Below are 71,184 nucleotides of genomic sequence, written 5' to 3' on the forward strand. Positions count from 1 at the left end.
ATGGGTTGTCCTTAAACCCTTTAAAAACAATGCATTGTGAGCCCGTACATGTGTTGTCATGAAGGGGTTAAAGAAGAGTACAGAAATATCAGAACTACTAGACAGAGGCATCTTAACAAAAATAGATTTTTTTTTCATTAAATCAGGGTGGATCTGAACATCAGGCACATACATGTTCAACGAGGGCAACATGTTGAGGGCCATCAAAGTATTAAAGGGGTTTGTCTTTAAAAGTGCTGGCTAATATTTTAAAATTCTTCTTTTTAAAAAGCTTCTGGATGGTTTTTACTGTGCAAGATAATTTAACCCTTCCATACAGTACATAAAAAGCCCCACAAGGTGGCTAATCTGTTCATTCTTCATGGGGGAGAACCGTGATAAAGGGTCTGGCTGAAAAGCAGACAAGAGGATAATGGAGAAATGGCTTTTTAGATATATCGGAGTTCAAAAAGAACACATTTCATTATTTGGTACCAGGCTTGAAGTGCATTAGAAAGCGTTAAGAGTCTATTGATGAATCTTACAGAATGCCTGAGTCTGTTGACGGAATTTTGCAGTAATTAGTTGAAGGATTCTATTTCATTGCTAAGAGCTTTCATTTCAGAACATCATTTGTACAAAACGATGAGGCTGGTTTAGTTCAGTGGCTTGCTGGAATCGATCACAGCTTCGACTGGAGAGGTTTCAGATACTTGTGGAATGATTCATGCACCTTTTGAATAAGAGAGACAAACAATGGGGTTATTGTGGAATATAGTGCCAAAATAGCAAAAAATTTGTCATTTAAGGCTATAATAACTGGGATGTCAGGCATAGCAAGCCACAGGCATAGCAAGCCACAGGCTAAGATGTAATGTAAGAAAGTATTACTCCGTTGAGAGGATGGTAGACTAGGTAGAAAACTCAGAAACCTAATAATCTTGAAAGTTTCATCGTATGGTAGAAGTTCTATCGACTCACCTGGGTCTTGTTGAGGGGGGACTTCTTGGCCCACTCAAACATGTTGTCGTAGACATTCCCATCGTATCTCCCTAAGACAGAGCCCAACTGAGTGTCTGTGTAATCAAAAGCATCCACCAGAGCCACTGCGTTCGGACGGATCACGGCCAGCAGGTCTTTAATCCTCTGTTGGACTTGCTCGATCTGCGAGGCACTCAGAAGGCCAACCTGACAGGGAAGACAGGAGACATCAGACCCAAAAATAAAACCAACACAAACTACAAAGCTTTTAACATTGCAAGTGAGCAGTGCCCTCCTCACCGGTTTCTGTAAGTCAAATTGTTAATTTATATACTACTTGTTATGTCCTGTCTAGCTATTGTACAGCGCTATGGAATATGATGGCACTATATAAAACAATAAAAATAATAAATATCGAGCCACCTTCATTTTCTTCATGAAAGGTACACTTGCCAGATGGCTTCCCCTTACGGTTTTAGTCATATATTACCCCTACACCAAGGTCCAATCAGGGATTGAATGTTGCAGTATTTTCCATATTTAATAATATAAAGTAGGATTAAAGGCTACTTTAGATCTGCTCCATATGGAATTATAGCGGTATATGATCTACGTGAAATTTCCCAGCAAACAGACCTGAAGGAAGTCTCCTGCGTTCCTACTGATTCCATGCAGAGCGTAGAGGAGGCAGAGAGAGCTCAGGATTCGATGGGCGGCCACATCCAGGATCTCAGAAAGCTTGGACGTAAAGAGTCTCACCACCACGTAATGACAGTGGGCCTGGGCAAGAATGTGAGAGAGAACAACGATTTAATAAATACTACTTATGTGTTCGTGGAACGTTTGGCACATTCCATAATGTTAGCTGTGTATACAAAGGCTAAGAATAAAAAGTGCACTATGAGAATAAGTCCATAATGTTTTTTATCTTTGTGGCAGGAGCTCCCGTGCACAGCCTAGAACTACCCGTTAACGCTGATCTTACCTCTGATGCCCGCACCAAATCCACAGAGTTCTTGTTCCAGGCATCTTCTTTGCGCTTTCCACGCTTCATGTCAGCAGCGAAATTCCTGGATGCCGATGCCACTGACCTGGAGCATGGAGACACAAAGAAGCTGGGTATCAAGTTGTGAAAATCATTGGGAACAAAATAAAGCCATAAAACCCCCCCAAAATATACAATGAGCGTCGTAGAGAATTCATTAGAAAATAAAGAATATACTTTGAAAGAAAATAACAAACGCAGATAATCCAAGCAGACTGCTCACCATGCTGCCCGCTGCTTGTAAGCCTCCACCAGACTGTCCAGGTCGTTGATATCCGTTACTACAGATCGGCCAGCAAGGGGCTGAGGCTGCAGGCGCTGCGAAGACACGTTGTTCAGGTAGGAGACCATTCCACTGAGCCTTTCCCCAGAAACAGCAGCTGTGTAGCTCTTCACTAGAAACCTGCGCGACAGAGAAGTCTCAATACATGCAGCAGATTGGAGCAGTAGATTCGAAGAGTACGGTGCCAGCGCACGCACAGTCTGGGCTCTATCGTTACTTTTGGGTTCATAAATGTTGGACAGATGAACTCCTGTATCCAGGGCCAAGTAGCACTAGAACCGATCTATATATCTGCTATGCCAGCGTGACTGGACCACCTCATCAAAACTGACCATTTATGTTCAGTAGAACTTATACCCCAACTTGGTTTTGCTTGAAGTAGGACCAGCCATCACTTTTTAACCCTATATTGAAACTTCCTGCAATAAACTATATTTAATTTTGGATGCTGATATTTTTATGACATAATATTACTTGTACAGTGATGTACGAACATGGAAAGTATTAAATAATAATCCTACGTGGCGTCTTTCCCCACCAAACTCACCTGGCTGTCTGAAGCATCATTACGGTGTTCTCCCCTTCGTAGGTACAGGCTGGGGTGAACGTCACGTAGATATCTGGTATACCACTGCAGCGCGAGTATCCGTGGCCCCCGCATGCCATCCGGCACTCCTCGATGCCGGTATTGGCCGCCCATGTTGTAAAGGCTTTCAGGCCAGCAGACAGCGCGTGGAGCTGAGATGGAATAAAAGTTAGTGATAGAAGGAAGGTAGGGAGCAGAGAGTCACAAAACCTGAAGACAGCAGGCGAGTTGGATTTCTTGTACTAAAACACCTATAAATTACACAGTAATCGTTTTATCGCCAAAGCTAACAAAATGAATACTTCTAATCAGAAATATCCAACAGCTATGCTGACCAACTGGAGAAGTGGCGTAACAATATGGGGTCTCAGGCTGAACCCCTGCACCAAGCATCAATCCAAGCCCTGCACAAAGCTCACAGGAAACAGAAAAGGGCCACGAGGGACTGACTGCTCCTAAGGGACACAAACGGCCTGCCGTTCCATTGAATGCCTCTGGACGAAGGGTTATCTATCGATGAATTATTCTGCAGAACAGTTTCTAAGGGATTTTTACCAATATTGCCCTCTATATGTAAAACACGCAACCCAGCGGTACTTTAACCCAAAGAACATCCAGTTCTGATATAACTCGGCCCCCTGCACCCCAGAACAAAGCGGCGTCCTCACCTCAGGCAGTTCGTTGAGGTTGCCCTGCTGGATGTCGCCGGTGATCCTGTGGTAAGTCTGGCTCATGTACGACCCCACAAATTGGAACGCGTATGCAGTTGCTAGTAGAGGGAATAGTTTGTACTGTTGGGTCTGGAAGTCCAGAATTTGGGGCTCCGGTTCTCTAAAAGAGTAAAAGTCACGTCAAACACATTAAATTAAGGAGCTGGGGGACAGAAAAGGGGGCAAATGCATAAGGGGAAGTAGAAAAAGGGGTGATTTTAAAGGGAAAGCTATAATACGCATGGAAGTGCACATAACGGATAATTGCGCCTGATATGGGTGGGGGCAAACTCGTCCATCAGAGTATCGCATGTTCCTACGATGAGACTTACTACACTTGTGGTCCCCAACACTCACCCAGCTCTGATCTCAGACTGATGCCTCACGGCACTGTATCGGACGGCAATGGTGCAGGCGCGAGAGAGGCTCCTCGCAGAGTCGCCGACGATCATCGAGCGTATAAATACCATGGTTCCGTACGTCAGTTTGTCACTCACTGGCTTCACGTAGGTCCCATCTGGCTCCACCTGTGCAGCATTAACCAGAATATTGTCAGTATTATGTATTAACCCCAAAATAATGTCAATCCTATAAACACCCCAACGAAACAAAGGACGTTTTATGTTTATATGGTCTAGAACCTTGTTTAGAAGTCACAGAACAGTTAACTTCTGGTAGATGACTTTCTGCTCCTCACCTGGGCATATTTCATCAGCATGTTCTCCCGGGGGATCCGGACTTTGTCAAACCTTAGGAACCCATTGTCTGTCTCATCAAAACCAAACTTGGGTCCAATGTCTCCAACCACCACACCTGCAGCCACGTGAGAGTACGAGCGCCGTAAAGTAAATTAGATCACAGGTTATTCATATGTAACACGCCATTGCTATTACTATCTACAAGGAAAGCGAGTATTCATTTCATACAAACTTTATTTTTAACAAAAATTGCACGTTTTGTGCAAAAATTGCACGTTGGTTGTACCAACCAACAAAAACAAGGGTGATCTCGGAAAAAGATTTGTTAGATTTGTTGCCACGTGCAACTGCCATTACAAGGCATTTTGGCGCCATTACAAGCTGTTGCTTGGGAGGGGCTGTGTGTGGGAGGGTACATATTAATAACTGATAGGTAGAAGTAGCCAAAAAATGGGTGTGGTCTCATTGAAGATTACGGCTGTGATTGATGGGTCCAACAACCTGTGGAAGTTTTTGTTACTTTTTTCTCTCTGGCCAATCAGCATTTACAAGGGGAGGGACGCGCATTAGATATATAAGGGTGCTGACGCCATTTTAACTTGTCCGTAGCAGCAGCTACACACTGATGGGAGTTGGCGTGTGAGACAGTGACAGTTAACTTATAAGACGCTGCGATTGATGCTCATTACTCATATACTATACTGCAAGTTAATGAATAGTTTATTTTAGTGCAGAAAATGTACAGTTTTGGGGTGGATTGGAGAAGCTGTAGTGACTGCTGTAGGGTATTACAGGGGCTGCAGCAGATATTTTTCCTCTGTCCCTGAGTAGAGTTTTTGTTGATGAAGACAGTCGGCCATTTATGCCACCAGCCAAACCTGTAATTTGTGGACCGGTACATTTTTTATCATCTATTAGTCTTCATTGATAAATAAATATTGGTGACAAAACCAGGCATTATATAATATAAAATATTGGGGGAAATCCAGTCCTGCTCCAACGGAAATCCAGTCCTGCTCCAACGGAAATCCAGTCCTGCGCCATGTGCCTATGATGTGGCAGTGTCTGCCTGACCAGGCCCAGTGCTCTATTACTACTACTGCTGCGGCACCTCTTCAACGTCCTAATTTCTTTAATGAAAGAAGGTGCCCCCTTTGAGGAAACCCCCCCCCCCCCAAAATGTCATTTCAAATCAAAAAAGACCTCAGAGTTTTGTCGGAAACAAAAGGACAGGAAATGAAATTCGGTGCCTGAAAATGAACGCGGCAAAAACTTCCTCCAAATTGATTTTGCTCGCCACGCACATGTCTATACCAACAGAATCATTCTAAGAATGAACCCTTACCTGGCAGAGGCTCATGGGTGCCCATATGACGTATCGGTACTATAAAGGCTTGAAGGCCCTTGCACTCCCCCTGGGTGTAGAGCTGTGCCAGCACCACTGCATGATTTGATGTCTTACCCACTGCGAAAGACAACAAATGATGGATAAGAGGACACAGTAAAGAGAAGGGGGTCTCTTATAATAAGATATAAGGTAACAGATAACCAAATACTGCCAAGCAACCTCTGAAGGTCTTTAAAAAAAACTAAACCCACGACAATGGCTTAAATCTTTCGTGAACACCGAGATCTCCTCTCTACAGACGTGCCTCTATAGCAAGGTTTTTTGGTGCACATTTGTTCCACAGCTTTATTGGGAACATTTGATCTGTGTGTACAGACTGCAATTCATTTAACACTCCAACTTTTTTTTGAAGATAAGAGAAACTTTCAAAATTAAATATCACAGATGTAACATAACGAGTTGATAAAACACATGGCAAACCGTAGCGGTGTATCAAGTGAGATGGTCCTCAACTCTACTGGAAGATGTGTTTCACCTACTAAGCTAAGACTAGTGATCCAGTCCCTTGTGAAGACCAAAAAGATCACTTCCAGACCACCAATGCAAACTTTAAAATGTACACAGAACTCCTAATCAAGATCTGCAACCCCCCCCAATTGTCTTACAGCCTCCAGGCCACCACTTGATGGAAGACACTGTGGGGCTGTTGAGGATGAATTCCTGGGTGGAAGGGTCATAGGTGGCAGTTGTCTCCAGACCTCGCAAGTGGGTTCCTGGCATAAAAAAAAGAAGATGGTATCAGAAAAAACCCAATAAAAATAGAACAACTCTCCTCCTTCCACAACCACCCTGTGAATTATGGCAGTGTATGTTATTTAAACAGGAGAGACCTGCAGAGATCTACAATGAACATTACATGTGAAAAGGGCTTAACAGTGAAAACTAGATCTGGAGAACAATAAAGACCAACCCCCAAGATGGATTTATGAAGAACAATACAATGTTAATTTTCAACAGATCCCTTGTTCTAGAGTTTTGAAGGACATTACAAAGTGAATCCTTCAGGCCAGAGTTCTGCAGGACAATGTAAGGTGAATCCCCTCATTCCAAATATATTTCAGTTACCATGTCCCATCTCAGTCTGTGCATATGTCCCAATGATCTCCAAGTTCCAGGCAGGCATGAAGAAGCGTTCTTGCTGCTCGGGGGTAGCCTGACCCAGGAGTGTGGGCAAGAACATGCCCAGGTGCAAGTCTAAGGGCTCGGGGCGGCCCCGATGCACAAAGCTGCAGAGGAATTAGGGGGTGGAAGAAGAAAAATGGTAGAGAGGGGGGAATGATTATATTAAAAGAATAGAAGCGGGTGGGTAGAGGGCGGAAATTTTATTAAAGAAGTAAATGGTGTGTGTAGGATAAAGAAAGTGATCACACAAACAGAAGAGACAGGAGACAAAAGATAAAACACAGTGAGTGTGCGTGATTCCACGTTGCGAAAAAATAGCTTGATTACACACGCATATATATGAGTGACCCGACGCCGGCGTTCTAAAAAGGTAGCCGTTCGAAGCCGTGCAACACGGATCTGCACGGCAAAGGAAAGGCGGCCGTCGCTTTTATAATCGGAATGATAATAGAATAAGTGAATACTCCATACAAGCATCTCTACTGAAGTCCCCATCCGCTTCATTCCGGTAGAAGCAAAACGTAATTTCTATATAGCTGGATATTCTATGCAAAAAATACATATAAAGAAAGAGAAAAAAGGAGCGAACATCCAAAGCATGCAAAAATAGCAGACAGTGTAGGGCATGAAAACAGAAAGGAGGACAAGAGGTTTGGGGGGTTCAACAGCATATTTTGTGCACAAATGTGGGTCCTAAGGCATGGCTACAAACTTTGGTACAATTTGAGCCACAAGAACTTAGTGAGTAGTTAGAAGTGTTATATCAGGATATACTTAGTAATAGGGTATAGACTTGGGGGCAATACCACATTTTGGGGTCAAGCGAGTGTAGATGGAGGTCTGATAAGCTTGTACACGCTCTCTCTGTAGTATGGACTAAGGGTCCTATATATCCCTGCAGGTCTCCCTGACACTGCCGCCTTCCCCGTACTTAGACTAACCATGCCCCATTTCAGTCTGGGCATATGTGCCAATGGCTTGAAGATTCCTGGCAAGTGGCAGCCACTTCTGGCGCTGAGAGTCACTGCACTGTTTATTGAGCATGTCTGTGAACATGCTGTAGTGTAAGCCAAGGGGATCCGTCTGAGAGCCAAAGCAGTTTCTATAAAGAGACACACAAAGGGAGTCAGGGGCCGCAAGACCGGTAAAAAGACAGAAAGACAGAGCAGGACAAATGCTGATGAATGATGGATGAATAATGAATGATGCAAAAAAGAGGCAGACAGCATCAGCAACAATTTTTTACATTAAATTTGCTAGGAAACACAGAAACAAAGCATGCGTCGGCAGATCAGACCCATCCAGTCCGTCTAGTCTGCCCATTCTTCCCGATAGAGAGACTTTAATCAGTCCTTGGTCTCGTCGTAGATTCAGGATCGCTTTAAGCCTATCCCATGCACGTTTAAATTCCCTCGCCGTATTAGCCTCTACCACTTCTGATGGAAGGCTGTTCCACTAATCTACCACTCATTTCCTTTCACAACTGGAAAAGAACTCCTATTTATGATTCTCCCAGACACGGTTAACCTGAAGACAAAAATAAATATTTACTTTCCTTTCAAAGTCTTTGCTAAACACAAACCTTTATGTGAATGAATGAACCAGAATGAATGAACTATTGGCTGGGAAGTTCTTTGACATCACTAACAACCAATAAGAATCAAACCCCTCTGGTCGCAGTGTTCCAAACTAAAATTACTCTGTTCCTGATCCCTAGTTTTAAAAGTGCTCTTATCACCATAGCAACCACTGGATTGGCCCAATCAGCAGGACCATTTGATTGGTTGTTATGGAGACTCGTCCACTTTTCAACTCGTACCGAAATGATTATTTCTTTGAACGTATTATTGTCCGTGTTCCACTTGGCCTCTTTGAGTGGCCTCTTTAATCTTTGCAATTTATTTATAATTTGCAGAAAAAGTTAAATCAGGGTCCAGTTGGCCATGTGACTTTTTGGAATTACTAAATTTCTGTATATTAGAAATGTCTTAAACCTTAAAGTTTAAAAAAAATAGCCCCATAACCAGACTAAGCCAAAGATTTGATGCTCTTAAAATTATTATTATTAATAAATAATAATAATAATAAATACGTGTAATGCAGAATTTAACTTTAAACGACATGAACTATAAAATCCAAAGTGAATCGAGTAACAGCAGAATAGCGCACAGATCCTTGAAAGTTTTAATTATACCCCAGAGGCAGGTACGGCTCAGCGATTAACTCATAAATCACCATCACGCCCTAAAATTAATAGCAAAACAAGTGAAGAAAAAAGTACAGGCTTTAAAAATGGCCATAAACAGTCTGATGGACTCCTGATACGAGATAAAGTCCAAGGTATCTAGGTGACAGAGCGCTCGGGGTAAGGGTGTACACAGGTCGCTGTCAGTATGCACATTCTACACGGTACAGCTACGGGACATAACAGAAGGGAGGGGAGGGGAAGGGAGGGGAGGGGAGGGGAAGGGAGGGGAGGGGAGGGGAGGAATAACCAGTAATAGCATCTCCCACAATGCACTCTGTGAGCGTTCGGATCAAAGGTAGGAGTGCAGGCGAGTCATAGCGAAGGATCAGTACGCGAAAGGAACGTGTGCACAAAAGATTGCGTAATGCGCAAAAGAACTGGGGCTTTGCGTTCAGCTTCGTCCAAGAAACACAATTCATCGGTAGAGAGAGACCTACGTGGAACGCCAAAAGGGAAATGTCACCTTAATGTATAGATTTAAAGCCCACTTTAATATTTCCTTTATTGGATTCAGTCGGAAGCTCTATTCACTAGAATTACTCGAAGAGCGGAGCTGGCCCTGGACAATGCATTGCTAAATCAGTAAGAAGGGCTTTCATTAATATCCTATGTTACCTATGTTTTATATAGGGCCAGCTCAGACCTTCTTCTAGGAGGAGTCCACATACTGTACAGTCGTACCAGCTAGTGGAAAAGCTCATCTCTTTGAATACATCCGTAAGTCTGTTTGGACGTCTGTCCCGGTGACCTAGTCTCCAACGCACTATACAGGGATCAAAAGAGTTTATAGGCAACAACTCTATTGGTATCTCAGTCTATAAACAGAATGCTTTGATGCTCAAGTCCAGAACTAGGCACTAAAGGCCGCGCATGTAATGATGCTTAACCGGAGCAAAGAGCACTTCAGGCTCAGGGTTACCACTCGATAAAATCATTTTATGTTCCTTTATCTCCATCACAGATCAGATTGAGGGCACCGGGAACGCGGCTTCGGGACGTTTTCAGCACAATCATATCATTCGTTTCCTGCCTCAGTTACAGCGAGAAACCTCTACTTAAACACCATCAGTCCTTATATCGTTAATGGAGGTCTGTCAACTATGGAATATTAATGCTGCATTTGCCAAATTTTACTCATAAAAAGAGAAAAACAATTTTGTCGTATAATTAATATATATATATATATATATATATATATATATATATATATATAAAATATACACAAACATATACATACACCAGTATATATCAAATAAACATCTATTGGTGGATAACTGTTTTCTTTTTTTATGTGTATAATAAAAAATAAATATATTAGGTGTTATATACAATAGGGATTCCATACACTTTATTTATGTTAGACTACGCGGGATGATTTCAAAACATCACTTCTGTTGCTTGGTTCCCTCGGCACAATGACATCATCGTTATATGTGCAGCATGTTATACATACAGGGGAAGAGAGCTGGCCATGGTATATGTAACATATGTTATACATACAGGGGAAGAGAGCTGGCCATGGTATATGTAACATATGTTATATATACGGTTAGTGCCGACTTCACGTAGTGACATTAAATGCTACGATGTGGCCGGCCTCGGTACGCTTATCTTCTAGAGATAGAAGAACCGAGTGCAGGTAGATTAAGCCAACGAGGAGAGATAAATACTGTCCTTGAAGTATGGCTCAAAGCATAAACGCAGGGAATGGGGTTATTACAGTTCATTCATAAAAACAAATTTTCATGGTAAATAAATTTCCTCTAATGTTTTCTTGCGTCTCGGTAGTTTGATACTATCACTAAATCTCTCTTTAAATACATTGAATTAACTACCTCCTGTACTTTGTTAAGAGGAGGACAAGAGGCCATAACCTAAAACTAGAGGGGCAGAGGCACAGACGTAATGTAAGGAAGTTTTACTTTACTGAGACAGTGGTAGATAAATGGAACAGTCTCCCAGCAGAAGTGGTAGAGGCTATTACAGCGAGGGATAGACATAAAGCTATCATGAATCTGAGACGAGAGCGAGGACCGATTAAGGTCCGAGACTTACATGGGTAAGAATGATTTCCTTTTATTTTACTGAATACCGCGCATGGTTTCTGCGTACCTCTTGAACCAGTAGATTTCTTCCGGGTCGGATATCCCGTGTTCCCGCATCTTCTGCACCATCACGGCGCTCTTCTTAATGGCCACCTCGTAGCGCTCGCTGCGAGACAGGAAGTTGGGGTCCTCGTGTTGGAAACTGGGGTCATCGTTCACCAGGCATTCTGTACAGCAGCAGACGAGTAACATAAAGTAGCATCACTAATGGCGTTACCTAGCAACCTCCTCACATATAAGATGGATGGACAGATGGACGGAAAAACAGATCTGGAGATTAGCATCCAGGGCAATGATCTCCCCTCAGCGATGGGACAGACAGCCCTGTATATCTTTATATACAGAACACGGATAATGTATAAATGTATACGTGAAGGTAAATTTATATGAGAATGGGGAGACATCCTGCCCCAACCATCACACTTTCCCTGTCTCTTTAATACCCACGAGCCTGATTACTATACAACCCCCACCCCGCGATACTCACCGATTTCTCTCCTCCTCCGGGTCCTCTCGGGACTTCCATCCAGGATATGGGTGATAGTCTCCGGGTTGAACGAGGCCGTAGCCCGCTCCCTGCTCAGATCCGGATTCATGGCTCAGCTCTGACAAGTACAAGTGCCGAACTCCGACCTTCGCCTTGACAAGTAACTGCAGAGCGCAGCCTCCTGCTGGTCACATGACCGGTACAAGCCTCCGTCCTCTGATCACGTGGCCAATTCCGCCCTCCCTACTGTCACAGCGCAGTACTACAACTCCCAGCATGCCTTGTGTTATTATTGAGCGGCTTGCGAATTGGAGCGTGTGAGGTGAGGCTCGTTATTCACTGGCAGTGGCGGCTAAATTATTGGAGTTCACCAATCTTTATCAGATCGCGAGATGTCTATACTGGGGGTCTTTCTTAGCAAAACTGATGATCGCCCTGTTGTGGGTTTTAATTACTGTACCTCTCAGTGCAACTCACTTTATGTCCATTATTTTCTCCATTGCCTGAAAAGCTTTTTTTTTTTTTTTTTACTTAATAGTTTTCTCTATTTCGGGGAATCAGGAGTCTTTAGTAAAGGTTCGTACAGTTTATTGGCTCCAATAAAGAAACAAATGTAACTTTGGGGGACCTATTTGGGGGCCATATTCTCAGAAGCAGCATTATTATTCCTCACATAATTGGTGTTGATTGGGTTAGATAAGCTGGATCTGCCACCCACTGTCTTGTATCTCAGAGTCCATGTGGTGAAGCTTTTTTATTAAATAGCTCCAATATTTCTTGCCACCGGTTGGCTGTTTAAAGAATCTCTGTGAAAATGTAAAAGGACCGGACAGCCATCCTATGGATTAAAGTGCGTGTGATGGATTGTTTAACGCGGTCGTGACAGGGTTACAGCCTGCCCAGGGTTTGAGCTGAAGCTAAAGATTCACATGTAATTCCCAGAATATATGTGAGATCTTAACATGTATTTGACACGGTAAGGAACCTACACAGCCTCGAGCGACCATAGAAACCGGTGGCCTTTATTCTTAGAGAACCTGCGTGCATTCCGTGAAAATGTCGCAATAGTGACTGCGCGTGAGCTGTGTCGCTGCTGCTCGTGCACGTGTCGCACGTTGATCAGAGCTGCACATATACCCTATGCGGACAAAAGTATTGGGACACCTGACCGTTACACCAACAGCCACTTTTGTTACATTCTGAATACTGTATTTGCTCGATTACAAGACGACCCCCTAAATTTGAATATTCATTTAGAAAAAAAGCCTGAATATAAGACTAGCATTGTCCAAAATGTCTTGGTATGCTGTGTCCCATATAGTGTATCTTTAATGATATGTTTTATTTGTTTAGAATGGTCTTCTAGGATTACAGGAGAAGAAACCAGCACACAGTTGCAGAGAGGTTTACTATATGTCGGTCGAATTTATTTAAAAAATATATATATATTATACTTTTGCAGACGCACGAGGCATGCTTCCGTCGGCTGCACAATATCACTTCCTGTGGGAGATCGGTTCAGGAAAGGTGCCAATAGGAGCTACGGTGCGGACGTTTGGCAGGTTGGTGTCCCAATGCTGATCAATCTTTCCGTACAGCAAAAACATGCACTGATATCGATAACTGATTATTATCTGGGTATAGAAATATCTGGTTCGCATGAGGTTTAATTTTGGAGTCGAGCTTATGTGAAAAGATCTCACACCCCAAATTGAAAACTGAGATCCAAACATTGTATGCATTTTAGAGAAATATAGTTTAATATTAGATGACTCTATCGGGGGAGACACTGTTTTTGATTTTTGTAACGCGATAAAGCTCTGAGACAGGTCTGTATGAACAGACATAGTGCTCCCACCACAGGAGTTCAGAAAGGTAAGAGATAGATAGTGAGAAAAAGGAGAGGTAGTGAGAAAATGGGGAGATAATCTGAAAGGAGGGAATGGGAAAAGGAGGTAAATAAAGAATAAGGGGAGAGATAGGGAGAAGCTTTAGATGTAAGGAGGAGAGATAAAGAGAAAGAAGAGTGATAGAGAAAAGATGAAGAGAAAGGTGTTAGATAATGAAAGATGAGAAGAAAAAAGAGTGGGACAGGGAGAGATGAGATAAGGAGAAAGGCTGTAAAATAGGTAGGAGAGAGGTAAGGCAAAACTGCAGTGAAATAGGAGAAAAAGGAGAGGTAAAGAGGGTAGGGATAGGGGGGAAATGTGGCACAGGCAGGCTGTTTGGGGCAGAGGTGGCACAGGCAAGCTGTTTAGGGGACAGCGATGGCACAGACATGCTTGGGGGAACAGATGGCACAGGCAAGCTGTTTGGGTGCAAAGGTGGCACAGACAGACTGGGTTTACATGTGGCACTGTGGGACATGTTGTTTGTGAAGTTGGAGTTCCCAGGTCCCTGTGATCTGTAGTTATACCCCTGATGTGGCGTGTCTTTATGTAGTTTTATGCAGGGTGCCATAGGATGTTATTCACGCACCGTTTTCATAAGGCTGGGCAGATTCTGCCTGGTTATTCGTGATCCTAATTATTGTTCCACAAGCACATGGCCACGCTCCAGGATCCTGGCTACTAAAATGCTGGCACTTCATTTAAGTGTCTTCAATGCAAAGTTGTAGATGTTCTTCCCAGTGTATATGTTTTGTTTTACACCCAAAATGTGTAACACTCGTTATATAGTTTCATATGTCACTTTCCATTGTCATTCGAACAAGTGAGGCGAGAGAAATGTATAGCGGAAATTGGGGATCAGGCACACGGTTATAGATAGTATGGGTTTTATTGTTGTTTCCACACCGGGATAGTTGGTAGATATTATGTTGTGGGCTAAGGCCGTCTTGCTCCTCAGATATGTCTGGCCCTTACATTGTGTAATTGTATTTTTAAAGATTATTTTGTGTTAATTGATATTTCATGCCCTGAAGAGAAAAGTTATACTTTTTTTTGCCACACAATTGTAATCTCAACACAGCTTTGTGGTTTTTTTTCCTCCAAATTTCTTCTCTTTAACCAGACTTAGTGCTTATGATCTGGCTCGGTCAGAGGCAACAATCACGGCACAACATGCGTGTGTCCAGCACCAGCTCCAGGTGCGCACAACCTTTGTGGAACCATTCTCTGCCCAGTTAGGGTCTTACTACCTAGTGCTGGGTGAGCTGGAGGGTGGTGAGTTTCCTGGAATTCTTTAGAATCCCTAAATATGGTGCTGGTGGTTTCACCTGCAGTAACACTTTCTCCGTTTCTAGATTCGGCACCAGTGCTATGTCCCCGACTTATGATCTGCATTGACGGTGCAGACCTTTCCCTGCTACAGCAAGCAGTGGAAGAACAGAGAAGATACATCCAAGGCAGAGAGGCAGCAGCTGATATCAGCTTATAAGCATCAATCTGTTATCCAAAAACCACTTCACTGGAGTTTCATGTTGTATATATGATGTCATGCCTTCATAATGTCATTATATGTACATAGTTGTATCTATGTACATATGTATCTATTTCTATATTCTGATTGAAGAACAGAAGATAGATAATGAGAAAATGGTCCTAGAGAAAATAGTGTATATAAGTTGTTGACACCTCTTAGTCATAATAATATATATGTTTTAAGATGTAAGAGATGCTACCTTCAGATACCAAAATAATAATTCAAGTGTAAAAAGGTATTGTAAGGGCTTTGGTCATTGAATCCGAGGCATCCGAAAGATTATTGTACTGGTGGTGTATAAAAACCAGTTGGTAGATCTGCAATTTTGTTTTAGAAACATTAAAAGAAGTTGACCAATACATTGGCCGCTAAGAGTTTCCTTAATCATACCCTGGACCTTCTGCTTGTCATTTTGTGGGATTCAAGCAGGGTGGCAGAAGAAATGATCTCTAGTGCTCCTTTATATGAAATCTACAAAAATTTATATTTGATGAAGAGATGAAGATTAAAAAGCTCAAGACAAGTTTCCAGTTAATTGACTGTTAAATATAGTAAGAAAACTAGTTTATTGACAGAACAGTGGACACCAAAGATACAGTAGATTCATTATAAAGAATCCATAATAGTATGATAAAGTAGGATACTAGAACACAGCTCAGTAAACATTACATTATATTAAATTCATACAATAATAAGAGGTGATCTCCGCCCTTAGTATTTGTAGGATTTTAAGGATGGGATGGTATTCACAGGACGATAGAGAGTAGGTTGGTAGGCCTCTGAAGCTGCTTGGAATAACAGGAGTCCGCTTCCTGGGTCTCGCCGACACCGAGCCATGGCCTCCTTGTAATTCACTTTTTCTTTAGTGATTGGGTCTATAAGATTTTTCTCATAGTTTGTCTCATCCTGGATCTGAGCAGCGATGTCTTTGCTTACCATTCCTTGCTGTACAGCCTCGGACAGCGGAATTCTCCCCGTCTTCTTGGTATCGATAAGACCTCCTGTAAGGTGTTGGACTACTAAATATGGCAAGGCTGTTTCCATTGACATTAGACCTTTCTGCACAGCCTCTCCCACAGACAGACGCTTCTTAGTTACTGGGTCCTCAACACCTGTGAAAGCTTTCTGAGCTTGGAGGAGGCTTGGTGTGTTGCTTCCATCAATCATCCCACGGTCTATCGCTTTATGAACTGAGAAGCGGTCTTTGCTTAATATGTCGATAATACCACCAGTGGCAGCCTGTGCCTCTAGCAGTTTCTGTCCTGTTACAGGATCTATCATTTTTCTTGCCAAAGCACTTCTGATGGTGCATTTGCTGTCTACAGTTGTGTCATAGACTCCAGAAATTGGAAAGCTGTCATCGTGGAAGACCTTGGGTGGGGCACTTTGAGTGAAGAATGTGCGGGTCTGCGTGTGGCTGGTTGGGGAAACAACTGGGGACCTATTACCAATTATGGAACCAATGGACATTGAATGTGGCTTATTTTCTCCAGCCACCAGAAGGGCAAACTCTGAAATTGGTAGTCTGCCATCCCTGTACATCTGCAGTTCTTCTTTGGTAATTTTTCTAGTCCTCAAAGCGTCTTCAATGGAATACTGCTTACCACTCTTCTTATCCAAAAGGACAGAGATTTCACCACTTGACCCCATGGTGGATATCTCTTCCCAGTCACACTCTAGCTCTTGCAGCTGGATATATTGGTCCCTGTCTATAATGCCTCTCCTGTAGGCTTCATAGGGTGACATTTCCTTGCCAGTATCTGGGTCTAGGATTGATATTTTCGTGGAGACGTTGGTTTCTCTCATCTGTGTTTCTTGATTGCGTTCTTCACGATTGACACGAGACTGTAGCTCTCTTATGGTTCTTTCCTTCTCATAGATGCTGTCCTTTTCTTTCAGAATTTTGGATTCCAACAGGGACAGCTCGTGGCCCATCTGCATTTTCTTCTGACGTTTATTTTCTGCTTTCTGTGTGAGCAGTTCTGACTCCTTGCTTAGGAACACACTTTTTTGCTGCTGCTGTCTTTTAAGTTCTAATAGCTTACTTTCAATTTCTGACTTCTCTTTTTGGGCTTTTGCTCTGGCTTTTTGAAGCTCTGCTTCTTCCTTTGACCATGTCCTCTTTGTTGCATCCACCCTCTCAAGTCTCTCCTTGAGTCTTCTAGTCTCATCCTCCTTGTTATGCCTTGCATTACGCTCTTTATTATAAAGTTCTCTCAGCCTGGCTCTCTCATTCTGCAGCACCTTGTCTTTCTCTACACGGATGACCTCCTTGTAGATTGTTTTTTCTATTGATTTTTCTCTCTGTAAAATATCTACCTTTACCTGAAGATTTTTACATTCTCTTTCGATGTTCAGAATGTTGCTCCTTTCTTTATCAAGGTCAATGCGCAGTGTGTTGGCTGATTTCTCTAACATGGGATCCTTTTCGACTTTCACCACTTCCTCCATCACAATCTTCTCCTGTACAGGTGGAGGGCTTTCCTCAATTTCCTTGATCCTCAGTGTGATCTGGCGCAATTCTTTTTCTGCAGCCAGCTTTTTATCTCTTTCCTCTTGGAAGTTCAGTAGTTTTTCATTTTCCTCCACCAGATTGCGTAACTGCTGGACATCACGCTCAAGGCGACGTCTATTACTGACTTCTTCATCCAAGGTTCTGCTGAGTCTGTAGTGATCCTCTGCTATCTTGGGATCTTTCTGCAGGTTGATGACTTCTTGCACCACCACCCTTTCCTCTGGCTTCCTCCTTTCCAACAACATATATTTGTTTTGCAAATCATAAACTGTATCTTCCACTGCCCTCCTCTTTTGGGACTCTTCACGTACTTCCTGGCGTAAACGCTCTGCTTCTTTCAACAACACAGGGTCATTTTCATACTTGACCACCTCCTTGTTGACTGTTTTTGTCTCTACTTTTGACCTCTCCCTTTTCCATTCATCTCTTTCCTTAGATAGTTTTGACTTCTGTTCCAAGTACCTACTGCTGGTTGACTCCAGATCCTTGACTTGTCCTCTCAGCCTCTCAATTTCCTTCATTACCTCAGGTGTCTTTTCCAACTTCACTACCTCCTGGACTATTTCTTTATATTCTACCACAGGTCTCTGTGATCGTAAAACAATCAGTTCATTGTGGATTGTATCCAACTGCTTTACCTGAGTAGAACTTTGAGAACTGATCTCCTTCAGCGAACTCTTCAAATGAGAAATCTCTTTCTCAGTTTCCGGCTCCACAACAAATATTTCATTAACTCGTTCTTTGATTTCTATCTTGGGTTTCTGCTTTTCTACTACCACATACTTTGACTGTAGTTCTGTCAACTCACAAGTCACCGTCAAAGTCTTATTCCTCTCTTCTTCTATTAGTGTTCTGAGCCTGGCAGCTTCCTTTAATATTTCTGGGTCTTGCTCCACTTTCTTTACCTCCTTCACAATGACCTTGGGTTCCACTGTTGCAATCATTTTTTCCAGGTCCTCTGTCTTGCTTCTCAGCTTCAAAATGTTGTCCTTAAGGGATTTTCTCCTGAAGGTGTCATCGTCAATCTGCATTTGCAATGCTCTGGTGGCTTTTACCATGTCTGGGTCTCTCTCCAGTTTCACCACTTCTTTCAGGACAACCTTTTCTTTAATGTTTGGCTGCTTCTGCTCCAGAGCCAACACTTCTTTTCTCAGATACTCTAGCTCTACAGAAATGGAGTTGTTCTCCTCCTTCAACTCCTTAATCTCTTTCCTTAGGGATTGGGCTTGCGATTCTATATTGGGATCTCTCTCTATCTCTGTGACTTCTTTGGTAAGTAATTGTGGTTTGATGTTTTTTCGTTGGCTCTCCAAGGTAACCAACTTCTTGCTCACCACTTCTATCTCTGACTGTGTTTTCTCTCTTTCTTTATGTGCATTCTCTACTTGGCTTCTCAATGTTGCCAGCTCACTTTCCAAGCGGGGCTCTCTGTAATACTGTACCACCTCTTTTTCCTCCAGCCGTTCTACGGGTCTTTGTGTCTTCAGCAAGAGCAGTCTCTTTCGGTTCTCTTCCAGTGCCTGCTGTACCTCAGCAACCTTTCTTTTTTCATCGTCCAGGTCCCTGGAGAGAGATTCCGCCTCTTGAATGGATCTACGTACATTTTCTGAACGCAAGTTATTCTGCACTGCTAGTTGGACGCCATCTTGAGTATCTGACTGAAAACGAAATATACATGCATTGGTTGGTATAGATAGAAAAGGTACGACAGTCTCAATGCTAAGTCGTTACTGCACGGTTGAACTAAAAACCGAACTAAGTTAAAGAGGAACAGTTTTTTGTAAGAGGACACTATCATGCCAATGAAAAATCCACTTGTATGACACCACAGGATCTGTAGTCATATGAGTAACATAATACCAGTTATGCACAAGAATTTAATAATATATAAGGCAAGTGGCTAAATAGACAGTTGAGTCACAAGACTCAAAGATATTACCTTGTCTAGTACTCTCTTTGCAAAGTCCATCTGGCTGAGTTGTTGCTTACTCTCCACCGCTGCCTCAGTGTAACGCTTGACCAGATCTTTTTCCTGTTGAAAGAAACCAGACAATGGGGGTACATATAATTTAGTGAAGTAAAGATGAAGTCTCCCAACATGAATTAATTTATACATTTAACCTTAGCCACCATGTTCTTTTTGTGATTGACCTCACCTTATTTTCAATGCCCTCTTGTAATGTGGAGACCCGTGGCATTTTAGGATCAGTAGCACCAATTGAGGTTTCCAAAGTAGAGCAGTAACGATCAGCAAGTGCCTCATACTCCTAATAATTAAAGTTAATTGTTTATTTCCACCCGATATTTTGAGTATCATCCTGACTTGTAAAACCAGCACAAGTCATTAATCCATATCTAGCTGGAGAAACAAATAATATCTTGATGTTTCTTAACAAGCTGCTGGTGTGCACCAAGCATCACTAGGAGTCAAGGGAGGTCAGCAACAGATTTTATGGAGAACATTTGCTGAAATATCCTATATGCACCAACAAATTAAAAAAGATTTGTCACAAACACATTACCTACCCTTCCTATGGTATACCTGTTTTTTCTGGCATGAACTCAAAATCTAGTTAATACGGTTTTGCACCATTCTACATTCCCAAAAGATTCCTAGTTCACACCAGATGTGTCATTAACTGCCTGTGGTAATGGACACCATTCCTGTGAAAGTTAAAATTGGTCACGCTGCCTACTGTAGTTGGCCAAAACCTTTATGGGAACATAACCACTGGCATGCATCACCAGCAGGGTCAACTTTCTATGTAGATCACAGTTCTTGAGCTGAAGTGAAATCTAAGATGCGTCTAGTTATATTTTTCTACTGGGGTTTGACTGATAAGAACAGAAGCTGATAAATGCACCTACCCCAAGTGTATTCACAAGGTCATGTGACAGCTTCACCATGTTGTTTTTTTCTGGCTCCTTCCTCTGGATCTCATCCACCAGTCTCTGTTAGGAAACAACTCAATCAGATCAGTTAAGTGCCCCCTTGCATTGAAGGCTATGCACTAAATATATATATTTTTATGTTTTTGGTTTCCATATACTATGTGTACTCTTAGATGTCTAGGGTGCTGGCCCTTCAAATACAGAGAGCTCTGTCAAAAAAAAATGTTCATAATGTCAAAAGGATATAATTTACTCACTTACCCTAAAATTCTCCCTAATGTATTATGTATTTAATATGTTGGAATAGATATGTGTATAGAGGAGTCTCATGGGAACGTTATGGGTTCAAAACAGTCCAGGACCGGTAAAGGGAGAATATCATGGTGAGCAGGTTGGATTGTATTGTATTTTTTGGCCAGTCAGTTTGACAGCATTACAATAACTCAACTGCACTTTGAAATGAATTCATTGAAGTCTTCACTGCGCTTAACACAAATAGCGTTTTGCTTTAGTCAACTATCACATGGGAAAATCAAGCTCTGTTTTTATATGATCCAACGACCTAGCTGTGATGCTCGTACATTAATTGTAAATTCCCCATTAAAACCCATCAGCCTTGGTCCATTGGGCAATTGCCTTAAAAGATGTGGCCCAGAGTGTCATTAAATCTCCCTTTCGCTCACCTTCTGGGATTGCAGCTTGTAGTTGACCTGGCTTGGTCCATCTGATGAGGTCACCTGATTCCGTGGAAGGTTTTTTAGCCAGAGGTCCAGACCTTCACTGGTGGATTTAAATTGCTGGTATGGCAGATTAGCATCTCTCAGCATCTTCTCTCTGCCAGGAAATAAATCCATAAATTTAACACAATGCACCTTCTGGGAAAAAAGGTTCACATTGATACAAAGCCCCAGATAGACTAGCACAATATGGTTCCCATAATACATCACATAACACCTACAATGAAATTGTCCGCTTTGTATCTAAGTGCCCCCAGTCTGTGTAGTTTCTAAGTGGTTACTTTGATGTATTTATTTGCTAAGCTTTATCAATCTAATATTTATAGCATATTTATTATATATATATAATATTGGAATTGCACGTATAAATATTTATTGATCATTTACTATATTATATATTCGCAAGAACTTTTGTAGTTTTATAGTTCGTTTGTTTCAATATGGAGTTTCGGTAGCTAACACTGAAACTCTCCTCATTTTTTTGGACGTGTCTGCGTCTTCTCACCTCTGATCCAGCTGGTCAGCTATGGCGTGGTATCTGTCATTTTGCCGTTGAACTTGGACCCGCTGGCGTGGAAGGTCAGGGCTGTGTTCCTGGGTATTGCTCTGTAAGGCATTGCATGCCAACTCTGTATCCTTCAAACTCCTGTTAAGTTTCAGGAGATTGTCCTGTTTGTCCACAAGTTCTTTCCTCATTTTCTAGAGATGAAGGGATACATGGTGTGAAACCAAGACTTTGCCCACACTCCGTGATAAAGGGAGTAGTTAGGGAATACATGACATGACCTGCTGGCTTGGTTTCTTTATCGCACTCATAGTTAATCACAGGACACTACTAATACCCAATTACTTTCATCATATTTATTTTGAGCCGCATGATCATACTCCTACGTCTTACCTGGATCTCACTGACTCTTTCCTGCAAGGCATTGGGGGTGTATGGAACGAGTCCATCCTTTGCCAACCATCCCTCAAATCCACTGATCATATCATCTGTTTTCTTGATTTGATTTTCCAAGTTTAGTGATGCTTTAGCTCTGGGGGGAAGAAATCATAGGAATTTGCCCATTATTGATATCGCTAGGATGTATAATGGGTAATAATGGGTAATCAGGAGATAGCAAATGGTGCATCCAATAAAAATGTGGAAACTAAAGGAGAGCCCTGCTCAAGTTATTTTATAATCTAGAATAGATTGGGGAGAGCCTTGGTAAGGATCCAGTATGAAAGAGGCTGTTGAAGTTGTGGGCTCTTGCTATCCTCAATGCTCAATCTGTGAAAGAAGGGAGTTTGTAGCCTCTTTAAAGAGTTCAAGGTCTATTGGCCTGTTGGAGCTCATATCGTATCTTGTAAGCTTTTTTTGTACATATCATTCATCACCCTCAATCACCAAAATACTGGCTGTAGTTGCTGTAGAACAAGTTGCACAGGCCTTTTGGCTTTAAAAGCTACATACTCTTCTCCATAGAGTGATGTCAGAGCCTTGACTTCATTGTATTTGTTGTTGGTCTTGGTAAGAGAGCTGGGAAGCTGAGAGGCTACGGGTCCAGATGGCATCTTGGCCAGGAAGCTTTCACATTCCCTCTGAGCAGCATCCTTCTCAGACGCGATGCCGTCCAGGTGCCGAGCAGTTCCCTGAGAATTATTAATAATAACTAGGTCTTTATGTGTAATTGAACAACAAAATCAAGTTCTACAACTATATTATCATTTGAGTTGTCTATATTATATTGATTTGGCCCAGATTTGGTGTCACATCTACCTCTTTATTTTCTTATCTTTAGCCGGTTTGGACCCTCTTAAACCTATCAACTTCTAAATGATACAGTTTTGTTTTTCAAAGTTGGTCATACATGTAGTCTAGCAGTTTGTTAGCTTCACTTTAAAGGTCCACTTCACTATATTTCTATTTAAATAAACCTTAGTAGATCTGCCCCCCCAGAAGGATTATTCATATAAATCAACAAATAACTCTTTAAGAATGAAGTTTCTATGGCAACATGGCCTATCAGTGCCTGCTTTTGTGTCACATGACCAATCTATACCTGGCAAAAATGATAAATGATTTACGTGAAGAATTATTTCTTGACTAAGCAATGCTTGTAGGAATGATGTATCTTATGTTGTATTTGATAATGCAGCAGAATAAGTAGAACAGCACCTGTAACCCTAACATTCCTTCACTTTTATTCCCACTTTATTGCACAATTGTTTATCCTAGCCCACACCCTTCCTTGTCTGCTTTTGGCTCCCACTTCTAATCTCACTTATTTATCTAGTTTACTCACCTCTTGCTCCTTCAGTCTCCCGGTCAGGTCCTGGCTAGGTGAGGACCGGCTGACAGGTGAGCGCACCCTTGCTAGCACCTCTATTTCGGTGTCTTGCAGGTCTGCATAGATCTTGTCCAGTTTATTGAGAATCTGTGCACCCTTGGGGTCCTCACTGGGTACGCTGGAGGTTCTGGCTGGTGGTACAGGAGGAGTGCCGACTGGAGCTGTCCAAAGGTTAGGAAACATTTTCAAACTAAAGCGGCTGGGATCAAGCACATGATTCGGTGTTTAATACACCCTACAGCTGGTGTTGTAAATGATGCTATGCTGTGTCAACCAAAGAGTTATAGAAAGAGTGCGCGTGGGGGAGAGTGTTCTCTCAGAAGCATGGAATCTCCAGTTCTAAAGAGCTGCTCAGCAGTTGTTTAGGAGACATCCTAGTAGGGTTTACTTTAAAGTACACCTTTGTTCATCCTTTATTTCATGTAATTTATGCGGTTATTACTCTTGCCTACGATGAAGACCAATGTTAATATGTAGAGAGTAGGGTTACCCAACTTACCCAGCTGGATGGGTTTGGTGGATTCCCTGCTGCTGGACTTCAGGGCATTTTGCACCGATACCTTTTTCTTCTTAAGATCACTCAGCTCTCCCTCCAGCCTGAACATGAAAAAAGCCAATTCACACGGGTGAAAAAGTGAGGAAATTAATTTTCACAAACAAAATGAGTTCAATAAGAAAACGAACCCATCCTTAAGCTCACCTCTTCACCCGTTCAACAGACTCCAAGTCTGGAGGAGGGATCACAAAACAGGTGGCTGGGGCATCCTTAGCCTCTCCTTTGGAGTTTTGCACGACCCAACTCTCTCTCTTGCTGTTGTCCTTTAGCGTGTAGGTCTCCCCCTTATTGAGCTGAACCTGTGTGGAGGGATTGTTGGTTGGTTAACAATACAGGTTAGACAAACTATGCCTCAACAGATGCCTCTGAAGATAAACCCAACTTCTTATCTCACAACAAAATGGTCTTACGTCTCCTGAGTCCCAGTCGCAGATAGTATCTACAGTTACGGGCTCTCTGGGCTTCATCCTCCGCTGTTTGATTGGCACAATATCCGAACTCCTCTGTTTGAGGTCCGCCAAGTTCTTCTCGGCCTGTATGAGCTGCTTCTCATCTTTCTCCAGCTGCAGCTGGAGCTCAGAGAGAGCCCCAGGACTCACGGATTTAGTCTGGCTGTATTTGCTGTCGAGGTTCTGGTTGAAGTTTTTGAAGGTTTGGGAAACAGAATCTGCACCTTCCTGAAACTGTTACGAGGACAGAAAAGTCATAGTTGTGTCTACCTTCTCTGGTCTTGCACATATCTCAAATCATTCACCTTTAACACGCTGCAAAGTATCACTTCTCCTAGACTTTTTGTATAGCACATCTGCTACTTCTCACCTGGATTATTACCCAGTCAGCAAAGAAGAATTACCCTAGATGATTTCTTTTCATAGGGTTGGACAACCATATAAAAGACTGATTTACAATGCAAACACTACACACACTTGTTAAACAAACATTTCTCTCCACGTCTTGGCTTAAAATGTTGTGTATTTTTAAAGGGCTAATAAAAGGGGCAAAGTTACCTTATTTTGAGGCAAAAATAATTGCCCTCCTGCCACTAACTAACACAAAGACTCGTTATATGTTTAGGTCAATGCTCAGCACCTCTGTATGGAACACATTTGCTGTTGAGCATGTACAAGCACTATGGTTTTTTTAACTTCCAAGTTTTTTACCTTTTTGTAATCCTCTGCATTTTTTAGATGAGTTTCCTGACAGATGCAAAGGTTTAAGAAATTCTGCCATTCTCCTTTTAGAGCATCATTGTGAGCCTATAAAACAAGCAAGGATATGTTATCACGTGTCGTATGCAGCATCAAGTAATCAATATTATTAGCAAATGTAAATCACCCATTTAATTAATGCTATTAACAAGAACAACGTGCACCATGTAGCCCATGTAAGCCAGCCACAGTGCGAGTAACAGGCGTTTAATTAAATATATTAGATGTTCGAACAAAGACATGTTATTGCAGTGGCGTTAGTATTAGTAGCACATGGTCTTAGTGGAGGATACCATATGGTCACATAAAGCAGACTCAGAAAGCTAGATGGTTTATTGTTTATTTGGGGTGCAGATTTGTGAGCTGTGATGCCCGGCACGATCACCTGCTACATTTACAGTGTGAACTGGCATAATGTCCTCACCTGGATGCTGTTGGAGGCTGGGTGCTTAAGTTCCACCAATCTATCCCCGTCATCTAGAAGATCATTCACTTTCTCCTCCTGGGGCAACAGGTCTTCTGACTTAAAACGCTGAAAAAGAACACAGGGTTATTATAGGGCCTCCAAAAGGTCCACATAGACAGCCTTGGTAGTAACTACCCCAGTAGAGCTGCCCATCAGAAAATAATCATTACAAAGAACTTTTCTTTTATCATAAAATGGAATGAAAACAGTACTTGGTTCCAAGAAGGAAGCCAGCTGGAAACATCCAAATAGACCCATAAAATACATGCACTTAACTTCACACACACAAATCATTAAATAAACACTCAAGTTTAAAACCAAATTTGATCCACTAAATAGCCTTTTAGAGAATAAACCCCTCGTTAGATACTAAACATAATTGTATTACGTAATCGTCTTCACCTTCAAGTCTCACTAGAGAAATTCTCCGTTGTGTAGTTTATGATGGTGCTTGCCAAGTGTCCACCTTAACTTTCTTTGAGAGGTCTGCCTACTTTATGTAGTAGGTACTATATTGAGAAGGTCTACAGGACAGCATTGTATCAGGGAAACTGCCCATAAACCATAGTGCATCAGTAGATTCAGTATGTATCGGAATAAGCTAGACATATAATAACTGAGAGCGGCCAGGGTGTCTTCAAGCTACCTACCTCATATTGCCTGCGGGTCCCAACCACGTCTGGTATCTGGTCACTCCAATCCTGCTTCAGGATCTTGTTCTGCTCGTCGCTCAGGTAGGCCAGTTCTTTTGTGCAGCCATTCAAGTGATTATAAAGGCTGCCCAGATGCCGGCCCCTCCATGTGGAGTCTTCCTATACCCATGGAAAAGGCAAATAGGATGTTATCATAAAAAGCCATTATTCCTGGGCTAGAACACAATATACTTACAAGCACTTTGTGTTAAACTCACCTGCAGTTCTCGATACTGGTTCTTAATACTTGCATTCTCCTATGTTAACAGGGAATGTAAAAATGAGAGGAAGAAATGATGGTGTATTAGAGTATCAAAGAAAAAACATTCTTTTGAGGTATTGTTAATTAACACCGGTCAAAAATCTGGCTCATAACATCAAGATGGACAAAATATCTAATGATATCTTCATAACATTAAATAGGTACTTTTGTGATACCGTGATCATCTCTCTCACCGTCCTACAAGTATAGACATTATTGGGGTAAATGGTGATGAAGCCATACGTTCATTAGGATAAGTCCTGGGACTCAGGAATCTGTACTTAGAGATGTTAGAAGCTCTACAGGTATAAGAGCACTAGGTTATCTACCATTAGAACTTCTAGTGATCTCTCGGTAAGAATGCAAACATGAATTATTTTACAGCTTGAGGTTGCCATCATAATGTTTTCAAAAGGCCAGCAAAATGTAAAGCATGCTATATATTGCTCAGCAGTATATTGAGGAAATCGTCCACAGAGAAGGTTCTAAGAATACTAGTTGATTATAGACTTTCCAGCAGTGCACAACCCCAGGCAGCTGCTGCAAAGCAAACACATTATTATTATGTATTAAAAGGGGGATGAACAGGAACCAAGAATCTAGTTACCTCGGGTAGGTTGCGAATTTCTGTACCATATTCATCTATCTCACGCTGTAAAATATTATGTGCAGCGACTTGATGCTCCACATCTCTCAAGCTGGGTCCATACACACCGTCCTTTATTTCTTTCTGGGGAGAAATGGAAAGCAGTTTGATGTTAAAGTAGTAGAATCAATCTTTCTTGCTGCTATTGACCTGCCTGTCTGTAGTGAAAGGACACGTTTCTGCGCTTTTTTTTATAAGGGCCATTAAAGAGCAATTGTCAGGGTCCGAACCTGGCTATTGTTATACAGATTTTGCTGTCTCTCTGTTACCCTGAACCCGGCTCGTGTACTGACCTATGCTCCATTTAGTAGATCTGCTCCTATTTCTGTGTTTGCCGTGTGTTATCCTGCTTACCGGACTCCACTACCTACCCAACCTTACATATAATCTTACAGCAATACAATAATACATTTTTGGGGGCTCTGTTACTTCTCAGTGGTTTCAGCTAGTTATTTAGGGAATCCTTTCCATTGGCAGACTTCATTACACACAATCTACAGAATATTATGATGGAATTATGGCATATTTGATTTGATTTCTAGCCACCACCTTCTGATAATAGAGGTTCATTAGAAATATAAACAAATATATATGCTTAGTTATCCATTAGAAGAACAATTCCTGGTCTGAGAATTGTCCATTCTTCTATGGTACAGAAAAACATAAAAAATAACATAAAAATAAACAACTTCAATAACGAGGTGTCCTAATGAGATCACAGCTTTAGTAGAATGCCTTGAGAATTTTGCTAGGAAAAAAAGCAATGCCGCATGGATTTCTTATAGGGTTTTAGTTGATCAAAACCTGAAGAGACTTGTGTTACCTGCCTCGTATTCCAGAAAAGAATCTTTCATATCAAAGAGAGAGAAGTCCTGATAACTTTTGAGACTTTTCTGCTGCTAGGGTATTATTGCTCTTTCACTAAATGGGTCTGGTAGCCCTGGATAGTGTCTCAGCCATTAAAATGCATTTACCTTTTTGCTGTCCAGGATTTGAGGCCAGTTGACTTTGGGTCCTGGAGGGGTGAGGTTCATTTTCTCGTACACGTCCCTATATTCTGTACACTCTTGGCTGAGGCGATCATGCAGCTGGCGGATGCTGTGCAGAAAGACAGAGAGGTTAAAACCCACATTCCCTAGTCCTTTAGAACCCCGGCTATGAGTTGTGAATGTCCACCATGTTGGCACCAACACCCCAACCTTTCCTGATTAGCATCTTGGTCCATCTCACTAGCCCATTGCTTTGCTCGGAAGTAGTCTATGTACTAGCTTGTGGATTTTACTTTCAGACTCACTCTTGTTCTATCTCGTTAGCCTGAGGATGTCCGTATTTCTTTGCTTTGTCCACATCCAGAAACAGGTCCTTCAGCAGCAGCTCGGACTCCTTCAGATTCTGTGCATTTTCCTTCTGGTGCTGAAAGGTTTTGTTCAAGGCATAATTTCCTACATCCTGCCACCGAAAATAATAATAGGTCAGGGGAGCAATTCGTAACATAAGAGATCACAGTCATTTCAAAGTCACCAGCAGGTAGGTCCACAGCCAAGCCATACCCATCAAGGCGATTGCTGAGGATGCTTAACAGCTCGATACGTTAGCTGTAGTAATATCCAGAAATATGAGGCAACACAGGAATATAATATATAATTTTAATAATGGGAAAGTCACGTGGCATGGCTTAAACCATTTAGTTATATGTAATCTATTTAAAATCAGGTATCACTACATGAAAGTCAACTGAAATGGGGTATGACCACTGGAATAACGCGGTGATGTTGAGTAGTATTACGTCTAGTTGAGGTACCAACCTGCTTCAGCTTCTGATGGGTTTCAATTATATTCTTCTCAACCTGGTCAGCATTTTTCTGCATACGCGAAATCAGCAGGGACAGTTCATTTGCAGTCGCCCTGTGAAAAAAAGGAAAAAAAGGGTCAGAAATTACAAAAGTTTGGTTAATATAGTGATGGCATGACAATTAAACTGTACACATACATGTGTAATCCATGTAGAGGGGTTCAGGGATCAGATACACATATGTATACATAAATATATATATATGTGTGTGTGTGTGTACAGTATACTAAAATTGTGAATCCACTGGCAGAGTCTGGATGCCATCAACGGCTGGTGAGAACAGAGTGACGTTCCACTAACCTGGAGAGACCATCGTTCTATAGAATTAAGGAACTATTTTATAATATAAAATATCTTAATATGCTAAAGCTAGCCACAGATATGTTACTGGGTTATAACTATATAGACATAAAACCTTCACCTTATGGGTTAAAGGTGCAAAATATTGAGGGGAAAAAATGTAAAGGTCTTATTAAGCTGGTTCACCTTCACTAGTATGCGATCGGATGACAGTATGGAAGTGGCATACAGCTCTCATATTTGGAGAGTTCTCCAGCCCCCCGAATAGGGGAATGGAGAATTAGGCGGCTGGCATGGCATGGCATGGGTCAGGGTGGGATAGAGGAGCCAGAGAAGCGTTCATTGGTTCATATTAAACCCATTCTCACTGTGCCAACCGATAACACATTTATTGTATCAATAATTGTTTTAGAAGTAGGTCCTTGGAAGTCTATGTCTTATTTGTCTTATATGGTAGTTATGCCTTAAAAGTGATTATGGCGCAAAGTTTGAAAAGCAATGTTATCTCTATAGCAACCAGTATAGCAACCTCCTGGTGACTGGACAGTCTTTTGGTTACTATGGTGATAAGAAAATAGTTCAAATGTGGAAACTGTATTGTATGTGATAATACACATATCCATTATATATATATATATATATATATCTTGGCTAGAAGTACTTAAAGCAGACCTACAACCCAAACAAAAACGTTATATTAGGCATCTGTTCAAGAAACCAAAATGTTCCTAGAAATACTAGAGGTTAAGATGTCCAGCGCTGCCTAAGCGATTTAAAATGCCCTATAGCTTGTGCTTCCTGAACCAATCAAAAACAATCAGCACCCTGATGATGAGCGAGATCCCTCGATTGGGAGAAATAAGCAAAGTTTTGCATATCAAATCGCACTAAAGGAATACGGTAAAGCTCAGCAGTCTTTATTAAAATCGACATCAAACTTAAAACTGACACGTCACGGCGTCTCTTCTCAGCCAGGTGTTCCAGATGTATCTGAGGGGTAGAACGAGGGATATCCGCTAATATCTGGACTATGTATGTGTATACAGTATGTACAGTATGTATGTATGTATGTACAGTATTTATGTATGTAGTGTATGTATATACAGTATGTATGTATTTTTGTAGAGTATGTATGTATGTAACATGTATGTATGTATGTAGCATATGTATGTACAGCATGTATGTAGCGTATGTATGTATGTATGTATGTTTGTGTATCCCTATCCATCCAGTGGCGGATTATGCAATAGAAACAGCAGGCCTCTAGAGCTAGAGGCCCTAATCTGTAGGAAGGCAGTTCTCTAATGGCAATTGCCCCCTGGGACACTTACTTAAAAGCATGTGATAGCTGAGTGTTACTGAGTAGTATTTTTTTTTTTTTGCATGGCGGGATTAATCAGAGTCCTCTATATATTTTGTCTGTTTTCCCTCCTCTCCCTTACAAGACATGCGTTTTGGCCTCGCACACACGAGGTGCCTCCAGCCAACACAGACGGCTTGTGTGAGATTTCCATGCGCATGCGCATTTCTTCCTCCCGTCGATTTCGGAAGGTGCCGTTTCCTCAATGGTGATTGGATGAAAGGAGTTGCTGGATCGTGGAACGCTTAGAGGGCATTCTTGGAGAGTGCTGCAGCTGCAGCGTTACAAGCAGGTGACTGCTATATGTGTTAAAAAGGAGAATGTTAACATCAGAGTACTTTAGAATGCTTTTATTTATTTGACAGGCTAGTTCTGACACATATTGTAGCCTCTGTAACTTGAAATAGTCCCTATCTATTAAAAAAAACAGCATAACTGGATAACATCTATCTTATAATACAGGCAAATAGAGCCAAGACGTTGAGAAAAGTCTGCAAGGTCAATTCAAGGCTTCGCTTCAGCACGTAATCCGATTTTATTTCAGGGAGATTTTTAATTATTCCATTATCGCCAATCAGGTTTTTTCAGACCAATGCAAGGCGATAAAGCTGAATCAGACGAGATATAGTGTTGTTTCTGTGTGAGGTCACAGCAGGTGGACATCCAACAAACTTGACCAGCGTGCCAGATGGCCGTTTTGGGCCTACTTCCTTCGACGGTGGGTACTGATGGTACCACACCTCCCAAGTGTCTTTTTCTAGGAGGTCCAGTCTCTCTTGGGTCCCACATCTCTTTATCCCTCTTTCCTTCCCTGAGGTCTCCTCTTTCTAGAAGCTCAGAATATTTGGGGAGGGTATGAGTGTATCGCAGTGTGTATATAAACAACAGGAAAAGCCTTTCCCTAAAACAATTATAGTAAAATTAACATTTGCATGTTCTTTTATAATATTGTCTACACAGACTAAGTACACATCAAGTGGCGTAATAATGATACATTGGCCATGAGGTATTTTTACACACATTTTTAAAATAAGTGAAAGAAAATGTGTTTCACCGACATGTTGTGAAACCTAATTTCCTTTAAGCAGGGGCAGGTGGGCCTTAACGGGGAAAGGAGCAATTGACCCCCCCAGGCCCATCCAAAATTCTTCAAAAAGGGCCAGTCCAACCAGTTGCGGAGGCAGAAATATGGCAGGGTCATGTAGTGGGATGCTAGGTGACCCAGAGGTTAAAGCCAGGCTACTGGCAGTGTGTGTGACCAACCAGAAAGAAGACCACGGGCAACGTAAATGCGTAAGAAGGTAAAGGAGTGAGGGAGGTGAATCTGTGTGTGTGTTAGAGGGAGTGTGTGCTAGTGTGTGTGTTAGTGTGAAAGTATGTGCGAGTGTGATAGTGTATGCATGTGGATGTGTTTGCATGAGGTGTATATGTGTGTTAGTGTGTAAGTTTGTGTAAGCGTGTGTTAGTGTAAGAGTTTGTGTGTAAATATGTGTGACTCTGCATATGTTTGTTACCGGGGAGGGCAAGATGCCAATGGGGCCACTTGGCTTTACCTGACCCCAGGGTCAGAAGGTGCGAGCCCTCCCCTGTGAACATTTGATATAATTTGTTGTTGCCTGCTCCAGTTATAAAGAAGTTGTTGCTACATACAGATGTGTACATCTTTTATTCTAAAGTATCAAATACATACTTCCCAAGTGTCATGCTTTCTGAAGAACAGTCACAATTTTTTTGTCAGTGTTCCACCGGGCAGCCCTGCTTTCCCAATTTGCAGGTAGGGCATGGATTTTTGATCAAACAATGCATGTTTTCCATGGGCAAAGAAACTATAATATTAGACGCTAAAATACCCTGTAGCATATATAGCTCAGAGAAATGCATGTTTAAGCAGGAGGTATGTTCATGGAGGAAATACACAACATATCGTTATACTGACTAATCTATCTCAAACTGACCAGTACCGACATATCCAAAAAAGAGGATATGCAGTCGAGGCAAGACTGGAGTGGGGCCAGTGTAGTAGTTCTAGGTACTCAATGAGTAAGGGCTGAAATCTGATGGAGCTGAAATTATTGGAGCCGGCTCGATGAATCACACAGTTCCGAGGGTGTGATAACAGAAAGGGTCGGGACAATAAAGTCACGCAAATCACCCTGTTTAGTGATAAAGAAAATGACCATCATTCCAGAATGCAGGGGCCACACCTTGTCATTCACTGCATAGCATTGATGCCGTTGCCCGTGACAGATTCCAAAAACACACTCATTCTTTCTAACCTCAGAGATTAGGTAACAAAAATATCACTGTCTATGCATACCTCACAACTGTCATGTTTTAGAGGCAACAGTCCCTATGTGGAACCCAAATCTACACCTCCCCACCCAAGTAGGTTTTTTTTTAGGCGTTCCCTTTTTTGCCCTTTTTCTTTTTTCATGTACCCATAAATTATACAACTCAAGAACAGATAGATAGGGCTTTTGTTTGATACAAGTCTAAGATGTATAATCCAACATTTGGCATGAATAATATTAAAAAATGAAAAATAACAATAGATTTTGAGTCAGGTGCACAATAAGATGTACACATAATAGAATGAACGCATAGATATGTTTCGGGTAGATAAAGGACGGAGAAAACAACCCCGAAGAACTTGTGGAGGCTCAGTGAATGGCCAACCCGATAAATAACAAGAACTTTAACATTTACAATATACAGTTTATTAATAAGATTGTCACGTTAAGACATACTGGTATTGACCCAAACTTCTTCTGGCCTGACCATTTATATCACCCTCTGTATTGCAGCATCACATCTGAGTGAATTCTCTGTTGCAGAAACACACCCTTATAAAATACTTTATTGCATTCCAAACCAAAACTCACCCTTTTATCAATAAAACCTGAACGGAGACAGCACATAAAGCTTCTCAGAAGAGAATGGCTTTTGGAGAACTTAATTAACCTCCCAATGCCCTAAGTAGAGGCAGTGTGGAGGCAGTCGTGGGCACCTGTCCTTAAAAAGGGCATTATGGAACTAGAAAATGTGCAAAGGAGGGCTACAAAATTAATAAGTGGATTGGAAGATACAGCGTCTTAGAGGGGATATGATAACATTATATAAATATATGCAGGGCCAATATAAAGAGCACTTCGGTGACGTTCATTAACAGAAATATACAAAGAAGAAGAGGTCACCCTCTGAGACTGGAAGAGCGCAGGTTTCATAGACGACAAACGAAGGGATTCTTTACAGTGAGGACAATAAAGGTATGGAATTCACTGCCAAGGGCGGTGGTGTTGTCCAATACATTAGATGCCTTCAAAAGGGGTCTGTTTTTTTTTTTAGAAAGGCATGACATACAGGGCTATAAATAGAATATTTAGAGCATCTTGATCCAAGGAGAAACCTGATTGCCTTTTGAAGTCAAGAAGGAAATTTTCCCCCTGATGGCAGAATTCGAAGTAGCTTAATTAGGGTTTTATTGCCTTCTTTTGGATCAAGAGTAGGAAGGTTAGAAGGGTTGAACTTGATAGACTTAGGTCTTTTTTTCAACCTTATGTACTATGTAACTAAGTACTATGTATGTAACTGCAAAGTCAATCAATTTAAAACACCTTAGAGTTCCAGCAAACACCGAACGCCCAATGCTGGCAAATGGGGCATGACTTGCTGAGTCAAATTAATAGCAAAATGCAAGAATGTCTAACAGAAGAGGAGCGGATTCGTGGAATAGCTCCCCAACCGAGAAGTTAAAAGCTAATAGTGGAATTTAAAGCTTCGTTCTCTGTACGTAAGATGCATCCTTCATAATACATAAGAAGGTGGAGATCAAATATAGTCCAAGGTTTTACAGGTGGTGGAAAAAGGCAGCTTGGGTGGAACAAACTGACTGATTTATTGTCTGCTGTCTGCTTGCTGATCAGGTTCTCTCTGGTGTCAACTTTTCAGTTTATCACAGACAACACCCCAATATTATCCTAAATATTCTCAATTCTTTCCCTGCCTATAGAACCTGCACTAAGCGTCAAACATTTTAATGTCTTTCTCATGCCTTCTTTTGGATCAACTTTAGAACTTTACAAGTGGGTTTTGTGTGAAAGGTTGCGCTTGATGGACTGAAGTCTTTTTTCAACCTACTATACTATATCACTACTATACTATATCACTATAAAGTGAAGAAGGCAGCTGCCCGGGACTATCATCTTTGGGGTCCCATGGCTGAGCTTGTGCTGATTGGCTGCCACAAGCAAATTCTTATGGGCAACAAAATAAAGCAATCAAAATGTTTTGGACTGAATTGGAAGAAGTGGACTGCTGTCATGTGTCCGTCAAGATCTGTAGGACTGACTTGTGGGACCTAAACACTTGACTTTTGCTTCTAGAGTCTGTTGGGTTTCTCCAGCAGAGCCCAGGACCATGTGTGTTAAACACCATATTGGTTACATGATTACACAACAGATGTGTCATATCTTGACAGCAAAATATTTCAAATTAAATTACACGTCACATACAATACAGAGGTAATTGTATTTAAGCAGTGAATTATTTTCCAGGCAAAGATAAGTACATAAGTACATTCCTTAGAGACATTGTAAATTGATTTAAAATGCATCCGATAGAAACTAGTATTATATTTTATGCCATTTAATAAAAATATCTAAATAGATCGGATACTGAAGGAACAGCATAAAAGTCAGAGACTTTAAAAAGGAAGGTTGGAGTTACCAAGGTAAAACTAAGGCTTTTAGGGTAAAATGTATCAAAGTAGCAGAAACATTTTTACAAGTTATTGCTCCAACTTTAGCTTAAACGGGCAAAGACCACCACCCAAGCCTCAGCCTCCCCCCCCCGCTGCGGCTCTCACTCACTTGCTGTATTTCGCAGGAGACTTTGTAGGAGACTTCGTAGGAGATTTGCTCTGTCCCTTAAACATGGTGATGCGTTGCCACTTTACTATCCCCTTCGTTTAGATTCCAAGCTCGGTCCTGACGTTCGCTGCACCTGAACAGATGACAGTCACCAGCTGGAGAGCAGGAGTGTCGTAGGACAGATCGGTGCAGGAGGCGTCTTACTCCTCCTAGGAGGTCTAGCCTGGGCGATGAGACCTGAATGAAGGGAAGAGAGGTGTAAGCAACCTGTAAAACCAGTTAGATTCGATCGCGAGAGGGAGAGACACTAACTTTGTGACCCCACCCAGAGAGACTGTCCCAAGAATGCAATTTAAGAGCATTTTTTGGCTGGTTTTCTGAAAGTTAAGGTAAAAAGTACAAATACTGCCTCCTGACATTCCCCGCACTCCTCCAAGAAGTTAGATATGGTGTAGCTATGCATATATATATATATTTATACCTCCTGGCATTCCCTGTACTCCTCTAAGTAGTTACATATGGCATACCTATATATATATATATATATATATATATATATATATATACATTCCACTATGGGGCCCGTAGTGATGTGAATGTAAATTATTACTTAATGCAGACACGGGCCAAGGTTGCCTGGGTTTTAGGAAACACCTGAAAATAAACAGCCAATTCAGATAGTTAATAATAAACCCATTTTGGTTAAGTAGATTCCATTCCCATGGCATAGATCCACTACAATAACATTGTAGCTGAATTTAGTATACACGGTGAGATTTGAGGTTCACTTTGACAGTAGGGTTGTGTCCCTCTTTGACTCTTTTTTTTAACTAGTATGTAATCGTTGAAACCGCTGTTAAAATATATATTACATTTCAGAAAATATAGAGTCCATCTATGAGAGCATCATGCTCGCGTGGTAAATCGCCATTACACCAGTGGATCTCAAAATAGAATTAACTAAAAGCTGGTTGCACCCGACCTTGGGCACTGGTTGCCCATTACTGACGTATAACCTCTGCTGGCAATATTTGCGATACAGAGCATGTGTTCTGCCATGGGGTAAATTTATTAGGTACTATATAAGAAGGTTGTTTAATTGTCTAGGACTGGTTTTCTTGGGCAAGAAACTCAATGGGCTCTTTCACATCATCAGATAAATTGAGAGCTGCTGAGAGTTCAGCCATTTGCCTTCCAGAATAAGTAAAGTAAAAATGTAAATTAGAATTATAGTTTTACTGGTCCATTATTTGGGAAATTCAGAATCATTTTTCATTGGCATTCTCTTATTGACATGACACATAGCAGCCACACCTGGCTACGCCTAAATGAAGAGAGAGGGTGGTTGCAGATTTTAAAACTAGCTGAACTAGGAGGAGACATGGATGCACGGAAAGAGACTTTACCCACCCCCAAATTGTACAAATGTAAACAATCTTCATAATTAACTACCTACGGGAGTGTAAATTAATTGTGCTCTTTGTAATCATCCCTATTATTGTGAAAATAGAGTAATGCACATACACTATATGGACAAAAGTATTGGGACACCTGACCATTACACCAACAGGGGCTCTTATGACATTGAATCCTAAATGCATAGAAATTAATGTGCAGTCAGACCCCCTTTGCAGCTATAACGGCTTCACAGCTTCCACTCTCCTTTTTAGGGTGTCTGTGGGGATTTTAACACATTCATACAGTAGAGTATTTGTGAGGTCAGGCGATGATGTTGGATGAGAAGGCCCGGCTCACAATCTCCCTTCCAGTTCATCCCAAAGGTGTTCGATGGGGTTGAGGTCAGGGCTCTGTGCGACCAGTCAAGTTCTTCCACCCCAAACTCATACAACCATGACCTTATGGACCTTGCTTTGTGCCCCGGAGCACAGTCATGCTGGAATAGAAAAGGACCTTCCTCGAACACTTCCCACAACGTTGTAACTTAGCATAGCATTTTCCAAAATGTCTTGGTATGCTGTGTCCCAATAGTTTTGTCCAAGGACCTTGCTTTGTGCGCCGGGGCACAGTCATGCTGGAATAGAAGAGGGCCATCTCCTACCTAACTGGTTCCACAAAGCTGTAAACATAGCATTGTCCAAAACATCTTGGTAAGCTGAAGGGGATCCAACTTGGTTATATTTGGAAAATTACAGAAATTTACTAATTTCATTTAGTTGCCAAAATATCTGGTGAGTTCTGTTGTCAATGTTGTAGAGTCGAAAATTCAGGGGAATTATGGCCAATCGTTGGATTTTCGTCAGATGACTATTCGCTCAGGATAAAGCTTGCCAGAACTGTCTGCTTGAATATGAATAAACCCCTGAAGGGAGAAACACGCTGCGCTGCTTATAATAGGAGGATTGTTTGCTTCGTACACCTGTACATTAAAGCATGTCCAAACCGCTCGAGATTATTTCAGACTTCCCTCAATGCATTCAGCAGTAACAGAGCTAGCAGAGATGGTGCAGCCAACAAGTAGCTCTCCACCTGTGGTTCAAATACAACTCTTATAACTCTCTGTCAGCTGTTGGAATTATAGCCCAACTGATGCTATATCACATACGGTATATTGTGTGTTCTTCCATGTTGGTTATCCTAAAACGCCCTCTTCTTGGCTGCCCTAATTCCTTATGTCTTCTCATCCAGAGAGCTGAGCTTCGTCTGTTTCATTAGTTCAATACTTTATAAATTATCAATATGATTATTTAACATGATCAACATTTCAAACAGAGGTCATAGGTAAGAAAACATTGTAAATATTCAACAGCAATGATTAAAGAACCATGGCTTAGAGGGGACACATGGGGCAGCTGCCCTGGGCAAGGTCTAGGCCAATGACCCCCATAAATACACCACTGTTTTGAAGATGTTAAGGCCATCACATGTTTTCGTGTAGCATATAATATTGGTAAAGTGTTGGATTTGGGAAAAGAGCCAGATCTTATTTGCCACTTATAGAGTATCTCCTGTGTAGTATCTTGCAGGCTCGGACTGGCCATCTGGCACGCTGCGCTGTAGTGTGCAGCCACTGGCTGGCTATGCCTGGCTGCAGCCTCTCTTACCCACGCGCTTACATCATTAAGTGGCTGCTGGCCTTAAAGTGCCAGGGCCGCCTGTTATTCCTAGTCCGGCCCTGGTATCTTGCCACTGAAGGAACCTTGCAAGCTCTAGTGAAGGTCCATTTTGAGGTTCTATGAGGTACTAGATCCTGTAGCTCAGAACGTACAGGTGCTGGACAAGTGAGTAACTTGCCAAACTGAGCTGGGGGTAACTCTTAACAGATCAAAGGTTACAGAATTTTACATTTAATTATTTCTTTAAATAAAAAGTCATTATCTCAGTTAACGTCCCGAGCAGCTCTCTGTACAATACGTTATGCTTTGTACTATTAATATTATTTATATTACTGTGTATACAGTTTACAGCGCCGTGTACACAAGAATCTGCTGTTTTCCTAGTAAAATGTGTTTTTGCTCGAAATGTTAATGTCGCTTTGTAGCAGAATAGCCTCATCGTGCAGATACACCTTAAAACTGCCTTTAAACTTAGTAGGTACACAGTAGGATATCAGGAAACTGAATTTAGAATGCTAAGGGCAACAGAGGCTGGGCAACGACAATTTGAAGTTCGGCAGGTACTGCCTTTTTTAGATTGCCCCGACATAGGATGCACATAGTAGATAAAAAGTAGGGACTGGTATTAGGGTAAATTGGCAGGTATGAAAGTATTAACAATGCAGATGGGAACGTTACATGGACTTCCTAATGATTTATCATTGTCCAGCAGGAAAAAGTTTGCCTTACTACCAACACCAGGTGCATTCTGTAAGTATTTGGGGATCCAACCCCCATACTGATGTCATGTTATTACCATCTCTGCTGTTACCTGAGCCAGTGGTTGCAGGTCAGTTCCTGAACATTTCTCTCTCTCTCCGCCTCCCTCATCCAAGCCCACAAACAAAGCACGCAGGTAATGCAGACTTTAGGAGGAATGGCTGGTATGCCTCCAGACCACTGTAGCGGGGAGGGAGAAGGGTGTGGATTCTCAGGTAGGAGAGAGGTGAGGTTGGAAATCAGTAGAGGGGAGGGAATGGAAAGTAAAGGCTGGAGACAGGAAGAGAGTCACCGGTATTTGTTGGTAGAGAGGAAGTTCTACCTGTCTGTATGTAGAGCTTTAATGTGATTTGTTTGAAAGGATTGGTTTTTGTTAATGATTTACCTACCGCACACTACAGCGGTGGATTCCTCTACATGGAATCATACCTCCCAAGTGTCCCTCTTTCAGGGGTAAATCAAAGGTAGTCTGTGGGTGCACATTAGGAGGACAGCAGATGTTAATTTTGCCCTGAAGAAGCCCGTCTGTGGCCAAAACGTTGGCATAATACATTTGTTTTCAATATATATATATATATATATATATATAAAGAGGGTGCGTGGTAATTTGCCATTATCTCCATCTTTAAGGTCTCTCTTTGCCTTTCTTTCCTCTCACAATGTTCAGCTTTTTCAGCTCAGAATATCTGGTTAGTGTTGCGGAACCCCAAAGGTGACAATAATGCCTACAAATAGCATTTAGAAGTTAGGCTGTATAAATAATACACAATATTATTCTAAATATAGTCTATAATTACATAAATAGCTTAACAGTACAAGCAATAAATATGGGGAATTCACAACCTACAGTTTTATTTTATCAACAAAAAACATACAGAAATATAAATAGTTTTAAATATTTTTTTTCCCTTTTTGATGCATGATTGGAAATCACTTCAATGTATTTTTTTTGCCTTCTTCTGGATCAAAAGCTGCCTTGAACTTGTTGTACTTGTATCTTTTTTTCAACCTCAATTACTGTTATATCAATAGGTCGCAACATGAAATAAAATGTCTTGGCAAAACTTTGCACCCTTAGCCTTAAGTCTAACTACACCTAGAATCATTTGAAATATTGTTAGGTGTGTTTTGACGCATCTTGTCTTCTCTGAAGTAAAATAGCCCAAATGTCTTCAAAATAATTACTCCAGACCTGGACTGGTCATTGGGCAAACGCCTAGTGGACCGGTGCCTGACGGAGCTGCTCACTGGCATTCATCGCCACTGTTACAGGGTCACCGTACCCAAGGCTGGGTCCCCCTGTTTGAGGGCTGAGGAATCACCAGTCAGTCCCTCATACGGATAGCACTCAGCTATCCACGGATCATCCAGACCACCATTTGTAGTAAACCAAGAAGAACTCTCTTTATTACAAACACACAGAACTTATATACAATCTCAATGCAATGTGTACCGAACCCAACCTCCAATCCCATCAGCCACATCCCATCACAAATTCCATCAGTATACAGGAGATGTATCAGGTGAGGGGATTACAGAATACAATGGGTTCCCCCACCTGTGTTATCCCCCCTGTAGTGCGGGTGCCGTCTGGGCAGACAGGGCTGTGTTGGCTGATTAAGAGCCCCAGCCAGATTATAGGATCGTCTCTTTGAAGGCTGGAGCTGCAGCCACATTCAGTCTCTGGGCCGAATACACAATAAAACGTCTTATAAAATATTACCGGGTCACGGTATACGGAACCGGACACAAAAGTGCTCCGTGACCTGGCTAAACTTCATATGACAGATGAGCCAACTAGCCTGGCCCTGTCACAGATCTCCCCCTTGACCAACGGTCCGGCAGACCAGGCAGATCCTCACGGGTCTGCTGCAGGCTGTCCGAGTGGACAAAGTTCAAAAGGTGCAGGCCTTAGTTCATGGCGCCCTTTGTCAGAAGCATCCAGAGAAGGTGGGCCAGGGCCCTGGTTGCCCAAAAAGATAGTAGTCCTCTGTGAATTGGAGGGCGGTCCCAGCTCAGCCGGGGGCACATGGCTATCCCCCTCACCAGGATAACAGGGGCACCTGGAGAATCTTGCTCCCTAGTCTTGGGAACTGAGTCTGGGGCAGCTGCCAGGCCAAGGCGGTTGCATGGAAGGAAAGCCCTGCTGATCGGGCCGGGGGCACTCAGGGAACCAGGGAAACACGTAGAGGTAGTAAGAGGGGCCTCTACCGGGACACTGGAGTGACCTAGGGGACACTCTGGGACAGGAACGGGTGCCCTTACGGGGTTATTGGGCGAGCTAAGCAGCTCTGCGGGGTACTCAGGGGAATACTCCGGGGCAGGGACAGGTGCCAATACTGGACCACCGGGAGGGTTAAGCAGACCCTCGATATTCCTCTCTGGGACAGGTGCCTCTGCCTGGGCACGGGGAGAGTCAGAGGAACACTCTGGGACAGTGACCTGGGCTTCTACCAGGACACTTGGGGAACCAGGGATCACTTCGGAGACTAGACCTGGTGCCTGTATTAGGTCACCGGAAGGACCTAGGAAAATACACAGCCCCTTCGGCGTCCTTACTAGTTCAGGAGCCGGTACCTCTCTCAGGTCACAGGTACTCTCAGGGGTGCACGCAGAACCAAACAGCTCTGCGGTAATCTCAGGGAGACAAGGGGGATACATAGGGATAGGGACCTGGGCTTCTCCCAGGATACTCAGGGAATCGGAGAACACTTCGGAGAACACAGGGATAGGAACCAGGGCCTGCGCGAGGCTACTGAAAGGACCCAGGGAACTCGGCAGCCCCTCTGGCGCCCTCGCTAGGTCGGGGAACGGTGCCTCTACCGGGTCACCGGGGACTTCATAGGGAACCTCTGGGGCAGTGACCCGGGCTTCTTCCAGGACACTCGGGAAATCAGGGGGATAGTCTGGGGCACTGGCTTCTACGGGCATAGCTAGGGGTTTGGTGAGGGGGATTGTGCCACTTACTCGGGCGGTGAGGACAGTCATCTCTTCTGCCGGGGTAGAGCAGCCAGGGTTGTTGGTGGGGACATGGGTCGGAGCTTTTGGCTTCCTCCTCCGCTTCTTCTTGCTGGCGAGGAACTCGGTTCTTCTCGCCAGGACAGGGGCAATGGAGTAGGTGAGGAGGACCTCGGTCCCACTCCCGCAAGTTGTAGTACCATGCTCCCAGTCTCCTTGTAACTCCTGGAGCTCCACTCTCCGCAGCAATTCTTTATAGTCCCTCTCGAGCTGCCATTCCTCTTGGACCAGGCAATCCATAACAGCCTCCAGCTCGGGGGGAATAGCATAAACCAGGACTTCTGCACGGTTGTCCCAGATTGTATCCCTGTGGTACTGTCAGGGGCTTCCGAAGGACGAGTCAAATTGGAAGGCATCATATATCAGTCCTGGGTCGACGGGGCTATACAGCATCAGAGGGTCGCTGTGGTCTTCAGCTGCTAACTGCTGGGAGAATCCCTGGTAGCGGCTCTGGAGGTCGAGCTCTGCATATATGAGACCCCTCAATTCGTCTTCCCACTCCGGCAACGGGTTCTCCCCCAGGAGTGGAACTCGTATATCCCACATTGTCCAGTACTGTGCCCAGTACGTTTCAAAGTGGGGATGGGAGAAATCATCCCTCCAGTCTGCAGGCGCCAAACTGCCTCTGCTGGTGTTCCAGCTCACACACCTCGGCTGTAACCTGGTCTATCCCATCCTCTGGTTCTCGGAAGGGTTGGATATCCTGGTATGATATTTTGGTGGCCTGTTCCCCTGGTCTGGGAGATACAGACCCACTCTGGCTCAGTTCCTGGTGACACATTTTAATCACTGCCGTCACTTGCTCCGGTGTTGCCCCTCCTGGGTACAAGGATAAGTGCCATAGAATGTTCTTTTGTAGAGCACTCAGTCCGAGGCTCTCCTCTGGGGCATCCTGGTGCTGGTCCATCTCTCTGCAGTCCGCAATCAGAGTAGCCTTTCCTTTGCTACAAGCCTCCAGGAGCTCTCTCGGTGTCTCTCGTCTGCAATCCCAGTTGGTGGTTTGGATTTCACCCAAGTCGTGGGATTCATCCCACCGCTGCCAACCAATGTTACAGGGTCACCGTACCCAAGGCTGGGTCCCCCTGTTTGAGGGCTGAGGAATCACCAGTCAGTCCCTCATACGGATAACACTCAGCTATCCACGGATCATCCAGACCACCATTCGTAGTAAACCAAGAAGAACTCTCTTTATTACAAACACACAGAACTTATATACAATCTCAATGCACTGTGTACCGAACCCAACCCCCAATCCCATCAGCCACATCCCATCACAAATCCCATCAGTATACAGGGGATGTATCAGGTGAGGGGATTACAGAATACAATGGGTTCCCCCACCTGTGTTATCCCCAGCAGGGCTGTGTTATCCCCAGCAGGGCTGTGTCTGGCCCCAGATTATAGGATCGTCTCCTTGAAGGCTGGAGCTGCAGCCACATTCAGTCTCTGGGCCGAATACACAATAAAACGTCTTATAAAATATTACCGGGTCACGGTATACGGAACCGGACACAAAAGTGCTCCGTGACCCGGCTAAACTTCATATGACATATGAGCCAGCTAGCCTGGCCCTGTCACAGCCACTCATTTGGTAGATCTGGTTTTTCAGGGTGCTGCCACCAGCTGGAGTCACATGACCACAAACCACGAGTGTGGTCGCGCGTATCCAGTAGGCAGGAGCATGCATTGGCTGCTGGCCCTAAGGTGCCAGGACCAATTTTAATCCCTAGCCCAGCCCTTAATTACACTGACAGCAAAACAAGTTGCACAAGGAAAGGGAAAATGTGCAACCAAGGAAAGCACAAGGGAGTTGTTGCCCACACTGACCAGTAGCCCAGTTTCCATTGCCACTTGGGAAAGAATTGGAGGCTCTTGTTACACCCCCTGTCAGTCTGGTTTACACATACCTGTAAAGAAGCATGCAGACATGCTGTACACATTCATTCACACAAAGAGCATTCACACACTAGGTGACAAGCAGGGAAGCAATCCAAGTGACTCAGTGCAGGTTCATTCAGCAGGAATGTACATACACCCAAAAGCTACACCCCTGGCAGGCTCCATGGTTTCACTCAACACTACATATTCATGACGTTCAATGCTAAGACGGCCGTTAAACTATATTAAAGTTAGTACATGGACACAGAGGCGTGGAGATTATTGGGCTACTGCCTTCAATCAATATTATGACAATTTATTTTAAGGATAAAATATTGTCATAAAATCTGTGCACAACTGATGAGATCTTGATGGCTGTATGAACACCATGACATAGGCCCCAGCACGGTAACAACGCTGCATTCCACTCACCAGGGACCTAGCCCTGTACTTAGCACCACATGCATTAGCCATACGTCAGCCAGCCAAGTTGTGCTGAGTTATCTGGGGGTCATTTGGTCCATAGGACCCTTTTCCTGCAGACCCAGACAAGGTCCATTACTGAAGCATGATCAGTAATGGCAGAGGTAGCTTCTCACTTCCTGTCCTGTGATGTGATCAGCCACCAAAAACTTGTATTGTAGTCACATTTTGCAGTCATTAAGAGTGGAAGGTGCTTGGCTCACCTCTTGTAAAGAGAAGGCAACTGTCAGGTTCTGCAGCCAGCAGCCACAGGAGCAGAGATATTCTGTACAGGTAAAAGCTTATTTAAGTGTGAGCATGAATGTGTGTGTACTTGTGTGTGTGAGAGGGAGTACATGTTAACAATAGTGTGTAAGTGTTTTTGTTAGCACGAGTGTGTTTGTGTTAGCATAAGGGTGTTAGTGTGTGCAAATGTGAGTGTGTAAAAATATGAAACAAAATTGCAGCTCTCCTGCAAACGCTCCTTACAACTCCCTCTTTAGTAAATAAACCCCAAAGACTTTAGACACTGGAAATCAGTTTTATGTGTTCAATTCAGTATACAATCACAGGAGGGTTCAGTCCACAATAACAGGGAAGATGGTCCTATGGCTTTCCTGCCATGGCTAGATTCTTTCCATAGCCCTTCAACACGGTCTGTTTCGGTGATTGGAATGACCAATTGGAAGTCTTTAATAAAGGTTTCATAAAATGTCATGTTCAAACACAAGGTGCCCTAGATAAACGTTTTAGCATCTCAATAGTTTGAAGGACGTTTCATATGGGAATCTATCAAGAGGAGTCATAACCTGGCCCAACAGAGGACATCCCCACTATAAAAAATCATGGTAGTCGCTCTGCCAGTTCTTTGCAATTGGGAAGATTCCATGCTGCCTTTGTGTGTTGAATTTACTGGCTCCTCTATGATATGACAACAATGCCACTATTTTTTAATACAGCGCTTATAGTTAATGTCCTAACGTGTTCGAGTGTTGTGCAATGTGGGATGGGCCTTTCGGATAAAAATAATAAAGGCATAGAAGAAAGCAACTGAGTTTTTTTTGGAGTAGCTGGTGTTTATTTAGGCGCACCAAGTTAGTCTCAACAACTCCTTTGTATACAGTCTGCTGTGTTTAAAGGAACCCAGACAGTTGTGCTATGTTGTGAAGACACATTTCTGATCTATACCCCGTGCTGAGGAATGTATAGATCGAGGGGTGCTGTAGGTCTATGTAAGCAAATTAAAATTGTTAGAATCCAAGTGTTCTTAAAGAGTCAACTTAGACGCTTCTAAGGACACTTAAACTAAACACATAAAACAACACCGTGAAAAAGACATTCCAGCGTCAACGGCGCCGTCCTCAACAAAGGAAATGAAAATAAACCGTAGATACTTAAAGCATTTATTAAACCTACAAAAAATAACCTTCGGGAGAAGTTCCAGCTCCAGGTGTCTCATCTATTTCTGTGATGATGATTGCACCACTAATTGGCACACAGAACTTCTGCCTTTATACTTACAGATGCAATATTGCCTCCTGGGACGAGGCTGTTCATTTTGTATACATGATTGAAAGATAATGTGCACCACATCGTATAGAACGATTCTGTGCCGCCCTATCAACAGACCTGATATTTGGTCCGTGTATTGTTGGAAATAGGAGAAATCTGCCACAAAGTGTTTTATAACCTGTAGAAACAGCAAAATGGTGAGGCTGTGTCTGCCAAATTAAAATGCCGCTATAAATCCAACTAAAACCCAATAAAATGCACAGCGAGTCCAAAGCAGCATTAAATGCTCAAAAAAAAAAATTCTGAATGAAAGAGAAAAGGAGGAGTGTGGTAAAGGGTTCTCGTCTTTGGTTACAGGCTTGCTTTTAGCCCTGCTCTCGCATTAAATAGTTAAACCATTTAAAGTGCAGGAGTGGCCCCTTGACCCTTGAATGCCAGAGGGGCCAGCAACACAGAGTAACCGGGGCCCCCCCCATGGGCGAGATGCCGAAGCGCTGGGTGTGAAAGACAGGTTCTGCAAAGAAAAAACCTAACAGAGCAGGTTGGGATACTACGCTGTTGTTACTCATTGCGGGTGGCGCTCTAAGGTGGGGTGGACACACAACAATGCGTGTTAACCCTTTCAAAACACACACACATCACGTTTATTGTATGCTTGCATCATAAATCCGTTGACCGCCCCCCAGCAGGGCAGGATTTCAGTGACATTTTACAAAAGGGTATTCACCCCACATTCAAGCATAATTCAATGTATTTATTTGTTTATTAAGACTGCCTACGGTGTGCACTTTTGGGCAGTCCCTAAACCCATTGAAAACAATGGATTTTGAATGAACTTAAAAGCGACCAGATTTCTTTTATAGGCGCCAGCGAGACAAACTGATAAGTTCACTCAAGAAACAAGAGGGGTATCTTTTATATTTGACCAGTTTTCCTGCAGCTGCTTCATACCACTTGGCAGAGCCAACCGTTTACTGCATGGGGAGACATCTAAAGATGCAGTTCCACCTACTGTAACAAAATGTTTCACTTCTGTAGCTCAACACATTATAAGAAACAAGATTCCTGGTACTGTTTAACATCCAAAGCATATCCTATTTCGGACACCTTTAAAGCCGGTCAGTTCATTTTACCCCCAAACCTTATGTTTAAAAACTAGATGCCCCAGGGTTTTTCAAATGCTGGTATTTTAACTCTTTCCATCCGCTAATTCTACTATTGTCAAACTTTGTGGTAGCACATTTTTTTGCATCCCCCCCCCCCCCATACACATTGTAGCTCCTGGTATATACCACATCCAAACAACAACTCAGTGTGTTCAGCAACATCCCCTAGGTACAGTGATACCACCCATGCACATGGACATGCACATGCACATGGGAGGTGCACATTTTTTATTTTTTTTTGACATCTGGTCAGTTTGTGCCCACGCCGTCAGGAACACCTTTGAGATCGGCCAATTAACCGATTAACAAATCAAACCATATATGCTGTTATTTAAACTCTTTACAAGTCAGGATTTTGGTAAGATACAGCTTCAATTTTAGGATGACTTTTTGGACATATCTTACAACTGGATGGTTCTCCTTATGATAGCATGGTGACATGGGGTTTTATTTTTAAAAAAGGAATTAAATGTAACTATTTAAATTTTTTTTTTTTTTTTTAAAAAGGTTGCTTTCTATCATCATGACGTACCAGGCATGTCAGTGGTCGTTAAGGGGATGAATTTCCATGACGTGCCTAGCACATCAATTGTCGTCATGGGGTTCAACATCTTCAATGTCCTCTATTGTAACAGAACTACAGAATTTGCTGGCACAATATAAATAGCTGTAATCTAAAGTCCTGACTACAAACACAACATTCCCCCTGTTCAACCTGTGGTAGTAGGGCAACAGGACTGGGTCCTCATATAAACGCAATGGAACAACATCTCAGCTAAAGTAACACAGAGTAAGGGTATTCACTGTATCGGACTGAAACCTACATTTTTTTTTTATTTTTTTTTTACTAAGCACTAACAAGCATACCCAACACCCCAAGCCTAGCTGCTGCTAACTACAACTCCCATCATGCCATGAGAAAAATAATTTACTGAGCATCATGGGTATCTAAACAGGCATAGGGACATGTCCATACACATGGACCGAATGTCAGTGTTTATTGGGACATTTTGCAATACGTCTACTATACATCCCTCTTGTATGATCTAAACCTGGATTTAAAACAGTTAAAAGAAAAAAGGTACATCAATATATAGTTTGTAGAAGCAAGGAAATTGTACCATGAACACTAAATAGGGAGGACATGCTGAAAATGAACACATATGCTGGAAGTAAGCCATTTTATTGACCCTCATTTTTAGTTTAAAAAAATACTTTTCCCACAAAATAATATCACAGTATGTAGCATGGCATTTAGATTGACTGGTGGGAATGTAACTACTGCAAGAATTAATTCCAGCATTACATAAATTAATGATCAGCAACCAATACAAAGGGGGGGGAAAAAAAAGCTATTGGGTAAAATACTCCACATCTGATTTTTTCCCATTATGGAGATTAAATAAAACTTTTCATTTCTGCTGAGAACATGCACTGATGTTTTCTGTGCAGTCCAGACTTTTCATGTACACATTTTGAACAAACATGCCACATTCTTGGTATCCAAAAAGGGATTGCAATGTTACTATAAATAAAAAAAACCAGATTCATATCTAGAGCCTGGATAATCGCCCCCATCCCTTGAAGGAAAATGAGTGGAGGGTGTGAGCCGCTGAGGAACATAAAATGGATTACTCCCCGTTTCTCCATGTTCATTGAGCTTGTTAACTGCGGAAGCCAAAGATGCCTTTGATGTATCCAGTCAAGCCGCTCTTGGCCTTCTGCTCTAACTTGTCCTCGAGGGATGGCAGGGCCACGTGGTTAAGGGCCAAATCGAAGAAGAGAGGTTTGCAGGGAATGGGCTGAAAGTCGGGAGGGAAGCGTACCAGGTTGGCATGTTTGGTGACCAGTGTGGGGTCCACAGAGAAAGTATCCAGGTGGTCTGACAGTGGCTATGTGAAGAGGTAAGAGAAATCAGTATTACAAGACAAGAAACTTTCATACTATCTTAATCTAATCAGACTACCCTATCACCTACCCCAAGCTCCCTACCCTTTATATAATGCGCATGTTTTGCATTAAAACATTTTACACTAACACGCATTTCCACTTAAAAACACTTCTCCGCTGATCATGAATGGCTACCTGGTGACCGGAGCATAAGGCATCTCCACATGAAGATGCTAGTGCCTGCGATGTGCGCTGCCCGAGAAGGATGTCTTACAGACGCACTATGCTTCATTATAACAGAAGGTGGCTTGAATATTTTGTTTAAAAACATAATAAGACAAACTAAAAATTGGACAATACTCAAATCTATTGGTTGTTTTTTCTAGATGCCTTACCTTGCCATCTTTAACCTGGGAAGGAGATATATCCTCAGGCACATCAGTGGAATCTAAAAATGTGAGAGACAATTAACAACAAGCATGGAGTATTCTTTAGAAGGCCCAAGAGGATAAACAAAATTGAAGCAGGTGAACAGAAGGTAAGAAGATTGGAAAATAAATGCACAATAGCCATAAAACAAACATGAAAATAAAAAGTTTGCAAAGCATAAAGTAATATCCCAGCACAATATGCTTTCTGTTGATGGATCCACCATCTATACTTACCCAGGATGGCAGCTGCCTGCAGAGAGTACTTTTCAGAATTCACCTGCTTTATCAGTTCCTGCACATCAGGCAACTCCTGAAATGGATGGCGAGAAACTGTTAACAGGGGCATCTTTTAAACTGGATACGTTCCTACTTATAAATTATAAATGCATTGTTTTAACTGCTGGCAAAACCCAATGAAGAGCTGTCTTCTTCGCTTGCCAGGTCTCACAAAAGTCCGAAACCGTGGTGATATCAAGAAACTCTTAAAAGGTGCCATCTCATCCGCATATAAAAAAAACCTTCACAGGTCTATGTTTAACATATACATACTCCAAAATAAGTAACGCCAATGGGCCAAATTAATTTTACCATGACGTGGGATAAAGGCAGAAGGCACTTATCAGATGGCATGATTGTTGCCATAGCAGGGGAAAGTTTCTCAATTTAATACAAAATTAATGTTAGCCGTAAGAGAAAGTAAGGTGGTAACAAAAATCCAAAGGAACAGGATTGCGGCAGCAGAAACAGCAGGCACAACAAAGGTTAAGTAGCAATGAATTACCATTAGGCTCTTTTTAGCAGCTCCTGCTTTAGTTTGAATTTCCTTTGCATACTTCAGCACCCGATCATAGAGGACCAGCGCCTCGCTCCACTTCTTTACCAGGACATAGGATTGGGCAATGAAGAAACACCTGCAAACAAGAAACAATGAGCAGACTTGGTTATTCTCATATGACAGGCGTCCCAAACAGAGAAAGGTTGCAGACTTACCTGTATGCTTTGTACACAAACGTCTTCAGTTCGATCTCTTTCTGGAAACTCTGATCTTCCTCTAGGCCAGGAAGCTGGGTCAGTTCTGCCAGATTCTATTATACAAGACAAGCAAGACTCAAGCGTAAAAAGAAAGCATATAACATTTGAGCCTGTAGTTGTGAAACGATTATAAAAGCAACAGAGCTGCATTATGTTTGTATTTTTTTTTTTATCATTTACCATTTGTTGATAAGATAAATCTCTGGGGAAAATAACAGCAAAATAAAGATCCTGTATTTATATTTTGTATCCAGCTGATGTAATTAGAGCAGTTAAAGAGTTTATTTTGTCCTTTCAGACAGAGATAGGGAAGTACACGTCTCTCGCACCTGGAGGATGATATCATACAGTCGGATCAGATCCTGCGGCCTTGGATTCCTTTTGCCATCTTCCTCGGCTTGTGGTTGCTTGAGCAAAGCCTTCTGAAGAGCGCTGGCCATGCTCTCATTGCGACGGATTGCTGTGGACAGCTTGATGTATGACAGATAACTGCAAGAATACAGAACATTAGTCCCAGCCACATCTTAATTTGTACATGTTGCTCACCACCACCTACAGAGTTCCCCTGAATCACGGGGCATATATACACTTGATCAAGTAATCCATTTTATTATGCGTGCTTGTAGATTCCCCATATGGCTGGGAAGCACTTCTTAGGTTGCAACATGCAAAAATTAAACATGCACCAATGGGCAAGACGGAAAAAAACTCGTTAATGCTGGATAAACAGAAAAGTCTTAGCAGATCTAGCAATGGCTACTCAAACTGTAAGGATTTGACTCTGCAGCATACACACCTATGTAGGTATTGTAAGTTGGACACCTTTCCTGCCTCTCCATCAATGGATGCTTCCCTCTGCCTCTGGAAAGAAAGAAAACTAATTTAGAGATTTTTTTGGAGATAAACAAATATACCAACCTGGGGTCCAACACTTAGCTTATTGACGACTTAGATAAGGCAAAAATTGCATATTATCTTTTATTTATATAGTGCCAACAATTTATGCAGCGTTTAATACAATACATATAATCAACTGGTATGACAAGACGAGAATTGACAGACTAAGACAAACCGATACATTAGGCGGAGAGGGTCAGCTCGCAAGCTTACAGTCTTGAGATATATAAACACAATGGCTGAAAAGAGAAAATACACACACAGCAAAATGTGCTCAGTATGCTAAAAGGCATATTTTTGCAAGATTTTACTGGGTTTTTTTTTTCTTTTACACAACCGTTACGTTTGTGGTACCTGTTCTGATTTTAGCTCCTCTCGTACACCCTGGATGGCATCTCTGCACTCACTCAACGAGGATTCAAACAGCCGTTCTTTGGTCTCCTCATCTTCAGCCTAATAGACAGAAAAACTGAGTTTAGCACGATTGGAACACCGATAGCGCCCTTGTGAACACGGGAAGATTAGTTTTTGCTTATGAAATAAGTCACATCTATAATAATGGGAATGGATAGTTTATGAAATTGCAGTAAGCATTCCAAATGTTATACTGATAGATACTAGAAGCATGAAAACTCTAGAAGGTATGGTTCTGTCAATCCCAGGGTCACTCAAAGACCGTTTGTACAATAAATACAATAAGTATAATATTTCAAGTCATATATAAGTGCGGTAAAAAAAAAAAAAGTCTCACAGCTTACTGGAGGTTTGTAATATTAGAGGGTACAAATCTCCTTTGGATAGTGTGGGGTTTTTTTTTTGTTTTTTTTTAGTTTGCTTTTTCAACTCAATAGCTATGAAGTTACGAGAAGCCACTGCCGGATAGTTTCCCGCCATATATAATGCATAATTGGTGGGGTGACACTTGAGAGCCTCTCCAATTTGATATGTGTTATACAGGCACAGTTTGGTCCTTCTCATAGGAGACATTCACTGGGGCTGCTGTATCACAAGCTCCAAGTGTTATAAGGAAGCCTTTTCATATTATGTGTTCTGGAGGTAAATATTTGGAATGAAAAAAATATATGAAAAGGAAATATAATGTTTAAATGATACAGTGTTGCTGGTCATGGGTATTAAAGGCAGCTGTGGGGGGTACCATACCAAACCATACCCCAGGGGATAAGCAGGTGCCCGTAGCAGCATAAGAAAGTGTGCTAAACAAGCTGCTTCTTACATTTAGTTACCTACCTGAGCAATAGCAGCTTCAGTGTCCGGTAGCCCCAGCAGGAAAATTCGCACCTTGTCAATTTTGATGGGTACAGTACGCCCTCGCCATTCCACCTCACTCATGGTGGCTGCTTGTTTTGTTCTGGTCTGAGATATGAGAGCCTGTGGATACAGAAAGAATAAATGATTAGGGGCGCAGGTACCCAAGGGGTGATACTATAGAGATAGGTGGAAGAAAAACAGTAGTTAAAGTGAAAATGTGCCCGCGTTGGAATTCTGTGGCTTTGGAGGGATTTAGTCCCGAGGACAACAATGGTCGCTTCTGCGCTTCGGAATTAACTGCTTTAGAAGCCAGAATGTTTTTTTATGATAATCTAAAAGTGGGTAAATTTTAACAATCCAACATTTATAGAGAAATGAGTCCCATAAGATTTTGGGGTATAATAAACACTGCCTCATTAATCAATAGAATTGCTTAAAAAACAAATACTGTTTAGTTTGCAGTATTAAATGTTACCCCCCCCCCACCCCACACACACACACACACACACACACACTATAAACTGAAGGTGTGAGAGTGATAACGTGGTAAGTGGGGACACCATTTACCTCCAGCTTCTCTGCCAGCAGCCCTTCTGTACCTCCAGTGCGAAGTCGCATTTGCATTAACTCATTCATTGCGGTCTTGTCACCTGAAGACGGGAAAAACCAGGAAAAATAGGTTTAGAAACAAGAAAGTTACCATGCAGCTAAAACCTTGGGGTAGTTTTTGCAGCCGGATACTCCAACTTGCATGCAGTGTCTGTGAAGCACTGTACCCCCTAAAAGACATGTAGAAAAAAAATAAAGCTTTGGCAGGCTTTCTGACATACTTACCAATGTTGTAAGCGCAGTAACGGATGTTGGGAGCAATTTCTTCCACCCTTTGGTTGTAGAGCACGGCCTGTTCCTCTGTGAAGGCACTTGCTAGCTTCTCATAAATGGTCCTAAGATGAGTATGGAAGCACAGTGTATTTAATGTGACTTACTTATGTTGGTTTAGGAATACCCCTTAGTGAAGGGCAACATTCAGCATTACTTATTAAGGAAGAGGTTATGGGAATATGCAATAATAGGTCCATTGAGACACTTACTTGCACTTGTTGAAAGCTTTCATGGCCTCTTCCCAATGCTGCTGTTCAAAGTGCAGCATCCCGTTGAGGTAAGCCATGTATGCCTATACAATAAAGAAAACAGGCGTGATTCACATAAACCAGCCTATAATACGTGTGTCTAATAAATGATAAACTAAACATTTTGTTTAATTTATGTTTATTTAAAGGAAACTTTAAAGGAGTGATCACGTCAATTTGCTTCTTCTGCATAGCGTGACAAAGTCACAAATAGGTGATTGATAGCAGGACTGCCATTCTATAACAGCTTTTACCCAAATAACCTCATCACCTGAGCTTCCAGCTTAGTCTTGGCATCCACCCGATCGCTATCACACAGCCGCTCAAGGTCCTCGGCATGCTTGACAGCTTTCCGCAGGCGGGAGAGCAGGTGAAAGCGTTTGCGAGGTTCCGTGTTAGCCTCCATTTTAAGTTGCATGGCGTAACTCCAAGCCCTCTCAGCATCCATCAAGACCAACAGCAGATACCTAGAAGCCACAACAAGATACAGAAATTGTGAACGTTACATTAGCAAGTGATTATCAATTATCATATGCCCCAATATATCCCGTATACGTTTTACATTTATCCGCTGCATGCTTTAAACACCCGACGGTATTCCTTCTGAAGAACCACTCACCTGTTGTCAGACAGCATCTCTATTGTAATTTTCTTTCCGGTAAATTTATGCCGATTTCCCATCTTAAAATTCAGTGTTTTCCGAAGACGTCTCAGTCGGCGGGAACAGTAGCCCCTGAAAATAAAACGAGATATCCATCACAAATGAGTCTTTTAATGTAACCCAAGAAATATGTTTCCTACACATACAGAATCGGCATTTAAAATCAGCCCTAAAAGCCTCAATACGACCTCTAACTCATCTAAAGCAGGAGCAAATTTCACACGGAAAAGATATTTTAAAAGGGTCTTTTTTTTTTATTACATGAATTAAAGATTTTCATACTGTAAATAGAAAAATGATGCGACTAACGGTGCAAAAAATGCACCCAAATACAGCGTTTATTTTGTTCTTAATCAATATCCGTCAAAGGAAAAGCAGCCGTAAAAAAGGGGATACTAGGTTCCAGCTAACAAATATACAAAAGTAAGATTTCTGGTCACAAAACAAAATTAGGATTAACAAACACCAAAAACAAAAAAATAAAAACACGAAGCACCCAGGATCTTCTTTTGCTCTTTAAATTCTTTCTATAAGAAATATCGCGTAGGGCTGTTTAGCTCCTTCCCTTCGCTGCGTCTGATGGTATGGGATACAATGTATTCAGGAGGCACGGTAATGGCGTTTCATCTGGACTCATGAGACAGCCGCAACAATGTAAACGAGCAAATGTTTTAAGTGAAGACTTCATCATATGCTAAAAAAAACATGGGGACTGAATCAAGCCGTTAATGTCACTAACCCTCGAGAAAAATGACCGCCCCTGTAAAAAGTGCTTTGCAGATCTATAGTTACACCTCACCTATATCTCTGGAAGTCTCCATGACGCATCCCGTGTTGTTGCTGTGACTCCTTAATGATCTGGAGGACTTTACAGCGAGTTAAGGAAATTGGAAAAATAAACCGCGGTCTGATCACATAATACTTTGTGACAGAATTCACCAAGAATACACTGCGCGTTGGGCCACCAGCCAAGTGGACAAAATACATCAGGACTCATTAACCCCTTACCCTACAGATGTACAGGTACGTTCTCAAAAGGTGTGCCAGGATAAGCTTTATGACGTGCCTGTTTTTGCAGCAGCAGGTACATTTAAACCCCTAACTCAGCCAGCAGTATTAAAAATAACTACTCTACAGGGTGCTATAGAAAGGATGGATGTGTCCCTCTGTTACCGAACATTAATTGGGTCGTTGTTCAAGGGCACCTACTGTGTAGAAGAAATTCTAAGAACAAGAATGGTTTTTTGTAGGGGGGGGGGGTTTGAGGGTACATCAAAGCCAGAAAAAGGAAACCTAATCTACTTATGGTAAAAGTGGCAAAAAAACTGCAGACACTACACTAGAGGTGAGACAACCAAATGACGATCAAGCAGTCCAGATGTTCTGGATCCCGCCAGGCAGCTCCCAAAGTTTTACTCCTAAAGTTGTCACGCTAGTACTAGATGTTCTCTGCCATATGCCAGAAGGCTTGGGTTAACTAGAACTAACGGTAGCCATGGCTACTAAATGCTACCGACCTCTGAAGGGAAGCAGAAGTAGCAGCAAGGGTCTACCCTTGTCTACCCCAAGGAAGACAACAGAAAAAACCCAGGACCGAGACAACCAGGGCAATTGCAACTTCATCGCCAGCAGCGATTTTTGTTCTTATACCTAGATATTTTTTGTTTTTATCTTTTTTATTCTTAGATTTTAGATATGTGGTAGGAGCAAGCCCATAACAGGACCAGCTCCTAAAACGTTTATGCCAGCTGGGCTCCAATAAGCCATATGGCGTATCCCCTCCAGGTACCAATAAAAAACTCTACATAGATCTCTCTGGCCCCAGTTTAGGGTTAATACAGAGACTTTGGGGTCCATCTCCTCAAGGCCCCCAATAGAGACATGTTCCAGAGCTTCAGAAACTCTGCTCCACATCTTTAACCATTTATGTGACGGATCCCCATTCATCTCAATATCTCTAAGCCTAACCACCCCCATATTAAACTCAGCCCCATCCGTATTAACCATGCATTATAGGCCTGAGCTCCAGCCCTTATGAGGCAGCCGTTCCCTGACCCGTTCCACGAATCCTCATCTCATTCCCTCACTCTCCATGATTACCCTGACTGACACGTCAGCTCTACAGTCCGCCCTGACTCCGCGAACCCAGGCATGTTAAGCCGTTACTTCGTTATCACCAGGATACTCTCCAGCCCCAAGCTGTCCCCCATTGCTGCCGAGCTCTCTCCCGGTACAGGCCGTTCATTCTCCTTGTTCTCATCCAGGCCAGTTTCCTGCTGCCGCTCCGCCGCCATCTTTCCAAAGCAAAGGACTCTGGGCTCCAACGGCAACAAGCCGTAATCAGCAGAGAGCGGCCGGTGCGGTGCATGCTGGGATATCGGGGAGGCGTGGCTGGGGACTGGAGGACCGCAAGTCCGCAACTAATTGCCATTCTAGATCTCTGTCGGGGGTTTAATATTGAATCCGTTTTTAATTAAGATATGACCGTGCCGTTAAATGTAAAGTGCCGGCATGTGGGCGCATATATTATGTGTCTGCAACTGATAAATGTCAAGTGGAATATTATATTTGCATAAATATTTATTTAATTGCCACTTGGCTACAAGTGCCTTATCTCTGCTCTACATCTTGAAAGTACCGGGAGTTGTATTAATTCAGCGAGATCTTATGATGATTGGGAGTTCTGGTGGAGTTCACTCGGCATTAATGCACAGTGAAGTAACGCTGCAGAGAGATTTATAAATAATTTCCCATAGGGCTGTACAATAAACAAAGACTGCCCAAACCAAACAAAAGCAATCGGTAACCCAGTAATGGGGCAGAATAAGTTGGGCAAGATAATTATGCGGATTCTAATTAAAGGAAATTCCTTTGTTATATAAGATGGGTTTAATATATATACATACAGTGTCCTCCACTAATTTTGGCAGCCTTTGTAAATATGAGCAAAGAACGCTGTGAAAATGTGTCTTTATTGTTTAACCTTTTGATCTTCAAAAATACTAAGCCCTCGTGGATATCAAGCAATTGCAAATTCAACACAGATTTATCCAAAAAAAAGTGTGAAATATATGTGTGGCGCAATTATCGGCACCCCTACAAATTCATATGAGAAAAATATATTTGAAGTATATTCTCAGTGATAGTTTAAATTTTTTAGTACCCCTGGGTAACTATAACAGGAAATTGTTTATTCATGACTTCCTGTTTTACAGGGGTATAAATATTAGGTGACACATAGGCCAAGTTCCCTCAGTTATTCAGCACAGTGGATAAGACCAAGGAATGTAGCTGCGATGTGCAGCAAAAGATTGTAAAGCTTTACAAAATGAGCGTTGAAAATGCTCATTTCCACCATCAGGGCAATAATTAAGAAGTTCCACCCAACTGGAAATGCTATGGATGAACCTGGAAGAAGATGTGTGTCTATCATGTCCAGTGGCATCAGCAGAGGGGGCCATGACTCCCCTACATCATGCTCTGCCCCCTCCATGCCCCCCCCAATTGAAACGCTGTACTTTTATGTTTTATTTTTTTGTGCAGTTGTGAGGGAGCACTGATTGATGCGGAGGAGAGAGAGGGGCGCCAAGCAGTCACTTGTGAATACGTTTTTAGCAACCACTCAACACCCCTCAGTCTCCTCAGCGAGGCCTCTCTCTCGGTCACGGTGCCGGCACTTCATGCTTGACGCCAGAAAATGACGTCATATACCGGCGCTCAGCAGTGAAGCCGCAGCAACCCGGGCAGAGCAGCGACACAAAGACCTCGCGCTCTCACCACAGGACTTCAGCAAGGTAAGTAAACAACAAAGGGGGGAGGGTAGATAGGGAGGGGGTGTAGATAGTGAGATGGGAGGGAGAGGGCATATGTGACGGATCGTCCTGTGGACCCAGACTGGACACATCCGCCTGTCAGCTCCTTCCCTCTCCCAGTAAGCGGACGCGCTGCGGCTGTCCGAAGAAAGCAGTCACAGACCAGCACTTCCCTCAATCATGAGACAGGACTTCATGCTTTGAGGTTAAAAACAGAACTCTCTTTATTACAAACACACAGAACTTATATACAATCTACATTCACTGTGCACCGAGCCCAACCCCCAATCCTATCAGCCACATCCCATGACAAATCCCATCAGCCACATCCCCTCACAAATCCCATCGGTATACAGAGGATGTATCAGGTGAGGGGATTAAGGGATACAATGGGTTCCCCCACCTGTGTTATCCCCCCTGTAGTGCGGGTGCCGTCTGGGCAGACAGGGCTGTGCTGGCTGATTAAGAGCCCCAGCCCGATTATAGGATCGTCTCTTTGAAGGCTGGAGCTGCAGCCACATTCAAACAGGGTACACATAAATATAATAATAATAATAACAGTGACGATCAGACATGGTTCTTCACATTACTCCCCTCTTGTACAAACGTCCGGCAGACACAGCCAGATCCCTAACGGATCGGCTTGGGGATGACCGGGCCTCTACTGTCTCTAGTCCTGCGGGGTAGGGAGAGCGGGCGTGCGGCCTCTTGGGCACCCTGGCAGCCCCATGTCAGTCACCCAGGCTCCTAGGCCTGGCCCGTAGTCAAAGGGTAAGAGGCCAGCCCAGAAGCCTCTCCAGTGGGCAGCCCTCTTTAGTCTCCTCTGCAGGCATGGGAGACCTTTCTCCAGGGCTTCCTTTCCCCTCTGGGCCCTCAGCCCAGACTCGGCTCCCTCCCAACCTGATGGAACCCTCCCATGGTTACCCTGACTACGGGCTTGTCCCGAGTCAGCTCCACATTCCCCCACCCAAACAACAAGAGCCCACTCCAAAGCAGCAGTAGTTTCACTTACCCCTACCTGGCTCTCCGAGCTGGGGCTCGTTTTGCCCACTGGACCATGCCGCTGGGGAGGAGTGCCGGTTGCCCTTCCTCCCATAATTGGTGACAGCCGCTGGGGAGGGTCGCCGCCTGTGCCCCCTCCCGGATGCTCGTGCTGGGGAGAGCCAGATAATGGGGGTGTAAGCAGTGCAGGGCAGAGGTCAGTGACTCTCTGCCTGGTTACCAGTGCTTCTGCTGGTGCAGGGAACGGTGCTGGGCAGAGAACAGTGTCACTCTGCCCTGTGGCCAGCTCTTCCGCTGGTGGTTCCCTGCTAGCAGGTGGGGACCCTTCGCTGTGGGGTGGGCAGAGGCCAGCAGCACTCTGCCCTGTTGCCGGCATTTCAGCCAGAGCGAGGATTGCTGGTGCAGGACAGAGGTCGGCGACGCTCTGCCCGGTTGCCAGTGCTTCTGCTGGTGCAGGGAATGGTGCTGGGCAGAGAACAGCGTTACTCTGCCCTGTGGCCAGCTCTTCCGCTGGTGGTTCCCTGCTAGCAGGTGGGGACCCTTCGCTGTGGAGCGGGCAGAGGCCAGCAGAACTCTGCCCTGTTGCCGGCACTTCAGCCAGAGCGAGGATTGCTGGTGCAGGACAGAGATCAGCGACTCTCTCTCCGGGTGCCAGCACTTCTGGTTGGTCCTCGTTAGCCGGCGGGAACACTGTGCTGGGGGATGAGCAGAGGCCAGCAGCACTCTGCCCCGTGGCCGGCTCTTCTGCCGGTCTGGCATTTTTCGGTGCTGGGCAGAGGATCGCGTCGCACTGCCCTGGTGGGTCCCTGCTAGCGGGCAGGGACATTTCACTGTGGGGCGGGCAGAGGCCAGCGGCACTCTGCCCCGCTGCCGGCGCTTCAGCCGGAGTAGGAGGGGCGCATGGTGCTGGGCAGAGAACAGCGTCTCTCTGCCCTGTTGTTGGCGCTTCTGCCGCCTCTAGTGGAAACCCATAGACCGCTGCCTCAAATTCCAGCGACTGCATGCGGTCCATAATCGCCCTGAAGACTTCCTCCCAAAAGTGATTGCCCACTTTCACCTCTTCGGGCTCTGGCTGCAATACCAGGGGCAGAGTGTTACAGGGTCACCGTACCCAAGGCTGGGTACCCCTGTTTGAGGGCTGAGGAATCACCAGTCAGTCCCTCATACGGATAGCACTCAGCTATCCACGGATCATCCAGACCACCATTCGTAGTAAACCAAGAAGAACTCTTTATTACAAACACACAGAATTTATATACAATCTCAATGCAATGTGTACCGAACCCAACCTCCAATCCCATCAGCCACATCCCATCACAAATCCCATCAGTATACAGGGGATGTATCAGGTGAGGGGATTACAGAATACAATGGGTTCCCCCACCTGTGTTATCCCCCCTGTAGTGCGGGTGCCGTCTGGGCAGACAGGGCTGTGTTGGCTGATTAAGAGCCCCAGCCAGATTATAGGATCGTCTCTTTGAAGGCTGGGGCTGAATCCACATCAGTCTCTGGGCCGGTTACACAATAAACACAATATAATATATTACCGGGTCACAGTATACAGAACCGGACACAAAAGTGCTCCGTGACCCGGCTAAACTTCATATGACACATGAGCCAGCTAGCCTGGCCCTGTCACAGATCTCCCCCTTGACCAACGGTCCGGCAGACCAGGCAGATCCACACGGGTCTGCTGCAGGCTGTCCGAGTGGACAAAGTTCACAGGTGCAGGCCTTAGTTCATGGCCCCCTTTGTCAGAATCATCCATTGAAGGTGGGCCAGGGCCCTGGTTGCCCAAAAGGATAGTCAGTAGTCCTCTGTGAATTGGAGGACGGTCCCAGCTCAGCCGGGGGCACATGGCTATCCCCCTCACCGGGGTAACAGGGGCACCTGGAGACTCTTGCTCCCTAGTCTTGGGAACTGAGTCTGGGGCAGCTGCCAGGCCAGGGTGGTTGCATGGAAGGAAAACCCTGCTGATCGGGCCGGGGGCACTCGGGGAACCAGGGAAACACGTAGAGGTAGTAAGCGAGGCCTCTACCGGGACACTGGAGTGACCTAGGGGACACTCTGGGACAGGAACAGGTGCCCTTACAGGGTTATTGGGCGAGCTAAGCAGCTCTGCGGGGTACTCAGGGGACCCAGGGGAATACTCCGGGGCAGGGACAGGTGCCAATACTGGACCACCGGGAGGGTTAAGCAGACCCTCGATCTTCCTCTCTGGGACAGGTGCCTCTGCCTGGGCACGGGGAGAGTCAGAGGAACACTCTGGGACAGTGACCTGGGCTTCTACCAGGACACTTGGGGAACCAGGGATCACTTCGGAGAACACAGGGATAGGAACCAGGGCCTGCGCCAGGCTACTGAGAGGACCCAGGGAACTCGGCAGCCCCTCTGGCGTCCTCGCTAGGTTAGGGAATGGTGCCTCTACCGGATCACCGGGGACTTCAGTGGGAACCTCTGGGGCAGTGACCCGGGCTTCTCCCAGGACACTCGGGAAATCAGGGGGACAGTCTGGGGCACTGGCTTCTACAGGCATAGCTAGGGGTTTGGTGAGGGGGGTTGTGCCACTTACTCGGGCGGTGGGGACAGTCATCTCTTCTGCCGGGGTAGAGCAGCCAGGGTTGTTGGTGGGGACCTGGGTCGGAGCTTTTGGCTTCCTCCTCCGCTTCTTCTTGCTGGCGAGGACCTCGGTTCTTCTCGCCAGGGCAGGGGCCGCGGAGTAGGTGAAGAGGACCTCGATCCCACTCCCGCAAGTTGTAGTACCATGCTCCCAGTCTCCTTGTAACTCCTGAAGCTCCACTCTCCGCAGCAATTCTTTATAGTCCCTCTCGAGCTGCCATTCCTCTTGGACCAGGCAATCCATAACAGTCTCCAGCTCGGGGGGAATAGCATAAACCAGGACTTCTGCACGGTTGTCCCAGATTGTATCCCTGCGGTACTGGCAGGGGCTTCCGAAGGACGAGTCAAATTGGAAGGCATCATATATCAGTCCTGGGTCGACGGGGCTATACAGCATTAGAGGGTCGCTGTGGTCTTCACCTGCTAACTGCTGGGAGAATCCCTGGTAGCGGCTCTGGAGGTCGAGCTCTGCATATATGAGACCCCTCAATTCGTCTTCCCACTCCGGCAACGGGTTCTCCCCCAGGAGTGGAACTCGTATATCCCACATTGTCCAGTACTGTCCCCAGTACGTTTCAAAGTGGGGATGGGAGAAATCATCCCTCCAGTCTGCGGCCGCAGACTCTAACTGCCATTGCTGGTGTTCCAGCTCACACACCTCGGCTGTAACCCGGTCTGTCTCATCCTCTGGTTCTCGGAAGGGTTGGATATCCTGGTATGATATTTTGGGGGTCTGTTCCCCTAGTCTGGGAGATACAGACCCACTCTGGCTCAGTTCCCGGTGACACATTTTAATCACCGCCGTCACTTGCTCCGATGTAGCCCCTCCTGGGTACAGGGATAGGTGCCATAGAATGTTCTTTTGTAGAGCACTCAGTCCGAGGCTCTCCTCTGGGGCATCCTGGTGCCGGTCCATCTCTCTGCAGTCCGCAATCAGAGTAGCCTTTCCTTTGCTACAAACCTCCAGGAGCTCTCTTGGTGTCTCTCGTCTGCAATCCCAGTTGGTGGTTTGGATTTCACCCAAGTCGTGGGATTCTTCCCACCGCTGCCAACCAATGTTACAGGGTCACCGTACCCAAGGCTGGGTACCCCTGTTTGAGGGCTGAGGAATCACCAGTCAGTCCCTCATACGGATAGCACTCAGCTATCCACGGATCATCCAGACCACCATTCGTAGTAAACCAAGAAGAACTCTTTATTACAAACACACAGAATTTATATACAATCTCAATGCAATGTGTACCGAACCCAACCCCCAATCCCATCAGCCACATCCCATCACAAATCCCATCAGTATACAGGGGATGTATCAGGTGAGGGGATTAAGGGATACAATGGGTTCCCCCACCTGTGTTATCCCCCCTGTAGTGCGGGTGCCGTCTGGGCAGACAGGGCTGTGTTGGCTGATTAAGAGCCCCAGCCAGATTATAGGATCGTCTCTTTGAAGGCTGGGGCTGAATCCACATCAGTCTCTGGGCCGGTTACACAATAAACACAATATAATATATTACCGGCTAAACTTCATATGACACATGAGCCAGCTAGCCTGGCCCTGTCACACAGAGTGGCTGAACCTTCAAGTCCGGCTTGCCAATTACAGTGAGCGGCCTCCGGAGCTCGCTCTGTGACATCTGTCGGCTCACACTGCAGGGCGTAGCTCCCCTCGAACAGTGCCAAGTATTCTGCCTCGAGACACCATTCTCTGTCTACTAGTCTCTCAAGGTCTTGGCTGAGTTCACTTGTTGCAGTGGGCGGCAGGGCTCTCCGGCGCTTGTCACTAATGTCCCACCATCGGTCCATGTTGCCATTGCCAAAGACACCCCTTTCCTCGAATGCCTCCCACAACAGGCCAGGCCCGCCAACATCCATCCCTTCCGGAGAATGGGGCTTTCTGGATTTTCGCTGCGGGCCTCGGGCTTCCCAGTATATGGCTCGGTACTCCTCTTCGAGCCCAATCTCCTGTCGGACCAGCCTCTTTAGCTCTGCAACCTCACCTGGAGACGCAGGTCCCCCGAACAAGTAGAGCCTCCCTGATTCCTGAGTGGTCCCTGATTCGTTGTTCTAGGGTGGGCAGATGTGTACCTTGGTGGGCGCTCCACTTTTCTAGGGCCGCTCTCCATCTCACGAGCCGGGCTCGGGTCCGTCTCTCAAACTCCCATACTGGAGTCTCCAATTCGAGGGTCTCGACTCCCCTCCCAGTCACCCCGCATCCCGGTGACTGTTCAATCCACTCCATCTGTGGATCCGTTTGGCTCTTCCTCGCCAGGGTATAACTTTGTTCTGCGGCTAGTTGCTTTGGTCCGCTCTGGTCTGGAAGGAGTAGATCCCACCGCTGCCACCAATGTGACGGATCGTCCTGTGCCCCAGACTGGACACATCCGCCCGTCAGCTCCTTCCCTCTCCCAGTAAGCGGACGCGCTGCGGCTGTCCGAAGAAAGCAGTCACAGACCAGCACTTCACTCAATCATGAGACAGGACTTCATGCTTTGAGGTTAAAAACAGAACTCTCTTTATTACAAACACACAGAACTTATATACAATCTACATTCACTGTGCACCGAGCCCAACCCCCAATCCTATCAGCCACATCCCATGACAAATCCCATTAGCCACATCCCCTCACAAATCCCATCGGTATACAGAGGATGTATCAGGTGAGGGGATTAAGGGATACAATGGGTTCCCCCACCTGTGTTATCCCCCCTGTAGTGCGGGTGCCGTCTGGGCAGACAGGGCTGTGCTGGCTGATTAAGAGCCCCAGCCCGATTATAGGATCGTCTCTTTGAAGGCTGGAGCTGCAGCCACATTCAAACAGGGTACACATAAATATAATAATAATAATAACAGTGACGATCAGATATGGTTCTTCACAGCATAGATAGTGAGAAAAGGGGGGCGAGGTAGCTAGTGAGAAAGGGTTAGTGAGAATATTGTGAGAGACTGAATTAATTAATGGGTGTATGAATTATGTGAATGAATTAATGTGTGTATGAATTGTGAGAATGAGTGAGAGAATGGATTAACGTGTGGATGAATTGTGTGAATGAATTACCGTATTTACTCGATTATAAGACGACCCTGATTATAAGATGACCCCCCAAAATCTGAATATTCATTTAGGAAAAAAAAGAAAAAGCCTGAATATAAGACAACCCTATATGAAAAAAGTTTTACCAGTAAATGTTAATTCATGTAAACTATGTAAATATTTTTTTTTTAAATAAAAGCTATGATGGAGAAAAATATTTTGTTTTTATTTCCTTTTATTTTCCAACCTGCCCCCCCAGTTATTCACATCTGCCCCAGACTTGCCACTCTGCCCTAGAAATGCCTTATATGCGACTGTGCCCCATGATATGCCTTTTAACCCTTTAAATGCCACTGTGCCCCATGATATGCCTTTTAACCCTCTATATGCCACTGTGCCCCATGATATGCCTTTTGACCCCCTATGTGCCACTCTGCTTCCAGAAATGCCTTATACCCCTATATGCCACTCTGGCATTTAGGGGGTTAAAAGGCATTTCTGGAGGCAGAGTGGCATTAAGGGGGTTAAAAGGAATTTCATAGAGCACTCTGCCTCCAGAAATGCCTTATGCCCCCCATTTAACACTCTCCCCCCCCAAAACTTACCGGTGCTTCTGACTCCCAGTGTGTTGTCCGGGCAGCAGGTAGACGTCTACACGATTTGCGCATACACCCTCCGACTGTCAGAGAGAATTCCCCGCACCGGTACGGGGAACTCTGCTCTCTGACAGTCGGGGAAGGTCTGCGTAATGGATGCAGACAACTCCCGCTGCGCTGCGGGGGGATCTGGATCTTAGTCTCATAGTCACGATTATAAGATGACCCCGATTAGAAGACGAGAGCATTTGCTCTGAAAAAAACCTTGTCTTATAATCGAGCAAATACGGTAATTAATGTGTGCATGAATTGCTTGACTGATTTGTGAGAATGCATTAATGAATATGTGTAAATGATTTGTGTGAATGAGTGCGAGAATAAATTTGTGTGAATGAAAGTGTGAATTGGTGAGTGACTGTATAAGTGTTTGTGTAAATCATATATGTATGATTGATTGTGGAAAGGCAAAAATGGCACAAGCAGGGTGTTTGCGCCTTGGGGACCAAGATGACACAGGGTGAGTGTTTATGGGACAAATATGGCTCACACTAGGCTGTTTGGGGACAAAGTTGACTCATTCTGGGCTGTTTGGGGGACAAAGATGGGAAGTCATATGTGTGTAATTTGGGTGCTGGTCAGGTTCTATGTGGGCAATGTGGATGCCAGGGCTTGCCTTTGGGTTGTACAACCTGTGATTTTTTTTTTCTATACCTTTTAATGCTGAGGTTTTTTTGTGAATTGCAGTTAATTTATACATGCTAAGCTGGGTTTTTGTGTTATTCTGTTGATCTATATCTGCTATGCTATGTTTCCATACATTATTTATGTATACCTGCAAATGCAGGGTTTGCAGGTCTTATTCAGTTTATCAATACCCGCACTGCTGTTTCCATGTGATTTCCTGTTGATCTATACCTGCTATGCTATGTTTCCATAGCATTATTATGGATTCTGTTTATTTGATCTATACTTTCAATGCTGAGTTCACATGTGAATTTTAAAACAATGATCCAAAACATACATCAAAATCAGCTCAAAAATTATGTATGGAGGAATGGTCTCAGATCCCTGGCCATGTATTCTCCAATCAGGCCTTGTAGGAGAACATTCAGAGCTGCTGTCTTAGCAAACGGAGGCAGCACAAAGTATTGACTAAAATGTAACTTTTTTTTTGGCTAAACCTATATTATGTTTGCAATTTTTTGTTTATATCCACCCTCTACCAAGGGTGCCAATATTAACCCCTTCAATCCCGGAGAAATTTTGCCATTTTTGCGCTATGTCGGTTCAGCGATGATTCTCTTTTACTGTGAATAGTGTACCCATATAAACTATATATTGTTTTTTCAAGGAGAGATAGAGCTTTCTTTTGATACCATAGTTGGATGATTAGCTGAAAATTTAGAATTAGAAATTTAGTAAAAAGTAGCAAGAATAAAAAAAAAAAATCTGTGTTTTTTTCATTTTCCCTCTGAATCCTCACAAAATTAGGTAAAAAGACAGAAAATTCCATCCATATTTATCCATTTAGGTGTCCTGTAGATGTCGATGTGCCCAAAGTGCCCGTTCCCGGCCGCATAAGTTGATCGCGGCCGGCCGGCAGTTTTGCTCTAAGTCCCCGTTTATGGCAGGTCAAGTTGCTTGAGAAACCCTGGAAGTCAATGAGGTCGGATTTGCCGGCCGCATCCGACCCTCGCTCCATCGAAGTCGGCCTGCCTGGCCGGGTTTTCCCGGTGGTGACGTGGAACTCCGTCCCGGTTCGCCAGGGACGTCAGGCACCCTCCGCCGGATATATAGGGAAGCTGCTGCTTGTTCCAGAGAGCCGGCTCCCAACGACCTCGCGAAGCCCAGCCCGGGTGCCGGCCAGGTCCCGGCCCCGGCCGGTAGACCTCCGAAGGTCCCGCCCGGGGCTCCACGGAACTCGGGACGCCCGGCCCGGGTGCCGCACCGGCGGTCCAACCCGCCCAAGTCCCGGGCCGTCTCCCGGGAACACCACCTTGGGGCAGACCCCCGAGGGTCCCGCCAGGGGCTCCCCGGACCTCGGGAGGACCAGCCCGGGTGCCGCACCGGCGGTCCAACCCGCCCAAGTCCCGGGCCGGGTCCCGGGAAGACCACCATGGGGCAGACCCCCGAGGGTCCCGCCAGGGGCTCCCCGGACCTCGGGAGGACCAGCCCGGGTGCCGCACCGGCGGTCCAACCCGCCCAAGTCCCGGGCCGTCTCCCGGGAACACCACCTTGGGGCAGACCCCCGAGGGTCAGGCCAGGGGCTCCCCGGACCTCGGGAGGACCAGCCCGGGTGCCGCACAGGCGGTCCTACCCGCCCCGGTAGTTGCTCGCGGCCGGCCGGCGTTTTCGCTCTAAGTCCCCCATTCTGGCAGGCCGAGTTGCTTGAAAAGCCCTGGAAGTCTATGAGGTCGGATTTGCCTGCCGCATCCGACCCTCGCTCCATCGAAGTCGGCATGCCTTGCCGGGTTTTCCCGGTGGTGACGTGGAACCCCATCCCGGTTCGCCAGGGACGTCAGGCACCCTCCGCCGGATATATAGGGAAGCTGCTGCGAGTTCCAGAGAGCCGGCTCCCAACGACCTCGGGAAGCCCAGCCCGGGTGCCGGCCAGGTCCCGGCCCCGTCCCCGGGAACCCCACCGTCCGGTAGACCTCCGAGGGTCCCGCCCGGGGCTCCACGGACCTCGGGACGCCCGGCCCGGGTGCCGCACCGGCGGTCCAACCCGGCCAAGTCCCGGGCCGGGTCCCGTGAAGCCCACCTTGGGGCAGACCCCCGAGGGTCCCGCCAGGGGCTCCCCGGACCTCGGGGTGCCCAGCCCGGGTGCCGCACCGGCGGTCCTACCCGCCCAAGTCCCGGGCCGGGTCCCGGGAAGCCCACCTTGGGGCAGACCTCCGAGGACTTGGGCAGGTAGGACCGCCGGTGCGGCACCCGGGCTGGGCACCCCGAGGAGCCCCTGGGCGCCGGACCCCCCTCGCAGGCGACTGAGTTTGCTCGGCCCCGGACTCCCAGCGGCCCGAAGCCGCGGCCGGTTGGGGCTACCCGCGGGCGCTCCACGTCCCACCCCGGGTTCCCCCCGCCGCGGAGCACGCACCTTCCTTTCTCCCGGCCCCGAACGAAGGGAGGGGGAGCGCGCGCTCTCCTTCCGTCCCCGCGGCCCCCTCGCCGTGTCCCCCCTTACGCAGACCCGATCCGAGGGCTGCGCCCCCGGCGCCCGCCGCCTCCCGCCCCGGCCCCCGGGGCGGGAGCGGTCCGCCGGGGGCCGCGTCCGGGCCCGGCCGCCGCCGGGCCCCCGCGTGACGACGGGAGCTACCTGGTTGATCCTGCCAGTAGCATATGCTTGTCTCAAAGATTAAGCCATGCACGTGTAAGTACACACGGCCGGTACAGTGAAACTGCGAATGGCTCATTAAATCAGTTATGGTTCCTTTGATCGCTCCATCTGTTACTTGGATAACTGTGGTAATTCTAGAGCTAATACATGCCGACGAGCGCTGACCCCCAGGGATGCGTGCATTTATCAGACCAAAACCAATCCGGCGGGCTCGCCCCCGCCGGCCGCTTTGGTGACTCTAGATAACCTCGGGCCGATCGCACGTCCCCGTGACGGCGACGATACATTCGGATGTCTGCCCTATCAACTTTCGATGGTACTTTCTGTGCCTACCATGGTGACCACGGGTAACGGGGAATCAGGGTTCGATTCCGGAGAGGGAGCCTGAGAAACGGCTACCACATCCAAGGAAGGCAGCAGGCGCGCAAATTACCCACTCCCGACTCGGGGAGGTAGTGACGAAAAATAACAATACAGGACTCTTTCGAGGCCCTGTAATTGGAATGAGTACACTTTAAATCCTTTAACGAGGATCTATTGGAGGGCAAGTCTGGTGCCAGCAGCCGCGGTAATTCCAGCTCCAATCAGGGCTGGGCGTCGGCTGCAACAGTGTGGAGTTGGGAGGCGAGAGGAGAGGAGGTGGTTTTGTGTTGCTGGTGGAACTTGGTTTCTTTTTATTACTTTCGGTGCTGGACGTTTGCTACCCCGGGGAAGGTAACTGCCTCCCCGGGGTCCCATCATGGCCTCCACCCTCATTGAGGAGTGGAGGGGCCGCATTTCCATAATCACGGAGAAACTGGTCTACACGGAGGACGGCATCCTACTCCCATCCCGGGAGACTGCAGGAACCGTATGCAGGGCTGTGCGTCGGAACATGGAGGCGCTCGAGGCATACACCACGGCCTTGAGCGCCAAAATAGCCATGCTCAAGAAGGGAGTCGGTCTGCCCCACCATCTGAGGGTCGACCAGACTTCCCTCCTGTTGCTGGGGGCCCTCCATCTACGGGCCCTCGCCCTCAGGGACGCCGGGGCCAGGGCCTTGGAGACCGCCGAGGCGAGTGTGAATACGAACCCTGAAGATGAGGAGGCGGTGGAACAGGGCCCTTCCTATGCCCAAAAGGCTAAGGTGGGGCTCCCAGTACCTGCGGAGTCAGACGGGGAACCCCTCAGGCAGGCCTTGGCTAACCTCCAACAAGAGTTGCGTTCCCTGGGGGAGGAGAAGGAGGAGGTTGCCGGACAGCTGAAAGAGCTCCGGCAGCAGAGCAACAGGGTGGGGAGTCGTCATCGCGGCCCCATACGGGAGCGGATCGTCTCCCTGAAGGAGAAAGAAGCGGAGTTGGCGAGACGCACAGCCCAGAACCGTGACCGCGTGCGGTTCCTGCAGGAGAAGCTGCGGGAGCAGGAGGTGGAGGAGTCGGGGGTACCACCGACCCCGGAGGACCCGGAACCGGTGGCGCCTACATCACCACCGCCACCGCCACCACCACAGTACGACGGGACCCAGGAGAAGTCCGCTATACGAAGGCCGCTGATTTTTTCAATGGAGGAATTGGACGAGGAGGAGGACATTAAGATCCAAGCTGCGCCACGGAGGCGGAAAAAGAAGACCACCAGGAGCAGGCCCGCTATCCAATCGTCCGGGGAGGAGAGCGTCGGGGATACCCCCCCCATCATGTCCGAGGAGGAGTTCCCATCCCTCCCGGCCCGGGTCCCCGACGCTGCTGCCGAGGATCCGTTTGGCCGGTGAGCCCCGGGGACCTTGTGTGAGTACCTTCCCTGATGTACCTGTCGGTATGTCCCCTGTTGTTGTGATGTCCCCTGTTGTTCCCCCACCCCCAGTGTGTTTTCCCTC

General features: G+C 44.8%; 3 protein-coding genes and 1 pseudogene across 5 annotated transcripts; 1 reads left to right on the forward strand and 3 right to left on the reverse strand.

Annotated features, from left to right (window-relative positions):
- Positions 1–661: 661 nt before the first annotated feature.
- Positions 662–11,761, reverse strand: LOC149275975 (peroxisomal acyl-coenzyme A oxidase 1-like). 3 transcript variants are annotated; one of them, XM_089504053.1, is made up of 15 exons: positions 11,653–11,761; positions 11,169–11,332; positions 10,621–10,641; positions 6,756–6,891; positions 6,296–6,403; positions 5,628–5,747; positions 4,282–4,397; positions 3,942–4,111; positions 3,543–3,705; positions 2,836–3,026; positions 2,229–2,408; positions 1,946–2,051; positions 1,597–1,740; positions 961–1,167; positions 662–712 (listed from the first exon to the last, which is right to left on the reverse strand). In XM_089504053.1, the coding sequence occupies exons 1-15, from the start codon at positions 11,759–11,761 to the stop codon at positions 662–664; spliced, it is 1,986 nt and encodes a 661-aa protein (XP_089360179.1). The 3 variants fall into 3 exon arrangements, with proteins under 3 accessions (XP_089360179.1, XP_089360177.1, XP_089360178.1); XM_089504051.1 differs by lacking the exon at positions 10,621–10,641 and having other exon boundaries at positions 6,756–6,916; positions 11,173–11,332; XM_089504052.1 differs by lacking the exons at positions 6,756–6,891; positions 10,621–10,641 and adding an exon at positions 7,754–7,914 and having other exon boundaries at positions 11,173–11,332.
- A 4,025-nt stretch (positions 11,762–15,786) lies between these two features.
- LOC149275976 (envoplakin-like) lies at positions 15,787–35,827 on the reverse strand. The gene is made up of 21 exons (XM_089504056.1): positions 35,763–35,827; positions 29,188–29,287; positions 28,677–28,831; positions 28,357–28,480; positions 27,344–27,466; positions 26,693–26,731; positions 26,433–26,594; positions 25,741–25,848; positions 25,269–25,364; positions 24,519–24,791; positions 24,253–24,407; positions 24,052–24,149; positions 23,508–23,713; positions 22,676–22,854; positions 22,118–22,256; positions 21,725–21,918; positions 21,166–21,316; positions 20,459–20,542; positions 19,747–19,857; positions 19,530–19,622; positions 15,787–19,248 (listed from the first exon to the last, which is right to left on the reverse strand). Exons 1-21 carry the CDS (start codon positions 35,825–35,827, stop codon positions 15,787–15,789), a joined length of 6,117 nt encoding a protein of 2,038 aa, XP_089360182.1.
- A 13,468-nt stretch (positions 35,828–49,295) lies between these two features.
- Positions 49,296–57,235, reverse strand: LOC149275977 (signal recognition particle subunit SRP68-like). Its single transcript, XM_089504057.1, has 16 exons — positions 57,127–57,235; positions 55,741–55,807; positions 54,900–55,013; positions 54,552–54,747; positions 54,242–54,324; positions 53,985–54,094; positions 53,718–53,800; positions 53,130–53,270; positions 52,236–52,334; positions 51,781–51,845; positions 51,314–51,473; positions 50,943–51,037; positions 50,734–50,863; positions 50,187–50,262; positions 49,917–49,969; positions 49,296–49,523 (listed from the first exon to the last, which is right to left on the reverse strand). The coding sequence occupies exons 1-16, from the start codon at positions 57,233–57,235 to the stop codon at positions 49,296–49,298; spliced, it is 1,809 nt and encodes a 602-aa protein (XP_089360183.1).
- Positions 57,236–69,311: 12,076 nt separating this feature from the next.
- Positions 69,312–69,924, forward strand: LOC149275978 (18S ribosomal RNA; annotated as a pseudogene; the record flags this gene model as incomplete).
- Between the last annotated feature and the right edge of the window lie 1,260 nt (positions 69,925–71,184).

The sequence above is a fragment of the Sceloporus occidentalis genome, unplaced genomic scaffold (genome assembly GCF_023333645.1).
Source record: "Sceloporus occidentalis isolate IW3139 unplaced genomic scaffold, rSceOcc1.0.p SCAF_253, whole genome shotgun sequence".
NCBI classification, from domain to species: domain Eukaryota; kingdom Metazoa; phylum Chordata; class Lepidosauria; order Squamata; family Phrynosomatidae; genus Sceloporus; species Sceloporus occidentalis.

What these genes read in the sequence shown, in the direction of transcription:
- LOC149275975 (XM_089504051.1), bottom strand. Translation starts at nt 11,761, where the DNA reads ATGAATCCGGATCTGAGCAGGGAGCGGGCTACGGCCTCGTTCAACCCG. An exon ending in ACAGACTGAGATGGGACATG is followed by an intron (nt 6,404 to 6,755) that starts GTAACTGAAATA and finishes TTTTTATGCCAG; the next exon opens with GAACCCACTTGCGAGGTCTG. An exon ending in ATTTGGTGCGGGCATCAGAG is followed by an intron (nt 1,741 to 1,945) that starts GTAAGATCAGCG and finishes ATTCTTGCCCAG; the next exon opens with GCCCACTGTCATTACGTGGT.
- LOC149275976 (XM_089504056.1), bottom strand. Translation starts at nt 35,827, where the DNA reads ATGTTTAAGGGACAGAGCAAATCTCCTACGAAGTCTCCTACAAAGTCT. An exon ending in CAGCCTCCAACAGCATCCAG is followed by an intron (nt 25,365 to 25,740) that starts GTGAGGACATTA and finishes CTTGTTTTATAG; the next exon opens with GCTCACAATGATGCTCTAAA. An exon ending in CACCAAACCCATCCAGCTGG is followed by an intron (nt 23,714 to 24,051) that starts GTAAGTTGGGTA and finishes ACCTTTGGACAG; the next exon opens with CTCCAGTCGGCACTCCTCCT.
- LOC149275977 (XM_089504057.1), bottom strand. Translation starts at nt 57,235, where the DNA reads ATGGCGGCGGAGCGGCAGCAGGAAACTGGCCTGGATGAGAACAAGGAG. An exon ending in AGACTAAGCTGGAAGCTCAG is followed by an intron (nt 54,325 to 54,551) that starts GTGATGAGGTTA and finishes TTTATTGTATAG; the next exon opens with GCATACATGGCTTACCTCAA. An exon ending in CCCAGGTTAAAGATGGCAAG is followed by an intron (nt 49,524 to 49,916) that starts GTAAGGCATCTA and finishes CTCTTCACATAG; the next exon opens with CCACTGTCAGACCACCTGGA.